The sequence below is a fragment of the Camellia sinensis genome, chromosome 7 (genome assembly GCF_055761805.1).
Source record: "Camellia sinensis isolate YWXY chromosome 7, ASM5576180v1, whole genome shotgun sequence".
NCBI lineage: Eukaryota > Viridiplantae > Streptophyta > Magnoliopsida > Ericales > Theaceae > Camellia > Camellia sinensis.
Genome location: NC_138967.1, coordinates 100174050 through 100246138, shown reverse-complemented (window position 1 = coordinate 100246138; position 72089 = coordinate 100174050). Strand labels below are relative to the sequence as shown.

At 34.9% G+C, this 72089-nt stretch overlaps 1 long non-coding RNA gene across 1 annotated transcript; it reads right to left on the bottom strand.

Moving 5' to 3' along the window:
* Window positions 1–31154: 31154 nt before the first annotated feature.
* On the bottom strand, window positions 31155–35598 carry LOC145794716 (uncharacterized). Its single transcript, XR_014334640.1, has 3 exons — window positions 35562–35598; window positions 34565–34678; window positions 31155–31388 (listed from the first exon to the last, which is right to left on the bottom strand). It is a non-coding gene; the product is annotated as an uncharacterized LOC145794716 (long non-coding RNA).
* Window positions 35599–72089: the final 36491 nt, after the last annotated feature.

The window sequence follows — 72089 nt, the reverse complement described above, 5'->3', positions numbered from 1 at the left end:
GGGGGAGGTTATAGCGACCCCGGTCTTTTCCCATTTGATTATTGTATCCGGACTTAGGTTCCGTAGATTCCGTCATTGTATAATTGTTGTTGTCATTCATTATTTTCTTATTTTGAGTCTTGGGTTGTGTTGGGAAGATTTGGAGCAGGTTGGTTGAGCTTAGGAACCAAGTCTAGTTGCCCAGATTTTGGCTTGTCCGCTCGAGCAGGGGTTTGGACGCTCGAGCGGGGAATACACCCATCCAGTATGTCCCGTGTAGTGTTGGCCGCTCGAGCGGGGGATTGGACGCTCGAGCGGGAAGTCGTGAGTGACGCTCGAGCAGGGAGTTGGGCGCTCGAGCGGGGACCTGTCTGCAAAAACTTCTGGGAGAGTGCATTCGCCGCTCGAGCGGGAGTTTGGCCGCTCGACCGGGAGTCTGTGAGTGGCGCTCGAGCGGGGGTTTCCACGCTCGAGCGGGGCGACTGGTATAAAAATCCGAGATCCGACTTTCAGGATCATTTTTCATCTCCTTTTTTATTTTAAAACCCTAGAACCGTCTTCTCCCTCTCCTTACACACCTTCTCTCTTAGGTTTGATCTACTTAGAGTGTATTTCTACCCTAAGCCCTTTGTTAAAAAGATAGAGTGGGTCGAGGGCTTCCGTTTAATCTGAACAATCTTGGGTTTGGAGCACTTTGGTTTTCGTCATCTTCTCCATTCGAGTTCTTCGCTTCAAGGTAGGGATTTCCTACTCCATCCTATAAGTTTTGTCCTAAGTTTTGGTATTTTGATATGTTGGGAGTACTTTGGTAATTTTGGGAAAAACCCTAGTTGTATTAATAAATTAATTTGTATAATTAATTTAAGGAAATTGGGGAAATTGGTTAAATGCATGAAATTGAGGAATTCATTGATTAAATGGTGTAGTTGGATAATTAAAATCACTCGCCTATTGAATTGTTGATATATTTATTTTCAGTCTAGAAATAACTGTTTTGGGCTATCGGTGGAGGATAGTCGTGTTTGTTGTAGACATTGCATGTGGATTAGGAATAACTGAAACTAATCACATTGGTTAAGTCATTAATTTTGACTATTGCATTAATACAGAAAATACGTGTATTGATTGAGCATTGCGTTTGCATATATAATGTTTTGTGTGGGAGGAGATAGGGGATGTACTCCACGGTTTAGGGGAAGATAGGGGATGGACCTCTAAACCGGATTTTGTTTGGGAGGAGATAGGGGATGGACTCCATTAGCATCACTTTTATGTGTGCTTATTTATATTGAAGTGTTTTATTTGATACAGCACTAAAATGTGTATCAAATTGGAAGTATGAAGTGTTTGATTTGAGCCTGAGTCTCATCTGTTTGTTGACATTGGAAGAATGTGAATATAATATATATAGTTCACTGTTGTAAGTTTGGCCAGGTTCTGAGCCATATTGATAAAGTTGGAAAGTAAAACGTGTCTTAGACAATATTGTCATGAGACTGTACAATGATGTAATTGATTATCTTGGTTAACCATCTATTGAATGCTATAGCTTTATTCAATGCTTATATTTGGTTTAGTACTTTTCTACTGGGCTGTGGCTCACCCTTTATGGGAACATCATTTTCAGGTTCAGGTGATAAGCTACCTCCACGGACTTAGCCTGGAAGGATTTGATGTCTGGGATTTTGAAGACTTGTCTTTAGTTATATGTTTTATTTTGTTATTTTTGAGATTTCATGTAAACATTCAAGCCTAGGGCTTAACTTGTAAAAGAGTTAGTACTCATCCTTCTTGTGTCCAAGTGTTAGCTTGGAAAGATGTAAGCCCTTAGGGCATTTATTTTGATGTTGCAGGATGTTACATGTGATGTCTTTCAATAAGAATACTCTGATGAATAACTCAAATGATTCGTTTTCTTTTATAAATGCATGTTAATGTTATGGTTATTATGGGTTTATTTTGAGGGCGTTACAACTTGGTATCAGAGCGTACCGGGTTTGAATACTTTGGGTACGTGGGAAGTGATTAGTATCACATTGGGTTCGTCTCGTTTGATAGAGACTTAGTGTAATGTTATATGTTTATGTGATAACCTGTTTATGTGATTATGTGGGTATGGAATGTAGTTTCTTGGATGTTGATTGGACCCTTGAGTTTCTAGTAGTCTTGTTGGAAAGGCACTTGATCACTGCTGCTTCCAACCAGAACTATAGTAACGCTTCGGGACTATTATTATCCATGAATGAAATTCGTAGGTGCTTATGTGATTATGTGCTTACGTGGAATGAATTATTTTTTTGTCCAATGCATTAGGACGCGAGTGTTTAGTTTCGGCACATTTATTAATGTGCTAACGTCTTTGTTTGTTTCCTTTATTAGGATGTCAGGACGAGGACGAGGACGCGGTAGGCGTGGTAGGCCGGGTAGGCAGGAGGTACCGGTGCCAGAGGAGATTCCGGCAGTTCATGAGGGAATTGGCCAGGCCAATGTGGCCGAGCCAGTAGGCCAGCAGGCTATGGGCGCTTTAGCCCGAGAGATAGCAGGGGCATTCAGGGAGTCAGTAGGCATTCTTAGGGCTGAGAATCAAGCCTAGGTTGTTGTTGCGGATGCAGGACCTTCCTTTCTGAAGAGGGAGTTCTTCCGGTCTAATCCGGATGAATTTGTGGGTGATCCTAAAGAGCCGCTTAAGGCAGATGAATGGCTCGAACAGACAACGAAGACGTTTGAGATGCTTGGCATCGAAGACGAGGGGTTGAAGGTGACCTTGGCATCATTCCAGTTGAAAGGGGATGCGGGTCAGTGGTGGAAGTTCACTAAGGGGCGTATAGGAGGTACATGGGAGGCTTTTGTGAATGCTTTCCAGGAGAAGTTCTTATCTCCAGCAGTTAGGGAGAAGCTGAGAGACCAGTTCTGCCAGCTTAAGCAGTCAAGTTCTTCAGTGGCCGAGTTTGAGGCTGCATTTACTAGTTTGTCCAGGTTTGCACCTGAATTGGTGGCGTCTGAGGAACGTCGTTGTATTGAGTTTGAGAGGAAGTTGAGGCGTGGCCTCAAGCTGAGAGTTGGGGGAACTATGATTCGGGATTATGGGCGTTTGGTTGATGCTGCAGCCCACATGGAAATCATGATGCAGGAGGAGGAGGAAGGACAGAAGGGCTCCAAGAGGAGTCAGGATGGTCAGAGTGATGGTAGGAGACAGAAGGGTTTTAATCCCCAACAGTCTCAGAGTAGCTTTTCTAGATCGACTTTTCCTGTGCCGAGTGCTAGTTCGGGGAAAGGCAGTCAAGGAGACATTACCTGCTTCAAGTGTGGCCAGCTGGGCCACAAGTCTCCAGTTTGTCCTCAGAGGGGAGGAGTGCAGAGAGCAGCATCATCTTCGGCTCGATCTCAGAGCCAGAGTCAGGGTAGAGGCCAGCCAATCTCGTGTTATCAGTGTGGTCAGCCAGGGCATATGAAGAGGTATTGCCCGCAGTTGGGTGGCACACCTGGTGCATCTGGTTTGAGGCAAATTCAGGGTCAACAGCCAGCTCAGTCGGGTCAGGCCTCGAGGGCCAATCAGGGGGCTTCATCGTCTCAGTCGGTGCAGCAATCTTATTCTCCTAGGGGTGTGCAGGTTGATCAGAGGTCATCTGGGCGCGTGTATGCTGTTACCGCGCAGGATCTTGTACCGGCTCCATCTGTTGTGAGAGGTACTTTCTTGTTCTGCAACTCGGTTGCTAATGTTTTGATTGATACGGGTGCATCTCATTCCTTTGTGTCTGCTGCATTTGCATCTGTTTTGGAGTTGGAGTTAGCACAGTTAGCATCTCCTATTTGTGTAGTGTCGCCTCTTGGGGGTGAATTGATTTTGAAACACGGTGTTAGGGGTTGTGATATAGAGGTTGATTACCATAGAATCCCATTTTCCTTTGTAGTTATGGCTATGAGAGGTTTCGATGTTATTTTGGGTATGGACTGGTTATCGTCATACCGGGCAGTTATTGATTGCTACCGCCAGAGAGTCACTTGTTGTACCGTGAATGGTGAGTGTTTTCATTTTCTGGGGGACCGTGTTGGTAGTGTTTTGCCACCGGGGTATGTTCTGCGAGGACGGAGTGAGCTTAGTGGTCTACTTGCTAACCTTTCGATTAGTGAGGACGGTGAGACTCAGATTGTGTTGCCAAGGGTGGTGTGTGAGTACTCAGACGTTTTTCCCGAGGATCTTGTTGGTTTGCCACCGCATCGAGAGATTGAATTCTCTATTGACTTAGTGCTCGGCACGGCGCCGATTTCTATGGCACCTTATCGTTTTGCCCCAGCTGAGTTAGTTGAGTTGAAGGTCCAACTCCAGGAGTTGTTAGATAAAGGCTTTATACGTCCTAGTGTTTCGCCTTGGGGAGCACCGGCCCTCTTTGTTAAAAATAAAGGTGGTGCTTTGAGACTTTGTATAGATTACCGGAAATTGAATCGGGCTACGGTTAAGAATAAGTACCCTATGCCCCGTATAGATGATATGTTCGATCAGTTGAAAGGTTCCCGTTGTTTCTCGAAGATAGACTTGAGATCAGGTTATCATCAGTTGAAAGTCAGGGAGGAGGATATTCCAAAGACGGCATTCCGTACGAGGTATGGCCACTATGAGTTTTTGGTGATGCCATTTGGGCTCACCAATGCACCGGCAGTATTTATGGATTTGATGAACCGGATATTCCGAGAATTTCTAGATCGTTTTGTAGTCGTCTTCGTGGACGACATCCTTATCTATTCACCTTCAGAGGAAGAGCACGAGGAACACTTGAGGGTGGTGCTTGATTTACTTAGAGCCCATCAGCTTTATGCTAAGTTTGGGAAGTGTGAGTTCTGGCTAGAGGAGGTGAAGTTCTTAGGCCATGTAGTTTCTAGGGAAGGGGTGTCTGTTGATACATCCAAGATAGAGGCAGTGCAAGATTGGGTACAGCCTAAGAGTGTGTTTGAGATCCGCAGTTTTCTGGGATTAGCTGGGTATTATCGCCGGTTTGTAAGAGATTTCTCCAGATTAGCTTCGCCTTTGACTAGATTGACTCGGAAGGGAGTCAAATTTGTTTGGAGTGAGACTTGTGAAAAGTCGTTCCAGGAGTTGAAAGTTAGACTGACCACTGCTCCGGTCTTGATTATTCCGGAGAGAGGGTTGGGTTATGCAGTCTATTGTGACGCCTCACGAGAGGGTCTTGGTTGTGTGTTGATGCAAGAGGGGAAAGTGATTGCCTATGGCTCACGTCAGTTAAAAGTTCACGAGAAGAATTACCCTACGCATGATTTAGAGTTAGCAGCTGTGATATTTGCCTTGAAGATTTGGAGACATTATCTTTACGTTGAGAGGTTCGAGGTATTCTCGGATCATAAGAGTCTGAAATATCTGTTCACACAGAAAGACTTGAACTTGAGGCAGAGGAGGTGGATGGAATTTATTGAGGATTATGACTTTGAATTGCATTATCATCCGGGAAAGGCCAACGTGGTGGCCGACGCCCTTAGCAGGAAACCTGTTGGTGACATAGCTAGTATAGCCATCCGAGAGTGGGAGATGTTAGATGCACTTGGAGAGTTTGATTTGCTTCTGGGCGAATCCGTTGAGGCTGCGGCCTTGTTTTCTGTTGTTGCGCAACCTACACTTGTGATTCGAGTGTTAGAGGCTCAGAGGGGCGACCTTGAGGTAGAATCCCTCCGTGAGAAGATTTCTGGTGGGAAGGTTGAGAAAGGTTTGACGGTGTATCCCGACCTGAGTGTGAGATACCGAGACCGTCTGTTTGTGCCGGAGTCTCATCGAGAGGAGGTACTCCGAGAGTTTCATCATTCACGCCTTGCGGTGCATCCGGGAGGTACTAAGATGTATCGGGATTTGGGTCGCCAGTTTTGGTGGCGGGGTATGAAGAAAGATGTGGCAGCTTTCGTGTCTAAGTGCCTTACTTGTCAGCAAGTGAAGGCCAAACATCAGAGGCCAGCGGGTTTGTTGCAACCCTTGCCTATTGCCAAGTGGAAGTGGGAGCATGTCACTATGGACTTCGTTGTAGGTCTTCCGAGGACTCAGCAGGGCAGTGATGCTATTTGGGTGGTTGTAGACCGGTTGACTAAGTCGGCGCACTTCATTCCTATGCGCGTTAGAGATTCAGTAGATCATCTTGCCGACTTGTATATTCGGGACATAGTGAGGTTGCACGGGGTTCCAGTGACAATCGTCTCCGATAGGGACCCTCGTTTTACTGCCAGATTATGGCAGAGCTTGCAGAGCGCCTTAGGTACTAAGTTGACCTTTAGCACAGCTTATCATCCGCAGACTGATGGGCAGTCCGAGCGTACTATTCAGATCCTTGAAGATATGCTTCGGGGTTGTGTTCTTGACTTTAGCGAGTCATGGGAGAGGCACTTGCCATTAGTGGAGTTTGCCTACAACAACAGCTTCCAGTCTAGTATCGGTATGGCACCGTTTGAGGCCTTATACGGCCGACCGTGTAGGTCTCCTGTTTGTTGGGCCGAGGTGGGTGATGCACCTCTGTTGGGTCCGGAGTTAGTAAGGGAAACGACGGAGAAGGTTGAGCTTATCCGTAAGAGGCTTGTTACAGCCCAGAGTCGTCAGAAATCTTATGCCGACCGTAGGAGGAGACCTTTGGTGTTTGAGGTGAGTGATCATGTCTTTTTGAAGATATCACCAAGACGGGGATTGATGAGGTTTGGGAAGAGCGGGAAGTTGTCCCCTTGATTCATTGGTCCTTTTGAGATCCTTGAGAGGATTGGCGAGACTGCTTGTCGTATAGCTTTGCCGCCGCAGTTGTCCGGAGTACATGACGTGTTTCATGTGAGTATGCTTCGGAAGTATGAGCCGGATCCATCACATGTGTTGGATTGGACCGATTTAGTGGTTGATGAGGATGTTTCGTATGAGGAGAGACCGGTTCGGGTCTTGGATAGGCGGGATCAAGTTTTGCGAGGCAAAACCATCCCTTTGGTCAAAGTTTTGTGGAAACATCACGGAGTGGAGGAAGCCACTTGGGAACGTGAGTTGGAAGTCCACGAAAAATACCCGGACATGTTTGTCGATTTGTAATCTAGTATTTAGATTTTGTAATATTGTTAAACTTAAGAGCTTTACATATGTCTTAAGTTGTAAAACGTGAGTATGTTTTGATAAATGGGTGTGTCTTGAAATGTGCTTCATTGTAGAAGTTTAGTGTAACATTGCATCTGTTGAGTACATCGTTGAATGTGTTGTTTATATCATGCGATTGAATATGATATGGGAATTGTTAACATTAAAAGGAATAATCCATAATAATGATACAGGTTGAAATATATGTTGTTTTATATATATTGTGAGATACCCCTTGATAAAGAGATGAAGTGACCAGTATTGGGTCAAGATGTTTATTGTTGTTATACAATATCTTTGAGAATTGAGAAAAACTTGTTTTTATTTACAAACTTATGCTTAATTTCGGGGATGAAATTCTTTTAAGGGGGGGAGGTTATAGCGACCCCGGTCTTTTCCCATTTGATTATTGTATCCGGACTTAGGTTCCGTAGATTCCGTCATTGTATAATTGTTGTTGTCATTCATTATTTTCTTATTTTGAGTCTTGGGTTGTGTTGGGAAGATTTGGAGCAGGTTGGTTGAGCTTAGGAACCAAGTCTAGTTGCCCAGATTTTGGCTTGTCCGCTCGAGCAGGGGTTTGGACGCTCGAGCGGGGAATACACCCATCCAGTATGTCCCGTGTAGTGTTGGCCGCTCGAGCGGGGGATTGGACGCTCGAGCGGGAAGTCGTGAGTGACGCTCGAGCAGGGAGTTGGGCGCTCGAGCGGGGACCTGTCTGCAAAAACTTCTGGGAGAGTGCATTCGCCGCTCGAGCGGGAGTTTGGCCGCTCGACCGGGAGTCTGTGAGTGGCGCTCGAGCGGGGGTTTCCACGCTCGAGCGGGGCGACTGGTATAAAAATCCGAGATCCGACTTTCAGGATCATTTTTCATCTCCTTTTTTATTTTAAAACCCTAGAACCGTCTTCTCCCTCTCCTTACACACCTTCTCTCTTAGGTTTGATCTACTTAGAGTGTATTTCTACCCTAAGCCCTTTGTTAAAAAGATAGAGTGGGTCGAGGGCTTCCGTTTAATCTGAACAATCTTGGGTTTGGAGCACTTTGGTTTTCGTCATCTTCTCCATTCGAGTTCTTCGCTTCAAGGTAGGGATTTCCTACTCCATCCTATAAGTTTTGTCCTAAGTTTTGGTATTTTGATATGTTGGGAGTACTTTGGTAATTTTGGGAAAAACCCTAGTTGTATTAATAAATTAATTTGTATAATTAATTTAAGGAAATTGGGGAAATTGGTTAAATGCATGAAATTGAGGAATTCATTGATTAAATGGTGTAGTTGGATAATTAAAATCACTCGCCTATTGAATTGTTGATATATTTATTTTCAGTCTAGAAATAACTGTTTTGGGCTATCGGTGGAGGATAGTCGTGTTTGTTGTAGACATTGCATGTGGATTAGGAATAACTGAAACTAATCACATTGGTTAAGTCATTAATTTTGACTATTGCATTAATACAGAAAATACGTGTATTGATTGAGCATTGCGTTTGCATATATAATGTTTTGTGTGGGAGGAGATAGGGGATGTACTCCACGGTTTAGGGGAAGATAGGGGATGGACCTCTAAACCGGATTTTGTTTGGGAGGAGATAGGGGATGGACTCCATTAGCATCACTTTTATGTGTGCTTATTTATATTGAAGTGTTTTATTTGATACAGCACTAAAATGTGTATCAAATTGGAAGTATGAAGTGTTTGATTTGAGCCTGAGTCTCATCTGTTTGTTGACATTGGAAGAATGTGAATATAATATATATAGTTCACTGTTGTAAGTTTGGCCAGGTTCTGAGCCATATTGATAAAGTTGGAAAGTAAAACGTGTCTTAGACAATATTGTCATGAGACTGTACAATGATGTAATTGATTATCTTGGTTAACCATCTATTGAATGCTATAGCTTTATTCAATGCTTATATTTGGTTTAGTACTTTTCTACTGGGCTGTGGCTCACCCTTTATGGGAACATCATTTTCAGGTTCAGGTGATAAGCTACCTCCACGGACTTAGCCTGGAAGGATTTGATGTCTGGGATTTTGAAGACTTGTCTTTAGTTATATGTTTTATTTTGTTATTTTTGAGATTTCATGTAAACATTCAAGCCTAGGGCTTAACTTGTAAAAGAGTTAGTACTCATCCTTCTTGTGTCCAAGTGTTAGCTTGGAAAGATGTAAGCCCTTAGGGCATTTATTTTGATGTTGCAGGATGTTACATGTGATGTCTTTCAATAAGAATACTCTGATGAATAACTCAAATGATTCGTTTTCTTTTATAAATGCATGTTAATGTTATGGTTATTATGGGTTTATTTTGAGGGCGTTACACTCCAACCCTCTAAATGTATTCTCAAACTTATTTAGACCCTCTAGGAAGTAAAATGAAGACTCGAAACCCGTTGAAAAAAGTTGTGAACTATTAAAAGAAAAGTGTATGAATGAAATGAATTATTTATCGAATGTGTATGTGAAATGTTTGTGTAGGTTGGGCGCCGGAGGCAACGCCGCAAGACCAAACGCACTGTAAACTTTGAGCTATGAATTGTGATTTAATTCGATATTGGGTTTTGAATGAAATGAATGGGTTTATGAAAGCTATATGATATATGCAATGTAGACCTAAGGTCATTTTGTGATACTATGAGATATTTAGGCCCGAGGACGTTCTGTACTAAGTGTGGGCCTGATGCCGTTCTATTAGTGATATGATATCATATGATTGGACCTGAGGTCGTTCTGAACAGTTGTTAATATGTGGGCCCGAGGTCGTTCTATATTAAATATGGGCCTGAGGCCATTCTGCATTATGTTGGGCCTAAAGCCATTCTGTTTATATGATGGGCCCAAGGCCATTCTGTTTATATGATGGGCCTAAGGCCGTTCTGTTTATATGATGGACCTAAGGTCGTTTTTTTATATGATGGGCCTGAGGTCGTTCCGTATTATGTTGGTCCTGAGGCCATTGCGTAATGTGATTATGAATATTGTGTGAGACTTATACTGATTCATTTATATCTCTTTGCTATATTATTACTCATTGAGATTCACTCACTCTGTATTATGTATGCATATGTAGGTGATTAGCAGCACGGAGCCGAACCTTAGAGTCTACTTCAGGAGTTATTTTTGTGAACCTATTGGTCAAGTCTCTAAGATGGAGCTTTTGTATTTTACTCGCTTTTTGTTATGACTTTTGTTTTGATTTTGTTGCAATAGTCTTGGGATATGTAAACTACATGTATGGAGATTATTGTATGTAAGTTTTACATGGGCGTGTGACTGTATGGATGTGCTTTGAGATAAGCAAAGTATGTATATTTTTTATCATATTGGTTTAGCTCAATGGACTTACATTATTGTGATATATTTTCTGCTTATGGCCCCATTAATATAAATATTCTGTATGTTCATATGATGCCTTTGGTAATCTACAAATGACTGGCCGGTTATGGTCTAAACCTCTTGGGGCAGTTTTGGTCATGACACCCACCCACCCACATTTTGTTTTATACAATTGGATATTACATCAAGCAAATTGAACTATTTATTGATGATACACAACAGTGCCAATTCTAACTCTATCGTTGATGCATAGGTGGCAAGTGGCGGCAACCACATTGGCATTGCTTCTTAGTTGATGTGGCACCTTGTCGGGTCATATTTGTTGTTGCATCCTTAGTTCTCACATTTTAGATACCTAATAATCTAAAATCAGCAATTGAATTTGGAACTGGCAACCCTGAAATTGTAGGACAATCTGAACATATTTCTTAATGAGTGCACAATGATGTCTAATTGCTTCATGATAAAAACCCTCAATAGTGTTCATGTCGAGAGATATATCGGCTTGCTTGCTCGCAGCTTGTGTTTTGGTAAGAATGGAAAAGGACCATTTCTTGGTTGTTTCAGAGCTTATGTAGAAATTTGTAGTCCCACTACTTTTCATAGTTATTGTTTACGCATTTCATTTTTAGTTCACAACCACAAACAACACTTTTGGAGACTTAATTTTTAGTTGCCAAAAGTCATTTTTTAGTCGCCGATTATTTTTGTCAACTAAAAGTTTTGGTCACCAGATTAGTCGTTGAATGATTGTCGAGAAAGGTAATTGGCGACTAAAAAAAGTTTAGTTGCCTAAAGTTCCCAATTAGCGACTAATTTTTTAGTTGCCAAATTTTTTTAAATAAAATTAATTAGCGCATTTTTAGCGACTAAAGATTTTTATTGCCAAAAAACTTAAATTATTTAGAACGACTAGATATTTAGTCGCTAATTTTTTCTTTTTTTTTTGCTCATCTTAATTTTTTTAGCTACTAAATATTTTAGTCGCCTAAAATCCTTTTTTTTTTTTTTGGCTACTAAATATTTAGTAGCCAAATTTTTCTTTTTCATTTTATTTTATGTTTTAGCTACCAAAGTTTTAATTGCCTAAAGTCTAATTTATTTATTTATTTATTTTTGCCAGTAAATATGTAATAGCCAAAAAGTTTTTTTGGTTTTATTTTTTATTTTTAGCTACTAAAGTCTTTTTTTGTTTTTTTTTTTGTTTTTTGTTTTTGGGGCTACTAAATATTTAGATGCCAAAAAACTATTTCTATTTATTTATTTTTAGTTACTAACTATTTAGTCGCTAAAATTATTTACTTCATTTTTAGCTACCAATAGTGTAGTCGCCAAAAACACCATTTTGTGTTTTTTTTTTTAAATTAATTTGTCCACAGCCTGTATGTATTCCATGTAACTTGTATCATGTATATAAACAAAACAATATATATATTATTGACCATTCCACAATCTACATCCATTTTACATCCAATCATCCAAAAAGGAATAACTTTTAATGTCAAATTCAATACAAATATATTCCAACCTGAATTAATAATTCCATACAAAACAAAGAATCATACGAAACTCGTCTCCTTCGTACACAAAAAATATATTCACTACCATGCCAATTGGCTATTTGTTGTCGTACAAATTACCATGGTAATCTGCAACATGACAAAAGGCAATCTATATATCATGCCAATAACTATCCTTTTAATGCCAAAAGTAATCAGTACCACGCCAAAAGTTATCTACACAATTATACTAATCCACACAAAAGCAGAGGACGACAAAATAGCAGGATTATACAAAAGTGTAATATGTCCTCCGCACACAAAAATGGAATATCCACAAATCCACGCCAAAAACTATCTACAAAAAAAATTGCACCCATTAGTACCAGAAATGCATGCAAAACTTGATAGTTTGAGGTAAAAACATCAGAGGTTATGGTAAGTGAATTAAGTTGTTCATTTTCTTCATTACTTTTTCCATATACTCTTATACATGGTGGAAGTGTTGACTGAAAAGATGACATTTTGTATGCCTTTTTTTTTAAATAGTATAGTGGCATTTATTGCTATACAAAATATCAATACACTCAGTCCAATAGTCTCAAGCATCATAAAGTTCCAAATGCATGTGAATAACAGTAATCACTAATAACATTCAAGATTAAGAGTAGTGATAAAATATGTTTGAAGACTCAAAAAGTAGTTATCTATAATTAATAGTACATGGGGCAAACAAGAAAGAAACCAAAGTTTTATTTACACCCAAACAGCCCTAAGCATTAACCAATGTTTTCTCATTCGCTTATGTCTCTTCTGTTGTAACTGCTAAGCATTTCCGTCATTAGCAAGTACCTCTATAACGATTTCCCAGGAAAACTGTTGGAAACCAAAGTAAAATATTCATTATATATGGCCATCATCTATTATAAACAAATCTTCTAAAGTTTGAAGCTGCTCGTGACATCCATAGAGTGCTTCAAGGGCTGTTTTGTATTTTCAGCCCCTGAACACCCTTTCTCGACTAAGTTTAAGGCATTTTTGGCTCTAACTCCTGACCTACAAGTGCTAATTACGTGTCATCTATCCCCACAGGTCCTACTTGTCACGAGTAAGCTACCCATGACATCCATATAGTGGTTTGGGGGCTGTTTTTACCCCCCTCCCCCCCCCCCCCCCGAATGCCCTTTTTTGACTAAGTTTAAGGCACTTTCGACTCTAACTCCCAACCCACATGTGCTAATTACATGTCATCTGTCCCTACACATCATATTTGTCACGAGCAAGTTGTCTGAGACATCCATATAGTGGTTGCCCTTTTTCAACGAAGTTTAAGGCATTTTTGACTTTAACTCCCAACCTACATGTGCTAATTATATGCCATCTATCCCCACACTATTTTTCATGAGGAAGCTACTCGTGACATCCATAGAGTGGTTCGGGGTCTTATTACATTTTTGGCCCTCAAACGCCTCTTTTTCGACTAAGTTTAAGGCATTTTCAACTCTAACTCCCAACTTACATGTGCTAATTACATGTTTTCTGTTCTCACAGATCCTATTTGTCATAGGGAACCTGCCCGTTACATCCATATAGTAGTTCAGGGGCTGTTTGGCGTTTTTGCCCCCTGAATGCCCTTTTTCTACTAAGTTTAAAGCATTTTTTTATTCTAACTCCAAACCTATGTGTGCTAATTACATGTCTTCTGTCCCCACACGTCCTATGTTTCACTAGGAAGCTATCCGTGACATCCATAGGGTGAAAAAACTAACTATTTAGTTTTCAACAAACTTACTTGGTTTTTCAGCTTTAAAAGTTTAAAATAAGCTGAAAAACTAAATACAATGAAGTTCAAATTCAAAAATAAGTGCGATGCCATCTCCTTTTTTTTTTTTTTGGGAGGGCGCCGGGGGGGGGGGGGGGGGGGTTCTTTGCAAATGAAAAAAAAAACATCATTGGTTGTTAAAAACGAAAGTAGAATAAGGACTATACAAGCGAAATTCTTTTCTTTTTTTTTTTACAAATAGTAAATGTGAAAATAAACATAAGAGGTTTAGGCTATGGGTTCAATGTTCATGATTTTATAAAAAAATTAAAAATAAAGTAAAAATTGGCTAATAATTTCAAGAAGCAGAATGTAAACTAAGTTTCTTTATATGTATACTCTTTGCTCCAAATGCAAATATCAATATCTTGTAGATTAAGAAACAAAAATTATTCCAAAAGAACATGAAAAATGCAAAGGGAAGTGAACAAACTGCTAGTTACAAGTCTTCAAGAATCCACACAAACAGGAAATATAGTAGTAAGAAAGGAAAAAGCAACAGAAAGAACAAAGAAATGCACACATTAGTTGGATATAGAACTTCTAAACCATATGTAAACTATGACAGTTCCGTCAAGTGTAATGAAGCACATAGACAACATCAATAAGAGGGCCATATTAATTTTAATGAAGGAATTATCATTAAAATTTAGGCAGAAAAGGATCATGGGTGATAGCTTAGAACCATTAGAAATAAACTTCATAATCAGCCTTCATCCAGACATACCTTATGCCACCTCTGGCTGGCACTCGTGGACGTGAGAGAGCGAGGGCTCCAGCTACGGGAGAGAGAGGCAAAGGGGCTAGGGCGACTGGGACCCGTGGTAGAAGAGACGTTCAGTCGAGACAAAGGATGAGGTGGCCAGAGCTGCCTACCACACTCATCTATTGGCGGCATACCGAGGAGGCTTGCCAAATCCCCATTAACCCCGCACCAGCCGGGCATGAGCTTGTCAGGGTTCGAGGCCCAACTCCAGTCCATTTATACAAATGACAAACACCTAGGTTAAAACTCATATTAAAGAGTAGAATATCCCTACCTCAAGTGAAGAAGCTCAAACAGGAAGAAGGAGAAACTTGAAGATGTCGAAAACTCAAACTTTCTTGGATCAAAATGAAGCCCACGAGTTACTCTACCTTTTTCTCAAAGGGAGTAGGGTAGAAAGGCCCTAGATCATGGAGTATTTGTAAAGAGAGAGAGTTTTAGAGAGAGGAGGTACCAGATTAGGATTTTTAGGGAAGAAGAAGGTCAAAAGTGATGTAAAATATCACTACTGCGAATTGATATATGCGAGGCTTGCTCGAGCGAAGGAGTTGTCGCTCGAGCGACCAGACACAATAAGTGACCTCGCTAGAGCGCAAAAAGTGTCACTTGAGCACAGAATGCAAAGCTTTAGGTCTGGCACAAACGCACATGCACGCTCGAGAGCAAGAAGCCTCGCTCGAGCGAAGGAACAAATAACACAAGGCTCGCTTAGGCGCAAGAAACCTCACTCAAGCGAAGAACTTCACATTACCCAGAAAAGCTGCATCTGGAAGAAAACCTGAAGGCTCTTAATTCTCACTCAAGCGCAAGAAACCTCGCTCGAGCGAACAAGCAAATTACCCAAGGCTCGCTCGAGCACAAAAAGCCTCACTCGAGCAAAGAAGCCAAAACCTGGGCAGCAATACTCTAGACGAACTAGCAACCAACCTGTTCCAAACTCACCCAACAGGTCCCAAAATTCAAATTCAAAGAATTAAAAGAAAGAAACGAGACATAGACAACAACATACAATCACGGAACCCGAGTCCAAAACACAATAAAGGTTAGGGTAAAACTGAGATCGCTATAACCTCCCCCCTTAAAGAATTTCGTCCCCAAAATTTTGGTGCAAGTTTCAAAAATCATGATTATCCAATTTTCAAAAATGATTACAATTCAATTCTCATATTGCCCAAATAGTGTAGGTGGGGGAAAGGACCACAACAAGCGAAACTGATCACGGTACAATGTCAATTAATACACTTTTTAATAGTATTACAAATTCATAAATTGGTGATTTTGCATAAACTAGTTCCATATATCCCTCTACACTATTTAAGTTACTTTTTGTTATTATGGGATGCTTCTTTTTCTTCTCTTTTTTTCAAACCTCATAATTTTTTGAGATCACCACAACTACCAATGTGAGGCCCCTAACCTTTGTAAAACTTATTAAGTCTCCAATCCTTATTTGTTTTCAATTCTAGTTATAGAATCGAACATGCTCAAAAAACCTGATTGAACCCAGAACTCAAGAACCATTTCTAAAACCCTAATAATAATTAAATTAATTTTCAAAGTATATTTTCTATACAAGAAACTCTAGGTTTCCGGTTCTCAGTACAATTCGTTGTTTAATTCAAAACAGAGAAACTTTAACTGAATTACATTTCCAGACCTTAAATAAATTAACTACTGCACTTAATTAAATGTTCAAATTCATAAATTAAGATTTTGGCCCCCATATTCTTCTTGAATCACATGTTGACCCCAACTAGTACCATTACATATATATATATATATATATACATTTGTACCCTAAAATCTATTTTTATACACTATATTTTACAATTTCCAACATTTTTACACAAAAAAAAAATAAAAAATAAAATAAGTCCCTCAAATCACCATCATTTGGCCAGCCATACCTACATAGATACAATGAGTGTTTTTGAGACAAACTTGCATAATTTAAGAGAGCTTATATATATATATATATATATATGTATATACATTGTACTTGTAACTAGGTTGGTTTGATTAAGATAAAACCCTAACAAGATCAAACTTAAGTACTCAATTAAGGTCTCTAGTCCTCCACTATTCCATTGAATTCAAACTAAATCCAAAATATCCCATCCAATTCCAACCAATTGGCATTTTGGACCTTTTGCACCAATTTTATTATAAAAATAACCCCTCCCTTAGGATTTTACATAAAAGAACACACACACAAACACTTCATTCGGCTGGAAGAAAAGAGAGGAAAGGGAGTGAGCTTGGTGGAGGATAGGGGAGAGAGAGAAAGTTGCTAGCAATTCCATCAAGCCTCAAGTAAGCCACAACACAACTCTCTCTTTCATTTTTCCTTTCAAATACAAGCTCTAAGAAGTTCTAAACATTAATTTAAGATGTGCTTTATATGGTATTCTTGTGTTAAAAAAAAATAAAAAGAGTTGAGTCTTGTTCCACCCTTCTTGTGTTTTCCCCTAATCACCTTTTTCTGTGCCATTTTCTCAAAATTTCCAAAGACACATTCAATTCAAATTTCTGAGTTTAATATTATTATTTAGCATATTTTCATAACAAAAGATGTGAAAATTTTTCCTTGGTTGGCCTCTTTTCTCACCAACCTTCTTATTTTAAGTATTTGGCATAAACCCTGTTTTATAGCCAAATTTCAAAAATTCTTAAAAAATGTATATACATCTTCTGGACCTTGGTTTTACGTCAAAAACTTCCTTAAGGAGTTGTCTTTCAAGGAAAATTGGTTTCATTGAAAAAGATTGAGCGGTTTGTAAGAAAATTCGATTTTCGTAGCGGTTGGTGAATTTGGACAATGCTGGAGTGTTTCTTAAATAAATAAAAATATAGAAAAGCTATTCCATTTCTGAAACATGCACTGAAAACTAGATTAAATTCTCTATGAACCATAGGAAGTCTGAGTTCGGGAAAAATCTAAAATAGCCCTTTTGATTTTAATTTTTAAATGGTACTGAATCTAGAAATTTAGTTTTGCATTAGTGTTCTATGCTCTTGTCTTCATGAATATGCTTATTAGTATATGATCACGTCTTGGTATGATATGGCGTGTGTTATGGTTACGTTCCTTATCTTCATCATTTGATGATGCTCATGCTTATGTGGATGTTACTATCTTGTTAAGTTGTTTTAACTTTATTTTAAGACATCTAACTCAGCAGAAACCTTAATTGGGGTGGTATTAGGTTTTCAATCACTTGAATAATGAAAAGGTGATAATGTGTTACGTATGGATTGATGGGATGTGCTCCCTAATTGATGGTTAAGTCTTGCGCAAACGGTTATCGCATAAACCCTAGAATGGAACAGACGTATTCGGACTCTTGCAATGATTTGATTTGGTGAGAAAAGGTTAGGTCTAGATGGGATATTCAGGAGGATAAAAAATTTCTAGAAGGATAAGGTTGGATTCAGGATGATAAAACCATTTTTCTTTTCATCGTCCCTTTTGATGCCCTGCGGTTGGCGTTACACGGTACATAACCGTTGGTAGGAATCCAAGGTAAGTTCTGGAACAAAGCTTGGCGTTATAATACATATTCCTTATTTTCTCATCGACTCATATAGACCTTGTGTTAATATCTTGTTAAGATCTGTCAAAGGGTACTTTTGCTATCTAAGGTGGTTGGACTTTAAAGAGAGGCTATATTGATATGACCTTCCAGGGATCTTACTTGGTTGTTAACCAAAGGACTCATTAGTGACGTTTCCTATTTTGTAATCTTAAGATAAACCTTGTATTTATTGTTAATATAATCTCTGATGTCCCCGATTTTTGGGATGTCACAACCAATTATGCATTTAATCAATTATCTTCCGTCAAAATCAATGAAACCAAACAAGACCAAGTTATAGGTGCACAATCAAAATGTGAAAAGTATCATCAGGTATCAAGCCAAACAAGCCTCCTGTGTATCTTTGTTAAGTCTATAAATCAAACTTAAATTCATTTTAAAACTTATTAAAATTTTAAAACAAATTAAATAACTTACCACTCAGCTCAAACTTTATTCAACTTGTTTATAATCCTAATTATGTGAAGCCTACACCTGATAAGGTCCAATAGACGTAAATGAGGCTAGAAGATGGACTTGAAACCAATGGTATAATTTATTTATTTATTTATTTATTTATTTATTTTGAAAAAAGGAGTGTACTATATACACTATATATTCTGACAAAATCACAACATTTGGTAATACTAGTTGAACCCCCACAATCATAGCACAATGGGGTTGCATCGTAGTTGCAATGCTTATTATCGTGTCAATGTGTCTATATGCTTGCTTGTTTAAGTTTAAAAAAAAATGAAGTGCAGGAAATGGAAGAAGGGCCAATAACACAATAATTTAGCTAAATGATTCATGCATTATGTTAAAGAAACTCTACTTTTTCCTTCTAGTATTTTTAGAGTTATATGTAGCTCAAGCATCTCTTCCTAGTGTCATATGTGATAATTTGACAAAAATAGAATAAGCAAAGGAAAGAAATGCTTTGATTCACATATAAGGTGCCATAAGAATGAAAGTTGAATAGAATATGGGTCAAGGTAGTAAGGTAAGAACCACAATAATAAGCAAAGAAGAAAACCTAATCGTAATTCATATAAAATAACTGCTGATGAGGAATCTTCAGTGCCTTACTTGTCCTTGAGTGGTATATGAGGACCATGAACAATGCATTTCACTTTTGCACCATATTCCAAAGTAGAGATTGTCCTGTGTATCTCTTTGGGGTCTAGGCTAGGGCACAATATCATCAAAATTTGTGATTTGTCATCCTCAAATGAATCCTAAATACAAAGTGAACAAAAGACTCCCAGATATCAAAATCAATAAGGGGGGGGGGGGAAGGGAACAAGAAAATCATATCAACAATAATGCAATTTACCTACAAAAGCATGGTTAACTTGTCTCTGAATGGCACATGAGAATCACCATTTGCAATGGACTTAACCACCCTCTTCAATGCTACATTTCTTTGTTTGATCATCGTCGTTTGCAATAAAGGGAATCAAAAAATTGATAGTTTTATTGTTATGAAACAATGAAAAGCTAAAATTGGCAGGAAAAAAAAGTGTTCATAATTTCACAAAAGAATCCTAATTAATTATGTACAAAATATACCTGCATTTTTGCTTCCAAACCAATTTGACCAGCTTACTCAATATTTTCAAAACTGGCCATGTTAGCAAGCATAAGCTGAAATCCTACTATTGGAACGTCAAGAATTTTTTTCACAAGTGTAGAGAGAAGTGTAAGTTCAAGTTGAAATAGGACTACACAAAAAAAGTAATGGTGTATCTATCATAGAGCGAATTTTTTTTTTTTTAATAGAATGAAACCATGTAGTGGCTTCAAGAGCTTCACTCATTGCAGAGTGTGCTTTTAACAATCCTTTGCTTTTATACTTTTTGGATCTCTTTTTGATATCTTTTCAGTGTCAGTTCTGTAGACACCCCATTTTTTACCTCACTTAAGACTTGGGTGCCACACTGTCGACACTCAATGATGAAAAGTTAGGATGTACAATCGTTCAAATTCTTTAGTAAAAAGCTTCAGTTTTGAGCTTCTAATCCCAACCTTACACCCCATTTTGACCAAAACTATTTTAGATCTTAAACCCTCTTTTTCAAGAATATTTTTCCAAATGTTTTTATGATGTGCCGAGGCTCGCATTTCAATTAAAATATTACAGTTTTTGGTAAACGGAGTAAGGACAAAGTGGAAATAAGTGGAAGGGAGGTGAACTCTTTGGAAAATCTTTAAAAAACATCTTATTTATAGGTTTGGAGTTGAAAGAAATAGGAGGGGTTAGAAGAAAACTAGTTGGGGGAAAAGTTAGTCATTAAATCGTTAAGAAAGAAATGAGAAGCATTCATTAAATTAGGCATATCTCTTTGTACATATAGAATTTAGATGTCAGGCCACCACCATTGGAAATTTGACTTCCGAGACTTCAATTTAGACTCAAGAATCACCTAAAATCGAGTCCGGATAAAGGAAATATGCCCGTTTAAAATCGGACTTGCGAGTAGTTTTTTGTGGCTGGCCGTACAAGTCATTGGCAGTATAAGTCATTGGCCAGCCAACAGGCAGACATTTTGATGCCAGATGTCCCCCCCCCCATGTGCATGCCTTGCACCAGCTATCTCTATACATATATTTCCACCAGAGGCACTTGTTTTTCTATATATAGATGACCATCCCTCTTGATTTTAGGTTAGAAAAAATTTCTAAGAGCCAAAAACTTGCAAAACACTCTCCCTCTCTACCTTGAAATATACATACACTCTCTATACACTTCCTAAACCAAAAATTTGAGTCTTCTTGCTAAGGTTCTTAAGCTAAAATTTCAGCTCTTGAGGGTGCTGACTTGTTGGTTTGTGAATCAAAGAGTAACCTCTCTTCAAGAGGTATAACTCTTGCCATCTCTACACTACTTCTTTCCTCTCTTTTCTTACTGATTTTATACTATTTTTGGACTGTGTTTGTGAGCTGAAACTTATGACTTAAAGCTACCAAAGGTGGAGGGGTTAACCACTCTTCTTTGAACCTTATTTCATAAGCTTTTGTCCTTGTGTTTCCCACTTGTTTCTCAACTTTTGGCTACTATTTGTCAGATTTTTAAGAGGATGAAATGTGTGGTTTTGAGTCCAAAAAATGGAGGGGTTAGCCATCCCTTCTTAGGCTTGCTTACTAACTTTAATTCTCTCTTGTTTTGGCTTACTTTTTTAGCTTGTTTCAAAATATTTTCGACACTATTTTGCTGTTTTTAGGACTTTTTTTATGTGTTTACTTCATTTATGCTTTCAATATTATACTTGCCTTGTTGTAAGTCCTCATAGGTTTGGTGGTTTAGGCCTTAGACACCAACCTATTTGAATTGATAGCTTTTATTTCATAGTTTTCATACATGTACTCACACTTGTAACAACCATCTCTACAACCTCCCTCCTTTCTTATTTTCTTTCTTTTTGTTAAGAGTTGTTTCAAATAATTGAGGTTGTTTAAGGCATGCAAAAGTGACCTTCCATGCTTAATGGTTTAATCTCTTCGGAGGTTCATTACCAGGGCATTACATCTCTCTCATGCCAAGAATAACCTCGTGTTTGACATTTCTCTTTATTAGTGGACATAATTATCACTTCTGGGACAAAATGATTAAAGAATGTAATGTTAAAAGAGGCAAATAAAAATGGTAAAAGTGATAACAAGATAATAAAATCAAGTCGGGTTCAATCGGACGTTTGAACCTATTGAGCCTTGGATCATTACATGCTCCTAGTGATGCTAATGGTTCAAGGAGCAATGTCCACTCCTTTCCTTGAGGTGACTCCATGATAGGAAAGGGGTGTTGTTGGTCTTTCATGTCATGTCATTGATCTTTTTGTTCAATTAGTTCATAGATCATCATACAATAACCTTGCGATCATTGATGATTTGTGGACCGATTCTACTCCTCCCTTGATCAGTTCCATGACATGGAGAGGCAGAAAGGACAAACACCTCCTAGAAACACTCTATCTGTGCACTATTTTCATTATGTTGCAACAGGGCAATACCAAAAAATATTGGCTGGTCGGCCACCCTACCATCCGATCGACCACTTTTCAAGGCCAACCGGCCACTTTATGCAGGTAGTGCCATTTTCATGGCAGAACAGAGCAGAAGCTGGGGCAAAAATAGATTATTTTTCTGACTGCAAAACACAATAGTTCTGGCAACAAAACAAAGAGTTTCTGGGAGGATGTTCTCAGTTGCGCACTTGTGGCTTCTCTCCTTTCGTTCCATTAATTTAATGCTTTAATAGTAGTATAGTGTGTTGTAATTAATTACTTAGCTTCATTTGAATTTGTAATAATTAGTTAAATTAGCTTATTTTATTCATTTATTGTAAGTTATCTAATTAGGATATTCATTCAGACCCTCTTGTATGAGGGTTAAATTGTAATATTGTGTATGTCTTCCAACCCCATTTCTTTCTCCCTTTTATTTACTCGCTTACGATGGTTGTATCCATATTTTGATTTCATATCATTACTATGTGTAAAATATCCATTTTTTGCATGCATTAGGTTCGGTTCATCATTCTACCCTTGTTTTTATTTAATACTTACTTGAATATGTGCGCTATCGCATGCCTTGAGTTGAGCCATATCTCATATTAAATAACCAAACCTAGTAGTTGCATTTTGTATGTGTTGTATTAGTCACTTGCATTAGAGCATGCATTTTTCTAACTATTTTCTTCTATTTTGGCTTGCCTCAGTTGAGTACTAGGTGAGCGTTTTTGCTTTAGCATTTTTTTTTTTTGGGTGAATTTTGCTTTAGCATGTTGGATGTATGTTTATGTTCCCATATCAAGCATATCACTATGAGGCTAAGTGTTTATTTGATATACCTCTTGAATGCCTGTGGATGGAGGTTTTTTCACTTAAGTTGGGATGATTTGATTAATGTATATATGAGATCACTTATTTCAAGTGGTACATATTTAAAACACTTTTCAAAAACAAACATAAAATCAAAACGTTCCAAAGTAGGTGGATTAGTCTATACTTGTTTGCCCTCACATAGTAAGGTTAGCATAATAATCGAGACAAGAGCATATAATGTAAATTAAAATTTTATCATGATTAGTAGAAGCCGATCTTTGATTTGGTGAGTAGGGTCCTTAATTCATGACCCTCCCCTCTCATACCTAAGTTCCCGAGCCGAGACACTTTGGTGATGAAGGACAAGTGGCCTTTGTCACGAGTTACAGGTTTCCTAAATTTCCCCAAAACATTTAGGCGGCAACTCTGTAATCTGGCAATGCAGTCCATTTTTGACATTTTTGATTATAAATCGATTTTCCAAAATTTCCGGATTTGGACTCATTTATGTTATTCTGTTTCGCATTGCACTCGTGAAACCAGATTCAGAACCACATGAGTTCGAACTATAGGGCTATCGTATCCAAGGAGACTAAACCCCTCCATAGATAAAAGTTTCATTATTTGCCTTCTTTCCCATCACTTCCAGTCTGCAAATACAAAATAAAGATTTAAAATTACTAACAAGAGTTCATTAGGCATAAACAATACCATTTATTAGAGAAATTAAATATGCAATATGAGATAGACATCTTATTAAGAATTTCAAATTTGAAGGCCTTTTCCAACCAGAAATCATTGCCTTTATAATGCTTCAATAAGCCAACACCTACTTGTAGAAAAGTGGCCTTAATTATACAGTAGCAGTACCGTGCAATTAGCGGAAAATTGAAGTGTTAGTTCAATTGTAGGTTATGCATGCTTAAACAAAACAGGACCTTAGTAAAGCCACTACAAATTTGGATTTGAAGGAAAATCATATTTTCTTAGGAAACTGAGTACCATATTTATTCTAAAGTGCAATGACCAATAGTAGATACAAAACAAACACTATCAGAGCAGTGGACTAATGTCCACTTCAAACAAACGCAGTCCAAATTCAAGCAAAGTATGTCCATAAAATTGGGCACTCTCACAAACACCCCCAACTTAGATTTTCAAATTTCATCATGTATATCAATAGTACTATCCTTAAAGATATATACAAACATCTAAAACCCAACAAAAATGTAACACTTCATATTCCTTGGACTAGTAGGATTGCTGTTGACACTCTTATTATTGTACTTAGAGCCTCTTTGATTCATTTTAGAATATTGATTAAGGTGGTATCATAATGGTAAAGAGGGATTGAACCTAAAACATTGATTTGAATAATTGTCCTATGAGCAGTTTTCACTCCTTTACCTTTTTCTTTTCCTACGCTTTGAATCTGAATGTGAGGCTAGAGCCATTGGAAAGTTTGTTCCCATGGCTTCGATTTATACACAAGAACGACCCAAAATGGAGTTTGAATGAGGAAGTTATGCCCATTTGAAATTTGAGTACCTGTGTTGGAAACAAGTCTGCTCGAGCGAACTTTTGACTGCTCAAGCAGTCTGCGTGAATTACAGAGATTCTGGGAGCTTTCTGTCATAGCTCAAGCCAAGTTTTGACCGCTCGAAGTTCCTGATTCAAACAGACCGCTCGAGCGGTCTGTTTGAATCAGGAACTTTAAAGTCACTTTTTCGGCCAAACTTTTCATTCTTTCTTCCTCTCTTCTCTTTCTCTCCTCCATACCCAAAACCCTAGGCCTCCAAACCTTGATTTCATCTATTTTTCACCAAGAATCCACCATAGATCTTGCTTCGAATGTGAAGAACAAGAGAAGATCAACATTTTGACCGATTGGATTGCGATTTCTTCGAGGTTTCTATTTGGATTTTCATCTTCTTATCTCCATTCTTGAGATAGGAATATTTTTACCCATGTATATTTATATTTTGGTTTGAATATGTATTAATCCCATGATATGGAGGTGTGATTTGGAATGAGTGATATATATATATATATGTAAACATTAATGGTGATAGCAATTTTTTTCTAAGATTTGTGGGAGATTTGGTTATTTCTTTGTTAAAAATAATGTGCACACCAATAATTTTGGAAAACTAAGGAATGGAAAGAAATGTCCTAAATTTCTTGTCAAATCTAAATTGTTGTTCATAAATCTTGGTGGGTAATGGGAGAGGAATTAATGGGTAAATTGATTGTGTTGAGATCCTTTGTGTTAAGTTGAAATTTGATTTTTATTTTTTATTTTGTTTTTTTTTTTTCAATTGTTGCTTGTTGTGTGATATGGTTTACCCGTGCAGGGAAATTAAGGTGCCCACTTGCCTGGTCGTTTAAGGATAACAAATTCAAGAATGTTTGAGGTTGTCACGACCCAAACCCATCCCTAAAGGTTTAGTGTCGTAACCGGCCAGTAATCCGAGATTACGAAAGGCCTGCTTTATAGTAATACAGTAAATGGGGCTGGTAGAAGCCAATAAAGAATATAAATATCATCCAATAAGCTGTGAGGACTTAAATGAACAAAAGAAACTTTCTATGAAGTCCATGTCAATACATATGTACAAAACAAAACATAACATAACTTAGGGAATTAAATCCCATATCAAAAGTCATAAACAAAAAAAATTCATAACATAGTTCACATTTTCAGATGGGCAAATTGAAACACCCAGAAGCCTTAACACTAGACGACTTGGAACCTCGTAGTGAGGCACAGTAGTTGGCTTGACAAAACAGGGTTCAGGTCAACGCCGCTATGTTCGTTCCGGTGCTTGCTCACCTACGTACATATATTAAACAGTGAGCTAAAACCCAGTGAATAACAACTGTGCAAAGGGGTTATGAATGATGTCCCTACTGTAATTGAAATAGTCAATTTCATGAGTAAAGCATTTTCTCAATCAGTAACTCATAACATATTAGTCATTCTGAATCATAGCACTCATACGTGGTACATCCAATAGAAGAACATTAAAGTAAGTCTTAAAGATCGCATCAGTCATGTATGATAGCCATCAACACAGTAAACAGTAGTTCCAAAGATTGGAATTGACAGAGATCTCTGTAACAGTAATAGTAACAATAGCAATAATAGATGCTATGGATGCCACGATTACAGTTTATAAAATAAAACAACCATTTATTTAGTAAACAGTATCATTTCAGAGAACAATGCATTTTTATCGATCAGAAAATAATGATAATTGAACATAGCTTTACAGCATTGTTATTCACAGTGGGCTCCCTGAATTACGTGCTTAAGATGCAGCATCCGACCTAGTCAAACAAATTCAAGCACAACTCAATTACATTCATGTCATTCAATCATTTCTGTTTAGTTCAGTACTTATACTTATTTAGTTTCTTCGTTACCCATTTGTTCGATTATTTCTATTTGTTCTTTGTTCTCTTTTCCATGAAATGTCATGAAATGCATAAGAAAAACATTTGAAAACCATGCAAACGGAGGCCCGGAAGTCAAAAAAATAAAAAGAAAACAAAATTGCGCCTGCTCTATTGGCCGCACGTGCAGTGGAAATGCCGCTCATGCGGTGGCCTTGGCCGCACTAGCGAGCAGAATGCAAATTTAGAGAAGGGTTGGCTGCTCGTGAGATGGACCAAGCCGCTCGAGCGGTCTGAGTTGAAACAGTCTGAAATATGCTCTTCTTTTTGGACTTCCCTTTCTTCAAAATCTAACTTCATATCCATATATTTCAAAGCCCTTCATAAAAACATGTTGAATTCATAATTTCTAACTTCAAATAAAAATCATAAGTTCAACTCAAAGCTCAATATCCATGCAATGATCAAGTTCTTTGAGTTCATAGTTTAAATCACCAAAATATGTATTCATAACTTCCAACCCAAAATCTTTGAAGTTTACTCTTCAATTTCCATGAACCATGCAAGAACTCAAGTGTATAAATAAGATTTTCATGAAATTATGCCATGCATGTGAAGCTTTGAGCTCAATTCCTATAACTCCTTTCTTAGTTGTGCATATGAGCTCTTGTCATCAATTAACATCATTAAACTCCTAATCATGGATGATTTCTTCTTGAGTTAACTTAGATTCTATGATTTCATGGGTAATACAATTTAAGTTCATGAAATTGGAGAAGAATTCCTACCTTGGTTGCTTGAATTGTTGAAGATTGCTTGATTCTTTTCTTCCTTTTATTTTCTTCTTTGGTGAGCTCTCAAGAATTTTCTCTCATTCTCTCAATTTGTCTCCAACACTCTCCACTATTCTCTTATTATGTGATGAATAGCTTAGGAATATAAGTAATCTCTAATCTTCTCAATCCCTAATTAATTATGAGGTTAAACTAAAATTTAAAATAAATTCATCCAACTTAAATTAATCCCCATCATAGCCTAATTTAATCTAAACTAGCCTAAACTTAATTATGCCAATGTGGATTAGGCTCTAATTACCTATCCAATTATTTCCTTCTAATTTGTTTAAATTACTAATTCAGACATGTTCAATTCATATTTATACATATATGTTCACAATAACACAATTCAAATATCACCCGGCTCATAATTAACACATAATCACGTGATCAAAATAAAGCACATAATTAGCTTAATTAATTAAGGAGGTGGTTGTCACAGAGGTGTCCATTTGCTTGATCATGTGAGGACGATAAATGTGGAAGGTTTGCGGTGCCCATTGGCCATCCGTATGAGGACGGAGAAATGTGGAGTTAAGTGGAATGATTTGTATTGGATCATGAGGTTGGAAAATTAATGTCTATAAGTAAAGGAATATGATTATGCATGATTTAAATCAAATGTTTATATACGTGGTTAAATATATTCTCTACTGGACAATTGCTCATTCCTATCTAACAAATTTTCAGAACTTGGTGAACCGCAACCACCCAAATGAAGAAGAACCTGTCCAACTCTCTTATTTAAAAAGTCAATGATATTTTGAATGTATAATGTAATTGTTAAACTTTTAATTCATTTTGAAATCATGGGCCCTTTTTTTTTCCATTAAAGACCATGTATTTAATATTGGACACCGTGGGCATTTTGTTAAACTTTCCTTATCTTTTGTAACTATGAATGCTTGAATATATACTTGCAACCTTGAAATTATAGGTCAATTAGAAAGAGAAACTTTAGGATTTGTGGTGAATTTGAGTTGAATATTATACGTACATCTCTGTTGTGTTGGATAGTCTTTAGTTGCTGATTTTTAGAGCATTACAAAAAAAATCATTGTAATTTCAAGAAAAATAGTAGTTTTTACCTAGGAAGCACTTCCCTTAGACCACCAAATACTTAGTCATCCACCATTATTAGTTGACAACATATCATATATCTCTTCATTGCATATCTCTAAGACAATGACTTGAACAAATGTCCCAACTCCTACATTTTCTTCATCTCCTTCACCCAATATATCCTTTAGAGATCTATACACAATCCCCTACTGCTTTGCACAACCAAACATGGTGTGACTCTTGCCTTACCTAGTTGGCCCGTACATCATCATTGTGCATTTAGCCCCCAATTTCACACCATTAATTGAAATATATAATCTCCTTTTGGTTTTCTGAGGAAGATGGTGTACAAGAAGAACAAATTGGAATCTTATAACTCTGTCATAAAGTTTTCTTCTTTTCTTTTTTTCTTTTTGTTCCATTACTATTTGTTTCCTCTTCCTTGTAAACAGTCTTCTTTTTTTTTTCAATCCAAAATTAAAAAAATAAAAAGAAAAAAAACTTGGGTGGCCACTATTTTTTGCAACTGATATATAACATTCCCTCAAAGATTAGTCTTTCAAACTTATTTTGATGCATTCTATTGTTTAACATAAGTACGATTTGGGGCTCATTCAACTTTTACTATCAAAATTTTTGGAAAACCCAAAAGTATCACAAACAACATCATTGATATTTATTCAATCACTGCTTTTTTTTCTTTTTTAACCTATGAACCTAGACAATCAAAAATAAATAGAGAATGGACAACAGGAATGGGTTTTATTTTATCATCTAAAATTGCACCTAAAAATAGCTCATGAACAGGTAATTTAAAAAAATAAAAAATGAAAACTATTAAACTCAATCTGGGCACTACCAAAGCTCATAAATTGATGTGAAACACATGAGCATTGTCCAGTTTTGTTTGAACATTTTGCCAAACACATGGTAAGCAAAAGGGTCAGAAGACAACAACAAAAACAAGCATGGACAGATTTTGTTTGAAAAAATTTTCAGGCACATGGTGAGCAAGAGGGTGAAAAACAACAACAATTACAAGCATAAACCAAACAACAGCAATACATACACTACCATCAACAACAAAAATAACCCCAATAAATTACACTAATTAGAGTGAAATAGGGAAATCTTCATTCTGGCTAAAAAAAAAAAAAAGCCCCAATAAATTACTTGTTCCTTTAATCATTTTAGAGAAACCCATTTCAATCATTGGTTCATTGATTTCAAATAAATCAAAACCCTACACCATAAAAAAGAAAACCATAGAGGTAGAGTGGAATGGGGAAATAGAGAAAGAGAGACAGAAAAACAGAGCCGAGAGGGAGAGAGATAAAGAGAGTAAGAGAAAACCTCAATGTCGAAGCGATGTGATGCAATGCGAGACGAGGAGCTGCGAGGTGAGTGATAGCAGTGGTGGTGTGCGATTGTGGAAGATCAACGGTGAGCGATGGAGGGTAAAGTGATGGTGAGTCATTCGTGAGAGAGAGGGAGGACAAGAGTCAAGAGTCTTGTTTTTGTTTAGGTAGATTGATAAAAACAAATATGAAAAAAGTAAAAGAATAAATGAATTGCCTTCAAATTTGAAAAACTTCCCCACCAAAAGTTTGTTATCAATGCCAACCAAACAAAATTTGGTCGCCTATTGTAGCACTTTTGGCAACTAAAGGTATTTTGGTCACCCTAAAGAAATATTCACCGACCAAATTTTTCATCACCAAAAATAAAAGTAAAATTTATGCTTTTTATTTAGCGATTAAATTATTTTAGTAGACAACAATTACCTTACAACGATTAAAAGTTTTTTAGTTACCAAAAATGAATATTTGCCAACCAAAACTTTGCGCACCAAAGTTTAATAGCATACACTATGCTAGCTTTTTGGTGACTAAATTTATTTTAGTAGGCAAAAACTGGTATACCATGGCTAACAAAAATTTTAGTAGCCTAAAACATGATCTAATGCTGGCTAAAACAATTTTTAGTCGCCAAAAGTCGCATATTTAGTGACTAAATTTTTTTAGTCGCCAATAATTAAGATATAGCTACAAAAAAAATTTAGTAGTTGAAAACCATACACTACAAGAATTTTCACTTTTGGTGACTAAATTTTTAGTCGCCAAAAATCAATTTTTAGTCGCCGAAGGGCTTTAGCGGTTAAATTTTTTGGTCGCAGGATTAGTAGCCGAAGAGTAGTCGGGAAAGCTAATTGGCGACTAAACTTATTTTAGTCGCCAAATGTATTCATTTGCCGACTAAATATTTAGTCGCCAAAAGGTTGGAAAAAAACTTAAATAGCACATTTTCGGCTACTAAAGTTTTAGTCGCTTAAAGTGTTATGTTTTTAGCTATTAAAATTTTAGTCGGCAAATAGTTTGTGTTTTGGCTACTAATATTTTAGTCGGCAAAAGTGTTATGTTTTTGGCTACTAAAGGTTTAGTTGCCTAATGTATTATGTTTTTGGCTACTAAAATTTTAGTCGGCAAATAGTTTGTGTTTTGGCTACTAATATTTTAGTCGGCAAAAATTTTATGTTTTTGGCTACTAAATTTTTAGTAGGCAAAAGTTTTTTTTATTCTTCAGCTTTTGTTTTTAGCTACGAAATATTTTAGTCACCAAATGATTGACTTTTTTTTGCTATAAAACTTTTAGTTGCCAAATGTTTGATTTTTTTTTGCTACAAAACTTTTGGTCACCAAATGTTTGATTGTTCTTTTGGCTACAAAGTTTTTAGTCGCTAAATGTTTGATTTTTTTTTTTTTTTGGCTACAAAACTTTTTGTCGGCCAAACTATTTTTCTAATTTCTTTTTAGCTACTAATTATTTAGTCGCTAAAAACATGATCTTATGTTTTATCACAAAATTATAATTTCTTCACAACCTGTCTATATTTCATACAACCTGTAATACGTATGTAAACAAAATAATACGTATACTATCAATCATTCCACAATCTGCATCCGTATACAAAAAATTAATAACTTTAAATGTCAAAGTCCATACAAACCAACTATTGTCTAAACTAAAATAATAATTCCATACAAAATATAGAATCATACAAAAATCAAAGCCCTCCGTATACAAAATATACTTTCAGAAAAGCAGAGGAAGACATAGTTAGCAGGATTATACAAAAGTGTCAAGTGTCCTCCACAAACAAAAATGTAGACTATCCACAAGTCCATGCCAAAAGCCATCTACAAAAAATAAAAATAAAAAAACAATTGCATCCATTACAAAATATCAATTCAGAAAAACATAGGAAAAAGGCTCTAATGACATGCATTTAAGGTAGAACAATCTATAAAAACATTTTTTTGAAATACAATCATATGTATGTATTATGAAAGATTTATTTCAAACTTGATTTTAATTTACAAATAATACAATTTTAGGAGCATACCTCTTCATAAAATAAATTTTTATGAGTAGAATGTGAAGGTAGTAAATTTATTTTAACTCTTCTTCATTCTCATTTTCCTAATCAAAGTAAAATGATTGAGTAATCTACGGGGTTATCACCATAACCATATCATGCTTTCTTAATACGTTTACCACCCAAATGACCACCGTGTATGATGAAACAATGGCATCATTTACAATGAAAATGTTGAACATTTATTGGATGTCAAATTCTCCCTTTTTCGAATAAGTTTAAGTCGTTTCCGGCTCTAACTCCCAAACTACGTGTTGTAATGACATTCTGTCTGTTTTCAGAAGTCCTATATGTCACGGGGAAGCTGGCCATGACATCCCTATGGTGGGGCCTGTTTCGATTTTTCGTTCCCTTAACGACCTTTTTCGGTTAAGCTTAAGGCATTTTTGGCTCTAACTCCCAACCTACACATGCTAATTACATTCTGTTTGTTGTCACAGGTCCTATTTGTCACGGCGAAGGTGGCCGTGACATCCGTACGGTAGTTCGGGGGCTGATTCGCATTTTTGCCCCCTTAACGCCCTTTTTCGGTTAAGTTTAAGGCATTTTCGACTCTAACTCCCAACCTAAACGTGCTAATTACATTCCAACTGCTATCACAGGACCTATTTTCCACGGGGAAGGTGGCCATGACATCTGTATGGTAGTTTTGAAGCTGTTTCGCATTTTTGCCCCCTTAACGCCCTTTTCGGTTAAGTTTAAGGCATTTTTTGCTCTAACTCCCTACCTACACGTGCTAATTAAATTCCATCTGTTGTCACAGGTCCTATTTGTCATGGGGAAGATGGCCGTGATATCCGTACAGTGGTTCGGGGGCTGATTCGCATTTTCGCCCTCTTCACGCCCTCTTTCGGTTAAGTTTAAGGCGTTTTCGACTCTAACTCCCAACCTAAATGTGCTAATTACATTCTGTCTATTGTCACAGGTCCTATTTGCCACGGGGAAGTTGATTGTGACATCCCTACGGTGGTTCGGAAGCTGTTTCATATTTTCGCCTCCTCAACGCCCTTTTTCAGTTAAGCTTAAAGCGTTTGTGGCTCTAACTCCCAACCTACACGTGCTAATTACATTCTGTCTATTGTCACAGGTTCTATTTGTCATGGGGAAGGTGGCCGTGACATCTGTACGGTGGATCGGGGGCTAATTCGCATTTTCGCCCCCTTAACGGCCCTTTTCGATTAAGTTTAATGCGTTTTCAACTCTAACTCCCAAACTACGTGTGCTAATTATATCCCATCTATTTTTACATGTTCTATTTGTGACAGGGAAGGTGGCCGTGACATTCGTACGGTGGTTTGGGGGTTGTTTCGTATTTTCGCCCTCTTAACGCCCTTTTTTGATTAAGTTAAGGCGTTTTCGGCTCTAACTCCCAACCTACACGTGCTAATTACATTCCGTCTGTTGTCATAGGTCCTATTCATCACAGGGAAGGTGTTCGTGAGAGTCACATAGTGGTTCGGAGGCTATTTTCAATTTTCGCCCCCGAAATGCCCTTTTTTGACTAAGTTTCAAGCATATTCGGCTCTAACTTCCAACCTACAGGTCCGAATTACATTTCGTCAGTTGTCACAAGTCCTATTTGTCATGGGGAAGCTGTCCGTGAGAGCCACATGGTGGTTTGGGGGTTGTTTTGAATTTTAGCCTCCGGAATGCCTTTTTTCAACTAAGTTTAAGGTGTTTTCAGGTCTAACTCCCAGCCTACAAGTCCGAATTACATTCCGTCAGTTGTCACAGGTCCTATTTGTCAAAGGGAAGCTATCCGTGAGAGCCACACGGTGGTTCGGGGGTTGTTTTGAATTTTCACCCCCAGAATGCCCTTTTTCGACTAAAACTCCTGGTGGAGCCTTGCTCCTTGCTCTGACACCGCCCTCCCGCTTTCGCTCTCAACTTTAAACTCTTCTATAGGGTGCTCACTCCCCGTCCTCCATCCTGTCCCCACTCTCACTCCCAATCCCAATCCCGCCCCCACTTTGTGCAACTACAACTAAAACCCTTCTTTAAAATCTAATACTGATTTCCATCAATTGTGGGGGTTAAGGAATCAAAGACCGGTCAAGGTGGAACCACCTGAGGGAGTGAACCAAATAACCTTGATGATTGCTCCTTTAGCCTTCAAGCCACAAGTCCTCCAATGATCTTAAACGAGGGTTCATATCCTTACTTCCAGTCTACGCGATTATGGTGGTGATAAAATTGTAGAGTGTTTCTGTTCATTTGTGTATTCTGGGTATTCTAAACACCAAAAAGTTGATTCCAAATATTTAAAAACTGTTTACACAAAAATGAAAACAATATGAAAACAATGGGTATTTTTGAACTTTTCATTGTTTTTGTTACTGAAATACAAACAATGAAAGAAAAAATGATACCAAACATGTTGGATTTTAAAATTATTTCCTTGTGTACTTCTTGGGCCTACCCTAGGGATGAAAAATCCATGGTAATGCTGATGTATTTTATCCAACTTCCTCATATCTGTTGGTTTGATTATGTTTCTTAACATTTCTTTCATATTACATAGAACTTCAGCATTCCTATGCAAAGAAATGTACAGGCATTACTAAGAGAACACAGTGTTTAGAAAACTGAGTATGAGGGCAAGCACACATCCCATACCCACGTTTATTGAGGTTATCTAATCATAAACCTCTTGCAAGTTACCAATTCTTCACATCAATTACTTTTGGGCAGTACAGAACATATGCTTATAGCAATAGAATATCAGACCAACATTGGTGTGTAAGCATAAACAAACAACATAAGCACAATTCTAGAGTAGCAGGAAAATTAATAGCTAGAACCATTGAAGAAATTAATCTTTAGAAATTTTTAGCAAGCATTTATGATGAGCATTCCACATAATTAAACCTCAAGCAGCAGTTCCAGAACCAGAAAACAAAAAAGAAATGAAAACAAATAGTAGAAAAGAAAAGGTACCACGGCAGATTGAATACCACAATAACGTGGATCTCCAAGAAGGTCAACAAATGATATGTGGTCATCTGACAATCTTGCCCCTCCTGCTTGCTCCTCTATCATAGAATAAGCAATCTACAATTAAATGATAATACAATATTAACCCGCTAGATAATAAACCCATTGTGTTTGTCAGTCCCAAACTGCTTCAAGGAGTGAATATCAGTCACTTCAAGATACAAGACCTCAAACTTATATTAGTCTAATTATGAAAAGCATACTTGAATAAAGAATGAATAACGAAACAAAAGCACAGAAATGTCAAATGAAAGGAGAAACAGTTTCATAATAAAACCAGCCAAGTATAGGTTGGCCCTAAACGTCAAGGGGCTTCTGAGGCCATCAAATCATGAATCTATTCTCAACCGCCTGGGGGGAGGGGGGGTGGGGGGGACGTTATGACCTCTGGATCCAACAGGTGCTGGACTCCTACTGGTAGCAAAAAGGGTTTCTGACTGCACTCATCATATTCCAATTCAGAAAGAGTTTTGCACACAGCATATAACTCATTAGGCCAATAATAAGCATTATTGGACCAACAAGGTAATTGAATTGTAAAACCATGAAAGTGCCACATTATTTTTCTACAAATGTGAAGCTGGGCGTGTACCTTACAATTGAACCCAAAAGGAAAGCAGATTTTTTTTTTTTTTTTAACAAGTCAAATAAGTTCACTGTTAACTTTGGCAAGTCTAGTACTGAATAAAGCATAAAAAAATCAAAGATTACATGATGTCTTTTCCATAAGAAGCTGGAAGCCTAAATTGACTTTCCCCTTCACCCAATAGGAAAAAGGAAAAAAAAAAATCTCCTTTTCATAGCAGTGATATGTCTGAGTAATGCATAAAAATATGATCGACTGAAGCAAAATGCAAATAAAACGAAAAAGGGGGTGAGAAAATGGAAAGAAAAGAAAAACAACAGTCCCATCCAATAATCTTTGATAATGAGGATTGACCTGGGTATCCACAACATTGTTCAACTTGATGCCAAATATATGTTTATATATATATATAAAGAAAAGAAAAACACGCATGAGCAAAGAAAGTCATTCACAGAGGACTTGTTTAATACTGGACCTCAAAAAGGTCATGTATCTAACAATTCACATAATGTATAGCTAAGGAATCAAACAGCATTTATTCATTCAAGCCTACTAAAAATTTAGTTGCATTACAACATATGTACATAGAGGCAGGTATAAGCATTAGACGAAACCTGGCAGCCTGGTCTCATGACAAGAACTGGTCTCCCATGCTTGACTGCATAATTTGACCTATACATTTATGTTTAATAGCAATTAAAACCCATTATTTAGAGATATATCATAAACATTGATGAACAATAATATCCTTAGTTTTGATTCTCAAATTCAGGTCTTTTGTTCTCATTCTCCATTTCAACCCTCTATCTCATTCTCGTAATGTTGTTATGTCTTCACAATTTGAATTCAAAATTAACTCTATCACTTAAGATTTGTTAAAATTAAAACAATTTAATATTTTTTTTAAAAAAAATTAAATAACCTCCATTTGACTTAAATGACGACTCAACCACAACATTAGAAGAGCGAGACAGATAGAACAGAAAATTGGTTGAAATCTGCTTGGTCTATGATTTTGCTCCTATTTTCTTTACATTGGTTGAAATCTTCTTGGTCCATAATTTGTTTTAAACATGATTTTGGTGTTTTTGTATTGATGCATTCTATGTGTTTGTTGAAAGTCCACATAGAAAGATTTTGTTTGTTAAGACAATTGTTATGTGTATGGTACCTTTATTTCATTGTTGAGAAATGGTGAAGTTTATCACAGAAACCGAACTGTAATGAAGAAATTAATGTAAGCTGGATTCAATTTAGGGATGGAAACAAAATAGAAACAGTTTCTTCACAAAGACAAAGTAGAAGCAGAAGCTAAGAACAGAGAACTTACCTTGTCTACAATGAAAATCTCTAATCCATTAAACAAAAATTAAATTGTTTGAACATTAAACAAAAACCAATGATGGACTACCAGACTGAAGGTCATTCACTAAGCATTTCATTGAGGCATTTTATCATACACTTGCAATGCAAAATGTAAGTGTAGAGAGAATTACACATGCTTCCAATTATCACACATGCTTTCAATTTACCATTTCAACAAGATGATTTTTCTTTCAAAATCACAACAGAACTCAGCAAGTCTATTTTCATAACATTCTTCATGACAGGACTTTTGTTCTGTTTTTCAAAAATCCTTTCCATTTATTCTTACACTTACAAAATTCCTCTCCATATGCATCATGAAAGGAGTTGTTCTGTTTTTGTAAAAGGGATTAGAATACTGATGCATATCATGTATGCCTAACAACAAGTCTATTTCAGCAAGTAAACAATGATCAAAATTCCTCTCCACAATTGAGTTGATAACAATGATCAAAATTCAATGTTTTTATAACAACAAAATGCAATTCTACAAGCAAAATTGGTCTTGGTTTCATCTAAATTATTTCAAAATCAACACAATGAACATCATCTAAATTATTGAATATATATTCAATGCTTTTAGTCGCCTATTCTACAACTTTTGGCAACTAAAAAATGTTTAGTTGCCAAATTTGGTCGCCAAAAGTATAAATTGTTGTAGTGGTTGGAGATTTTGGTGAAAATTGTGTGCTGATAAGGTTGTTAGGTCTCCAAACTTCTGATATTTGATTTTTCTAAATTTTTTTTTTTCCCAGATTTGTTTTAGTTGCAATATATAGATGAATTGTTGCAATGAGAAATTTTTTTACCGCTATGAGATGTATCTGGTGTGGATAACTTTCATGGGTATATATATATATGAGAGTATAGGTTGATATTTTTATTATATGTTTAAATTAAGTTGTTAATTTTACGTTGTTTTTCATAATAGAAAAAATAGTTGCATGCTTGCTATTGATATTTTTGTTGGGACAAATGCATATATAATTTTTATAATAAATATTCATTTGCAATGTCATTGAAAACTATTTGCAACACTAACAAGACGGTCGCTAAAAATAATAATCAACTTTTTTATTTTTTTATTTTTTTGGGCGATAGCAAAATAACAAACGCCAAAAGTATGTTAGGCGGTTGCAAATAATTTGTGACCGTTACTTTACTGTCGCAAAAATGTATTTGTCATTCTCATATTTTGCATCCCCCATTTGTTGTCACATGACCGTCGCAAAAAGTTTTTTGTGACTGTATTTTTATTATTTACTATGGCTTATAATAGTCATAAAAAATATTTTTTTAGTAATGTTAGTGGGACAGCCCCTATGAAATTTTTTTAAGACTATGGGTGGTTATCTCAGGTTATAGGTTGTTGCCCATAGCAAGGAGTCACCAAAAATGTAGGTTGTCGGGTTGATAGTGGCAAGAGATTATGGGATACCAATCAAACCAATGTCATACTTCAAAATTGGCCTAGTGCCCTTATCTTTGACATTCCCTAGTTTCATTAACTGACAATGTTGTAGCTTATCAATTTCAATTTATTTACGCACGTAACCTACTTTCGTTGATTAATGAAATAGTTTCTTTTACCTTTCATTACATTTAAGTTCTACACTCACTCATAAATAAGAAATAGTGAAATCTTCTTTTTTGAGGCAAAGAAATAACCTCGGTAGTATTTTTTCCCTTTGATCACTAGCTTTTTTGTTTGTTCTTAGAAGTTAAATTGAGTGCATCGCTCACATTGGATTGTAATTCGATCCTGGCACATCTTATAGCGATCCCGGTTGCCCCTTTACTGTTCTGTTGTATTCCGGACTCGGTTCTGTAAAGTTGGTAGTTGTATCTATCTTGTTGTCGTCCTTTAATTCCGATTGATTGAGTTTTAGGATGTTTTGGGCAGGGTTGTTACAGGTTGGTTAGGCCTTGGTTTCAATTCCTTGTTGCCCAGTTTTTAGGCAGTCCGCTCGAGCGGGTCTTCTTGCGCTCGAGCGGGGATTGCACACTCCCAGTTTTTCGTGTCCCTGCAAAACTTCTGCAGGTGTGATTTCTACGCTCGAGCGGGTTTCTTTACCCTCGAGCGGTAGCGCTCGAGCGGGTTTATTGGCACTCGAGCGGGTAGTACATTTTTGGTGTAAGTTTTGGGAGGGGGAAATCTACGCTCGAGCGGACTGGTTTTCGTGCTCGAGCGGATGTGCTTTGTTCTTGTGTCTTGGCGCTCGAGTGGGCCTTCTTGCGCTCGAGCGTGTCCAGATTTTTGTTCTTGACGCTCGAGCGTTGTGTTCTCCGCTCGAGCGGGAATGTCGTATATCAGTTGGCAGCTGGGCATTTTAAAATCACTTTTTACATTCTCTCTCTCTCTCTTACTTTTCCAAAAAGCCATTTGAGAGCTCCTCTCTCTAAAACCATAACTTCTCTCTAAGTATTGATCTAGCTAGGGTGTTTTCCTCACCTTGGGTCTTCACAAAAAGGTTGTTGATCGTCGAGGGCTATCTTTTGATCCGAGAAACTCGTGGTTTGGAGCAACTTCGTTTTCGTCATCTTCTCCTTCGAGTGTCATCTTTTGAGGTAGGGATTCCTACTCACAACTATGGGTTTTGACCTAGATATTTGGGTATTTTGTTAAATGTGTTGATTTTGGAAAGTTAGGGTTTGAAAATGTTGAAAGGGGATTTTGTTATTTTGATTCAAAAATATGTATTTTGAGTTTCAAAATAATGATTTTGTTGTTGGTTGTTGATATGTAGGCCATTGGGTCAATATTGGGAAATGGGGTAGACAGCCCTAATTGGTTGTATAAATTAATTGGTATGATTAATTTGAGAAAATTGTGGTTATATGGAATTGAGTTGTAAATAATGAAATTGCCTCATTATATGGTTGAATAGTGGAGTCAGATTTGTTAATCGCTCATTTTTGAAAATATTAATATTTTATCTGTTAGAGCTTTTATTATCTGTTTAGAAATAATTGCTTGGACTACCGGTGGAGGGTAGTTTTGATTGTTGTAGACAATGCATGATGATTAGGCAAACTAAAACTAATCAATTGGATATGTCATAGAGTGTGGCAGTTGATAGAATACATTAATGTTATGCATTGATTGATTACGTATATGACCTTTGTGTATATATGTTGTGTGTGGGGGAGGAGATAGGGGATGTACTCCACGGTTTAGGGGAAGATAGGGGATGGAGCTCTAAACCGAATGTTGTTTGGGAGGAGATAGGGGATGGACTCCACTGATACAGCTCATATGCTTGTCAAATAATGTGTTGATATAGCTCATATGCTTATCTTTGGAAGTGTTGATACAGCTCATATGCTTGTCATTGGGAGTGTTGATATAGCTAATATGCATATCTGTTGAAATGTGGATACAGCTTGTATGCTTATCTGTTGAGATGTTGATACAACTAATATGTTTATCTACTGTAAAATGAGAAACGTTTAATATGAGTCATTGTCTCATATAAGTGGTTGGCCAGGTTCTGAGCCATTGATGTAAATTGTGAAAATTGACAAGAAATGAAAACTGAAATGAAACATGAACATAGTGGTCATGTCACACCCTCAAAATAAACTCATCATAACCATAACATTAACATGCATTTATAAAAGAAAATGAATCATTTGAGTTATTCATCAGAGTATTCTTATTGAAAGACATCACATGTAACATCCTGCAACATCAAAATAAGTGCCCTAAGGGCTTACATCTTTCCAAGCTAACACTTGGACACAAAAAGGATGAGTGCTAACTCATTTACAAGATAAGCCCTAGGCTTGAATGTTTACATGAAATCTCAAAAAAAAAATAACAAAATCAAACATATAACTAAAGACAAGTCTTCAAAATCCCAAACATCAAATCCTTCCAGGCTAAGTCCGGGGAGGTTGCTTATCACCTGAACCTGAAAATGATGTTCCCATAAAGGGTGAGCCACAGCCCAGTAGAAAAATGCTAAACCAAATATAAGCATTGAATAAAGCTATAGCATTCAATAGATGGTTAACTAAGATAATCAATTTTATCATTAAACAGTCTCATGACACTAATGTCTAAGACACATTTCACTTTCCATTATTATCAACATGGCTCAGAACCTGGCCAACTTACAACAGTGAATTGTATATCATATTCACATTACTTCCAATATCAACAAAACAAACGAGACTCATGCTCATATCAAAACACTTCATACTTCCCATTTGATACACATTTTAGTGCTGTATCAATAATCATGTAAAAACACATCAATATAATAAGCACACATAAAAATGGTGCTAATGGAGTCCATCCCCTATCTCCTCCCAAACAAAATCCGGCTTAGAGGTCCATCCCCTATCTTCCCCTAAACCGTGGAGTACATCCCCTATCTCCTCCCACACAAAACAATGTATGCATACACATAACATATACAACACACAATCAATACACATAATGTCTGTATTAATTCAGCAGTCAATATTGATGACTTAATCAATGATTAGTTTCAGTTATCCCTAATCCACATGCAGTGTCTACAACAAGCATGACTATCCTCCACCGATAGCCCACAACAGTTATTTCTAGATTTGGAAATAAACATACCATCAATTCAATAGGCGGATGATTTACATTATCCAACTACACCATTTAACCAATAACTTTCCCAATTTCATGAATTTAACCAAATTCCCCAATTCCCTTAAATTAATTATACAAATTAATTAATTAACACAACTAGGGTTTCTCCCAAAACTATCAAAGTATCCCCAACATATCAAAATACCAAAACTTAGAACAAAACTTATAGAATGGAGTAGGAAATCCCTACCTCGAAGAAAATAATCCGTATAGAGAAGATGGAGATGAAGACCAAAGACCCACGTGCTCCAAATCCCAAGTTTCTCAGATTAAAACAAAGCTCTCGCGAAGCTCTACCTTTCTTCCAAAGGAACTAGGGTAGAAGACCACCGGAAATAGATCAAATCTTGGAGAGAAGGTAAGAGTAGAGAGAGAAACTCTCAAGGGGCGGTTTTTAAAAGTTAAGAGATGAAAAGTAGGTCAAAAAGTGATCAGAAAAGTGAAATCACGGACTGATGTAGTCGACTCTACGCTCGAGCGTAGAAAGCCCCGCTCGAGCGTAAGACACAGAATCATGCTCGAGCGTGAAGAAAGCCGCTCGAGCGTCGATTGCACCCTTTCAGAAGTTTTGCAGGCGCTGCACCCGCTCGAGCGTCAAACTCCCCGCTCGAGCGGAGGAGCAAAAACAAGGGATCACGCTCGAGCGTAAAAACTACCGCTCGAGCGGAAGAACTGCAGAGCAAAGTACTGGGAGATGGAAAATCCCGCTCGAGCGTCAAAACTCCCGCTCGAGCGGAGAAGCAACAACGAAGGGCCCGCTCGAGCGTTAAAACCTCCGCTCGAGCGTGAAGGCCAAAATCTGGGCATCACCTATTGGCATCAAAATTCAACCAACCTGTACCAGACCCGTCCAACACAACCTATACTTCAAATACAAAGAGATTAAAGGATAACAACAACCAATAAATAATGACAGGATATACGGAGCCTAAGTCCGGATACAATAATCTAAAGAGAAAAGACCGGGGTCGCTATAGGTCATGAAATGGAAATGGATTATGAATTGGTTTATGAAAATTGAACATTTATCAATTGCTAATATCTTAGTCATTGCTCATATTGTGTTTAGCATATCTCTACTGGGCATTGGCTCACCCTTTATGGGACATTATTTTCAGGTACAGGTAGTATGCCACCTCCAAGGACATAGCTTGGATGATGATGAGAGTTGAAGACTCTTTCTTTTGTTTATTTTGATGTGTTACTTGTAAATTCAAGCGAAGGGCTTAATATGTATTGAGTTAGTACTCTTCTTTTGTAACCAAGTGTTAACTTGGAAAGCTGTAAGCCTATAGGGCATTTGCTTTTGTTGTTAACATGTAATGTAGTTGTAAGAATTACTCTGATGAATAGAAATGGTGGATTTCTTTTGTATCAATGCATGTCTAAAATGTCGGTTTAATGCTATTATTTTGAGGGCGTTACACATCTGCATTTTTATTTTACACGTTAGTCATCAAAAAGTTAAAAAGTTAATATAAGTTATCATCACACTCTCTACTTTTCTGTACATTTTTTTATAAAATATCAAAAAGTCAACTAAAATAGCCAATTTCCAAACAGGGCCTAATTGTTTTATTTCGCACGATAAACAAAATAACAAAGTTATCATTTAAAAATCCAAAATTTAGTTACCTTGGACATAAATTTTGAATTTTTATTTTAGTTTTTTAATTGTTGAAGATGTTGGGGGTGATGATGGTAGCGAAAGCAGCAGTAATTATGGTAGTAAAGGGCGGTGGTGGAGGTGTTCACAATGCTAGTGGTAGTAGTAGTGGCGTGATTAGGGCTGAGCAAGGAATCCGTGAAATCCGTAATCCGATCCAGTCCAGTCCAATCTGATAGGTTTGGATTGGTTTTTTGAATCCACGGTTCGGTTCCGGATTGAAGAATTAAAAATCCGTAATTCACGGATTGGTTCTGGATTGAATCCCACGGTTCTGGATTGGAATCGATCCGGACCGTATACAAATAGTCTATATTTTTATTATACATCCTCCCCCATAGTATCTTCTCCTATTCTATGTAAAATCTAAAGTCAAACCTAAAACCGTATAATATCTTCTTTTATTACTTTTGTTTGTTAGTTTTAAGTTTTAATTTGCAATGGTCTAAATACTTATGGTGAAACCAGTTTTCTTATGGTTGTTTAAATTCTAGAACAGCATGTCGTTATTATAGAAAAACATGTTGCTATTATGGAACTAATATAGCGCTATGTTTATATTTTTATGAAATTCAAGTGTTATATATATATATATATATATTTGTTATTTAATTATGTGAATCCGTGGTCCTAAACCGATCCAATCCGTATTTAAATGGATTGGTTCGGATTGGTTCCATGATTTAAACGGATTGGATTGGTTCCAATTTTTCAGGAACCGTAAATAACGGATTGGTCCTGGTTTTACTCCAATCCGGTCCAATCCAGACCATGCTCACCCCTAGGCGTGATGGTACTCATTAGATGAGTATAAATAGTTATCCTAATCTATTCCATTTAAATTTGTTCATAAATTTAGACCAATTTAAATAAATTTTAATTGATTGTAATTGAACCAATTTATAATGAGTGATGCTAGGGATCTCAAATAATCTATTAAAATTTCTACTAAACCCCTCACATGGGTGTGGGACCCACACACGTGTGGGTTTGTATAGGTCCCACACCCATATAAGAAGTTTGGTAAAAAATTGTTAGAAATGGTTGGGAAAATTCTGGGTAAAACCAAAATTTGTTCCTAAGTTTGGTCTATTTTTTAGGTGGGCCCCGTGCGTCGATTTTCACGGGTCAAAGTGGTAACGCATTGTATGCCGCGTTGTGATTCACGTGGTATATTTGGTTGCTCAAAATCATTATCGAGTGAATAAGAAATTGAAGCCAAAGTGTGCTCCATAGAAATGGAGTTTTGGTGGAAATTCCTTAAGGTTGGAAAATGGCTTGTCCCACATTGATTTGGTAGGAACTTTTGAATGGGTTTATAAGGCATGGGATTGGAACTTGGGGTGTGCCCCAAGGGGTACCCAAGTTTTGTAGAGAGGGAGGTTAATTTTGAACCCTTTGTTGTGTCCAAAATAATTCTGCATCTATTCTCTTCATATTGTTGCATTTAATTTTTGTGAGAAAGAGTATATACACTAAGTGTGTTCATTGAACAAATAAGTTGTAGTAATGCATTTATTTGTTGTTGATCATTTCATCTTGGGAGATAGACGTCCATATTCTGAAAACACCGTGGAGAGGACGAATCTGTCTTAAGGAGACAGTGTCAAACACTGGACTTGATCATATTATTATTCGAAGATATTAATCAAGTAAGTTATTTATTTATTTTCTGTTTTGTTATTGTTTATTTAAATCAAATTTTAATTTTGTTTTTGTAACAAAATAAAATCTGTTTTTATTTATTTAATTCTTTTTCTAATTTGATTTTTGTAATCAAACATTCATTCTCCTTTCCTATTTTTCTTTTATATTCTGTTTGTCGTTTAGTACCCAAATAGAATAACTAATTTAAATACAGTGAAGATTGTCCAACAATCTTAAGACATATTATTTTTGTATCTTTATTGTATTTAATTTTCTGTGTTTAACAAAGTGATATTCTGGTTGGAAAATACAAATAGTATTTATAAACTATTTGACAGATAGTAGTAATATACTGTCTATTTTCTTTGACAACTAGTAGTTATATACTGGTGTCATTAACAATTGCAGAATATTATTTGGTGTCATAGAAAATTATTGTGGCATTTTATTTTCTAGTTTTAGTAACAAGGAAAATTAAATTATTTTGTGTTATAATTTATTTTCTGGTTTTAGTAACTAGAAAATTAATTTTGTTAATTAATCATGTAACTTTGTGTCTCGGTCACAATCTGTATATTTTGTACGTGACTTACGATTTCGTTTGGAAGGCCACTTAATTTTGAACCCTTTGTGAAAAGGTGTTAGTTCTTTTGACTTTATCATAGTTCATCATGAGTATACATGGAAGTATTTGATTCTGGAGTTAAATATTAGTTTTACAAACTAATTTCATTTTTATTACGAAGAAACCTTTGTGGCAAGTTTATTTTCTTTATTGGTTTACTGATTCATTCTTTAATTTCTGTGTATGGATCCGCAGTCGTGAATAGTTTCTGCACATGAGTCGGAAAATATATATATATATATATTCACAAGAACATTTTAATGTATATATAATTAGCTTATTTATGCACAAATCAAACTGATTAAATAAATATATGTTTTGTCATTTTTGGAGTTTAAAGTTTAAAACGCGTTGGATTTTATTTATGGGTTGAGAATCTTTTTATCTCATGATGCAAGTTATGAGATCATGCATGATTAATTTATTTTTTTAATTCATTATTTTTAGTTGATGCGTTTGATATGCATGTATTGATATCAACTCAAGTTATTTCTTAAAAATAATTTCATGTGATTTGGAATGATAAATTGATATGTTGACTTTGTACATAAGCAGATTAATTTGAGTATTTCTAATCAATTTTGAATGGGTGTTTAAACACCAGAGAAATTTAAACATGAAGATGTATGTAGTTATATCGTTCCATTTAATTGGAAGCAAATTTAAGAAATCTTTTATGTTGATTATTAGTTTGTTTTGAATTTGTGACATGAGATGTCGTTAATTATTATTTTACTTGCGTAGTAGAATTTGTTAAACCATAAACCATTCTATTAATATGGGAGTGTATCTCTTGCATTAGATGAGATAACATAATTTTCTTTTGTCACAAATATTTGATTGTATCTCTTACAATCAAATGGGTTTTTTGAATTGTTTGATTCTTAGGCAAAAATTTTATGAGGATATGATTTTGTCAAAACATTAATTTTGATTTGTGTAGTCATAATTATTTTGGATTTTTCATTTGAAATTTATGAATCATGATTTGAAATTTATGAATCAAGCACATCATAGACAACAAGTGATGGATGTTATATTTTGATTTATATTAGAAGTGATAGGGGTGGTGAATATGATGCATCATTAAATGAATTTTGTGCACAACATGGCATTATTCACCAAACTATAGCACCCTATTCTCCTCAGCAAAATGGAATTGATGAAAGAAAGAATAGAACCCTAAAAGAAATGATGAATGTCATGTTACTAAGTTCAGGCTTACCACAGAACTTGTGGGGGGAAGCAATATTGTCTGCTAATTATGTTCTTAACAGAATACCCTACAAGAAAACCAACAGCACTCCTTATAAATTGTGGAAAGGTCGACCATCTTCCAACAAATACTTAAAAGTGTAAGGGTGTTTGACAAAAGTTGAAAAGACTAAGATTGGATCAAAAAAAGTAGATTGTGTGTTTATTGGTTATGCTCAGAATAGTAGTGCATATCGCTTTCTGATTTATTTATCAAAAATACCTGATATAAATGTGAACACTATTATAGAGTCAAGAAATGCTGTGTTTTTTGAACATGTCTTTCCTTACAAGAAAGGACAGGAATTAAGTTCACAGAAAAAAACTTATGATTGTACACAAAGTCAAGAGACTAATGACAATCAAACACAAGAGACTAGTAATGGTCTCGGCCAACAGGATTTAACTGATGATAAACCAAGAAGAAGTAAGAGAGCGAGAACATCAAAATCCTTTGGTCTAGATTTCCTAACATACCTGTTAGAAAATGAACCTTAATTTAAGGCAGCAATGACAGGTCCTGAAGCACCTTTGTGGAAAGAGGCTATTAATAATGAAATTGAGTCCATTATGCAAAACCATACTTGGGAATTAGTGGATCTTCCACCAGGTTCTAAACCTCTTGGATATAAATGGATATTCAAGAGAAAAATGAAGGCAAATGGTTCAATAGACAAGTATAAAGCAAGACTTGTAGTAAAAGGTTACAGACAAAAGGAAGGTCTGGACTATTTTGACACATATTCCCCTGTGACTAGAATAACATCCATTCGCATGCTTATTGATATAGCAGCGTTGTTTAATTTAGAGATACATCAAATGGGTGTTAAGACAGCTTTCTTAAACGGTGATCTAAATGAAGAGATCTATATAGAGCAACCCGAAGGGTTTGTAGTGTCGGGGCAAGAAAAGAAAGTTTGTCGGCTTGTAAAGTCTCTTTATGAATTAAAACAAGCACCTAAGAAATGACATGAAAAATTTGATCACGCAATGCTTACTAATGGGTTTAAGATAAATGAATGTGACAAATGCGTCTATGTTAAAAACACTGACCAAGGATATGTCATAGTTTGTCTTTATGTGGATGACATGCTTATCATTAGAAGCAGTCAAAACATGATCAAATCAACTAAGCAAATGCTTAACAGAAGATTTGATATGAAAGATATGGAGGTCGCAGATGTTATATTAGGAATGAAAATTACTAAAACATCTGACGGATATGCGTTATCTCAATCTCATTATATTGAGAAAATTCTTGATAAATTTATTAAATATGATTTGAATGTAGGTAGAACACCTGTAGACATCAGTCTTTATTTATCAAAAAATAAAGGTAATGCAGTGTCTCAGTTGAAATACTCTCAAATCATTGGAAGCCTAATGTACCTAATGAATTGTACTCGTCCTGATATAGCTTATGCTATCAGTAAATTGAGTAGGTACACTAGTAACCCCGAAGAAGACCATTGGAAGGCGATCATTCGGGTTCTTAGATATCTAAGATTCACCTGTGATCATGGTTTGAATTTTACTCGATATCCAGCAGTACTCGAAGGTTATTGTGATGCAAATTGGATATCGGATACTAAAGATTCAAAATCCATAAGTGGATATGTTTTTACTCTTGGAGGCGCTGTTGTTTCTTGGAAATCCACGAAACAAACATGCATCGCACGATCCACAATGGAATCTGAGTTCATTGCTTTAGACAAAGTAGGAGAAGAGGCAGAATGGCTTCGTCACTTCTTAGAAGACATTCCAGTGTGGCCAAAACCTGTGCCAGCTATTTGTATTCATTGTGATAGTTAATCAGTAATAGGCAAGGCACAAAATCACATGTATAACGGTAAGTCATGACATATTCGTCGTTGACATAATACCGTAAGGCAATTGTTGTGAAGTGGAATAATCTCAATAGATTATATAAAATCTAAAGAGAATAATGCGGATCCGTTAACAAAAGGTTTGACAAAAGAGCTAGTGCATAGTTCATCGAAGGGGATGGGATTAAAGCCTATTACATAAGAGTCATCATAATGATAACCCTACTTATATTACTGGAGATCCCAAGAACTAAGTTCAAAGGGACAACTAAGTTATGTGTGGCTCGCCAGAAATCACCAAGGGATTAAAATTCCTTACTCATTCCTATGGTGAGAGTGATATCTACAACATGTGTTCTATGCCGCATTGTGATATCTACAACATGGGAAATTCCTAAGTTTGGTCTATTTTTTAGGTGGGCCCGTGCGTCGATTTTCGCAGGTCAAAGTGGTAGGGCGTTCTATGCCGCATTGTGATTCACGTGGTATATTTGGTTGCTCAAAACCATTATCGAGTGAATGGGAAATTGAAGCCAAAATGTGCTCCATGGAAATGGAGTTTTGGTGAAAATTCATTAAGGTTGGAAAATGGCTTGTCTCACATTGATTTGGTGGGAAGTTTTGATTGGGTTTATAAGGCATGGGATTGGAACTTGCGGTGTGCCCCAAGGGGTACCCAAGTTTTGTAGAGAGGGAGGTTATGGGCAAAATGGGCTAGACCCATTGTACCAAAAAAAAAAAAAAATTCACCATGCGCGCCGTCGCCGCTGTCTGTTCAGTCGGGCGGGAGGGCTAGGCTGGGCCTGGGCTTGGGCGCGAGTGCGTGGTGTGTGGTTGGGCTTGTTCTGCCCAATACTAATCTTTTTGGGCCAAAAACATTTGAATTTAAATTTTATTTTTTGAAATAAAATCTGTCCGAATTTCTGTCCAGATTAATTTCAATTTTTGAATTCAAAATTTTGCACCTCTCCAGAATTTTGCATAGGTTTTAGACAGATCCGAATTTGTCCAGATTCAAAGCCAAAACCAGTTTTATCTATGCAACAGAATCGGGTGTATGTTCAAAATTCAAAACCAAACAGTGCCTTAAACAGATTTGAATATGTTTAATTCAAATTGAACAGGTACTATACCTGTTTAATTCAAAATGGAAAGCCACCAGTCCATCTATAAATAGACTAGCCCTCATTTGTTATTTAGATTCACTAAATTCGTCCAAAACAATTATGCATCTATTCTCTTCATATTGCTGCATTTAATTTTTGTGAGAAAAAGTGTATACACTAAGTGTGTTTGTTGAATAAATAAATTGTAGTGCTGTATTTATTTGTTGTTGATCATTTCATCCTGGGAGATAGACGTTCATATTCTGAAAGCATCGTGGAGAGGACGAGTCTGTCTTAAGGAGACAGTGTCGAACACTGGACTTCATCATATTATTATTCAAAGATATTAATCAAGTAAGTTATTTATTTATTTTCTGTTTTGTTATTGTTTATTTAAATCAGATTTTAATTTTGTTTTTGTAACAAAATAAAATTTGTTTTTATTTATTTATTTAATTCTTTTTCTAGTTTGATTTTTGTAATCAAACATTCATTCTCCTTTCCTATTTTTCTTTTATATTCTGTTTGTCGTTTAGTACCCAAATAGAATTAATTAATTTAAATACAATGAAGATTGTCCAACAAAAATTTGATAAATTATTTAAGATCCGTAGCATTTTCCATTTATAATTTCAGAGTTGAATTGGTCGCATTTATGGTGTTCATATAACATTTTCATAGCATTACTCTCAATTTAGTGAAAATTTAGTTTGATGAGACCACGTGTTTTACATATACCAGGAAAATTATAAATAAGTGGAACGATTTTAAAATAATTATATAAATGGAACAATTTAAAAATAATTAAGCTACAAGTAGCATACTTTTTTTTATGCAATTTTAACACACAAAAAAATTACACTAACACAAAAAACTTGCATCACTATTATATATAAAATTAATTTTCTACTGTGTCCAACTAAATAATAATAATAATAATAATAATAATAATAATAATAAAACACTAATCACAAAGGTTTGACCTATGGAGTTAGACCCTAAGGAGTTGAGATTTTAGAGGTCACTCTTAGGTGATGTTGGCACCATAAATCTGTAATTTTATTATTTATTATTTATATAATTGCAAGACATGTGGCACCTTCCTACTCATTTGGAGGTTATGAGAAGTTATAAAATGCGGAAAGATGATGTAGAACAAAGTGGAGAACATAGAGTATGAAGTGGAGGTTGAAGGAAGTTATAAAAAATCATGAAGTATGAATGGAGGAGGTGGAAGAGTGGATAGTTTTAGGTAGTTTTTTCCTATAAATGTTTGCCTATAAATAGTCATTCATAGCTACATTGTAAAAGGTCCAAAATTCAAATAAAAGACAATTGATTTTTATTTTTCTTATCATTTATATTTCCTGCACTTTATTTTATACACTTCATGTTCGAAACATATGAGTAGAGGTAAGTTCTCTGCACTTTATTTTATGCACTTCCTTTTCAAAGAATAGGAGTGGAGAAAAATTATTGGTTAGTTTGATTGTTCACTTAATCATCTTTCTCTGTCTCCCTCCTTCTTCTTTCAATTTTTCTTTTCTCTAAACTTGGCAATTTTGAAATCCTCTTCGTTAAGGCAAAAGAACTGTCAACGTAATCGCTTGATAATTAGCTGGAATTTAATCTGTAAACATTTTTCAATACTTGTTGGCATGCTCGCATTTATGATATTTCCCTCGTAGGAAAAATAAACCAACAATTTTTGACACGCCCAGTGAGACGTCAAGTGCAAGAAATGAAAATGAATTGGATTTGTCCATTTCAAAAAGCCTAGACGAAATTTTTTGTCGTAAACAAAAACTTTTAGATTTTCAAGAAGAGATCTATTTTCTTGATGAAACCAACTTCCATCTATTACAATATTATTTGGTGGAAGAAAAAAAATACGATTTAATTGGAGAAATTCATAAACTTGATATGGAAGTTTGCCAATGGAATGATGAGTTGTCAACTCTCATTACTAAGTCTTTAACCGAGGCTTTAATGGCTAGAATTGGTAAAAAAAATTTAAAATTGTTTCAGTGTTGAAAATGGCAAAAGGAAAGAGTTGATTTCATCAATGGCTCGGGGAGTTAAAATGTCCATTTTTAAAGAGCCAACTTATGAAAATAACATGGCTAAAAAGAATGTGGTTGAGCCAAATATGGTTAAAAATGATGTTCCATCTAAGGCTCGAGGGGTTGAAAAACCTATTCTTAAAAAGTCAAGTCATGGAAATAACATGTCTATGGGGGATTTTCATAAGTCATTAATGGCTAAAAAAAAAAAAGCAGCCCCATTTGTCAATGAATGATGAAAGTTATTTGGCCAAAAAATATGTTCTCAAGCCAAACATGGCTAAAAATAATGAATAATTTAATGTTCAAGAATTTGAATTTTTTGAAATTATTCAAAATGTCAAGTTGTTTGAATTTTTAAGGTCATTGTACTATGGTTCTTGGTGTTCAAAATCCTTTTTGGATTTGTGGTTCACATCAAAACTTAATTTTGATGAAATAGCTAACAAAACAATCATCTTTAAGCATTGTCTTGATGAGTTTTATGCACTAAAGAACAACTTAGCCATTTGAAATGTTGAACTTGGCTAGAAAAAGTCTATGCATTTAAATCAGTGGTTGATAATGGCTTATCTTTTCAAATCGATGGTGAATTATTATTTTTTTTTTAAAGGCCCAAAAGGCACAAAATAATGGCAGCATGTGTACTTCAGTTGTAGTCAAACAATGGCACTTGCATTCAACCGACAAAATTGTGAACATTTGGTGCTATTATATCATTTGAAGCACTTTGTTGATATTATTCAAAGCACTTTGTTTCTTAGATTAGTCATGTGCTTGGTTCGGCCCTTTAAAAATTCAAATAAACATCATTCTTAATAGCTGCAGGGGGTAATGTTGGCACCATAAATCTGCAATTTTATTATTTATTATTTATATAATTGTAGGACATGTGGCACCCTTCTACTCATTTGGAGGTTATGAAAAGTTATGAAATGTGGAAAGATGATGGAGAACAAAGTGGAGAACATAGAGCATGAAGTGGAGATTAAAAGAAGTTATGGAAGATCATGGAGGATGAAATGGAGGAAGTGGAAGATTGGATAGTTTTAGGTAGTTTTTTCCTACAAATGTTTGCCTATAAATAGCCATTCATGGCTACATTGTAAAAGGTCCAAAATTCAAATCAACGACAATTGATTTTTATTTTTCTTGTCATTTATATTTCCTGCACTTTATTTTATGTACTTCATTTTCGAAGCATAGGAGTAGAGGTAAGTTCTCTGCACTTTATTTATGCACTTTCTTTTCGAAGCATGGGAGTAGAGATAAATTAATGGTTAGTTTGATTGTTCATTCAACCATCTTTCTCCGTCTCCCTCATTCTTCTTTTAATTTTTTTTTTCTTTACACTTGGAAATTTTGAAGTCCTCTTCATTGAGGCAAAAGAATCGTCAACGCAATTACCTAATAATTTGTTTGAATTTGATCTGCAAAGATTTTTCAATCCTTTTTGGCGCGCTTGCATTTATGATATTTTCCTTCGTAGGAAAAATAAGTCAATAGGTGATGTTACACAGTAGAACTAGTTAATTATGTAGCAGTAAGTTGCAGACTTGTACACAGTTGGGAATTTGAATCCACACTCTTGATACTGGGTACTATTTATTCAGGCCTAAAAAATTCATCCTATCTACTATATTTAATTTCGTCATAAAAACTGGTCCCGAAAATAATCAAACTTAAGACCTTGAGATTTAAGCATTAAGCCTCACCAATCGGCCACACTCTTGGAGTTACTAAAATGTGATTTCTCCTATCAATCAAATCTAATTGGGTGAATTACAAAGGGTGATTCTACTTACACCACTACTTTATCTCTTTAGATGATTTTTTTTCCCCCAATTTTATCTGTGTGTGAAATTACCTATAAGGATAAAATACTAAAATTAAATATATTTTATTATCTCTTTATACCCCTTGGTCTTCAAACCCTACTCCTCTTTTTTCTTTCTTTTCTCTTACACATCTCTTTTCAAAAAGTGAAAATCATAGTATTTTGATCATTAAAGAAAGCAATGGATGAAGAAATGGTAGTGAAAAACCATCAAAAAAATGTGAAATTGTGAGATTTTTTTATTTATTTGGTAGTTTTTGTTTCGTTTTTCTAGATTGGTGTTCGACTTTCATTCGGTGGTTTGAAATCGAACAAAATAAAATAGCCCGGCATCACTTTGCCGAACAAAAAATATAAGTCTGGTATACATTTCTGGTAACCCCAAACCGAATTTTTTTAATTTGTTCGGCTTCTCATTACCATGTATTTTCAGTTTCATTTATTTTTATTTTTTTTATTTTTTTGCCCAGAAGGATTGTACTTATACCCATGTAGCTTCCTTTTCGTGCTCCTTTCGGTTACGATAGCCCTACAATTCAAACTCTTGTGGTTCTGAATCTGATTTCACAAGTGCAATATGAAATAGATAAACACAAATGAGTTCAAATTAGGCAATTCTTTTGAAAAATCGATTTTGAATAAAAAAAATTGTCAAAAATTGACTACTTTGCCAGATTACAAAGTCGCCACCTAAATATTTTTGAGCAATTTAGGAAACTCGAGACTCGTGCCAAATGCCACTTATCCGTCATCACCAAAGTATCTCGGCTTGGGAACTTAGATATGAGAGGGGAAGGTCATGAATTGAGCACTCCACTCACCCAATCAAAGATCGGCCTCTACTAATCATGATTTGATTTTTATTTACATTATATGCTCTTGTTCCGATTTATTAAGCTAATTTACTATGCGACGCACACAAGTATAGACTAATTTGCAAAAGTTAGAACGCTTTGATTTCATATTTGTTTGAAAATTGTTTTGAATATGTACCACTTGAAAATGTGATCTCATATGTACATTCATCAAGTTATCCTAACTTAAACAATTAGCCTTCATCCACAGGTATTCAAACAGCTATATCAATTAAGTACTTAGCCTCATGGTAGTATGCTTGATATGGCAACAATCACACACATGCAATATGCTAAAGCAGTACGTGCTCACCTAATATTTCGAGGCAAGCCAAAACAGATAAAATAATTAGAAAAATGCATGATTCTAATCGATTCAAGATGGCTAATACAACACATACAAGAATGCAACTAGCAAGTCTGGTTCCCTAATATGTCATGTAAATCACTTTGATAGCATGCGGTGAAGCACATATTCAAGGAAGTAATAAATGACAATGACGTTAGAATGATGAACCGAACCTTATGCATGTAAGATAAATGGATACAAACATGGAAAATGCTAAGGAAACATGATGTTCTATACTATCCATCGTAAGCAGGTAAATAAAAAGGAGAAAGAAATGGGGTTGGAAGACATGCACATTATTACAAGTTTGCCCTTATACAGGAGGGTTCGAATGAATGTCCTAGCTACTTAACCTAATTAACTAGCTATTCTAACTAATTAATACAAATTAGAATTCCACTAACTAATTAGTTACAAGTCCACTACTTTAGGTACAACATACTATTATTAAACATAATTTTAATGGGCCCTAAGAGACAAGGGATGGCTTATGCATGCGCCCGAATTTCCACCCGAAAATGCTCTCTGTTCTGCTACCAGAATGCTTCTGTTGTACAATCAGAAAATTACACTATTTTTCACCTCAGTCTCTACTCTGTTCTGCAAATAAAAAGGACACTGCCTGGCTGAAAAAGGTGGCCTCCAGCCAAAAGAAATGGACGGCCGTACAGTAAAGGTGGCCGGCTGACCACTAATGTTTGGTATTGCCCTGCTGCAACAAACATGAAACAGAGTACAAACCGAGTATTTTCAGGAGATGTTTGTCCACCATACCTCTCATTATCATCAAACAGATCAAATGAGGAGTAGGCTTGATTAGCAAACCATCAATTGACACAAAATGATTGCATGATGATCTATGAATCAAGGGAAAAGATTTCAATAAATGATAATGAAAGACCAACAAAACCTCATCCCTATCATAGAATTGATCAAGGAAATGGGTTGACATTGACTCTTGAACCGTTTGCATCACTAACAAGTATGAAACAACTCAAGACTCAATGGGGCCAATTAACGTCCGATTGAACCCGAAACTATTTTATTATCTTATTACCTCTTAGTCCAATTTTATTGCCTCTTTTAATTACCTTTCCATTCATTAATCATTTTAGTCCAATAATGAAGATTAAGTCCACTAATGGAGAGAAGTGTCCAACAAATGGTTGTTTTGGGCATGACACAGATGTCATGCATTTGGTAATGAACCTCCGAAGAGATTAAATCATTAAGCACAAGGATCTCTATCTCAAGCTTAAACAATGACCATTTGAAACAACTCTCAAAGCAAAGAAAAAGCCAAGAAGAGAGGGAGGTTGCAGAGGTGATTAGAGGTGAACACAAGTATGGAAAACACTAAATAAATGCTATCAACTCAAATAGGTTGGCGTCTAATGCCTAAAACACCAAACCTATGAGAACTATTACACTAGAAGCATGCCATACAAAGCATAAAATGAAACTAACAAATAAAAATAGTCCTAAAACAGTCAAAAATAGCACTGAAATTCACATGGAAAAGCTTGAAAAAACTAGCTACCATATTAAGGAAATTAAGCTCATAAACAAGCACAAGGAGGGGAGACTAACCCCTTAATTTTTAGGATTTCAAAATAGCATTTTTAGCCTCTGAAAACCTCTAAAATTCAGTGGTAAAAAGTTCAAAAAAAGTTGATGAAAAAATGGAAAACATAAGGGCAAAAGCTTGGACGACAAGGTTCAAAGAAGGGTGGTCCACCCCTCTACCTTGGATATCTTTTAACGTCAAGTTTCAGCACATAAAAATAGTTGAAAAATGATCCAAAAACAGCAAGTAAAGATGGTAAATAAGTAAGGGAAAGAAGCTAGGAATTACACCTCCTGAAGAGGAATGACCCCTTGAGTTACAAACCACCAATTTCACACCCTCAAGCGTTAATATTCAAGATCACTAATCACAGCCAAGAACCCTCAAGAAGCTTGGTTTAAGGAGCGTAGGTAAGGTATGTATAGATGTGTATAGGTTGCAAGAAAAAGAGAGAGATGTTTTGTGACGCCCCAAATTTTGATAATATAATACAACGATGCACCGGGGTTTAACTAGAGGATACACATCATTTTTAAGCACAAAATGCAAATAATTACACTAAAATAAAATATTAATAATAGTTACAGATAAAATTCTTCAAGTCTTTAAATACATATCGGTTCCTTGATACAAAAAGATTATCCAAAATACAGGAAATATACAATCTAATTTCTAAGGCAGCCACGGTTCCATAAAGCTTTTAGGGATTCTGTTCTTGGTGTAAAACTCACCTTCACCTGGCATAAAACGCCATGAGCTTGGAATGCCCAGTAAACACACACACCCCGACCCTTTTTCCATTCCAAATACACAAGAACATAACAGCATGATCATAACATACAATGAAAGCAATAATTAAGCAGAGCTTATAATTAAATTTCAGTTCTCATAAATAATAGTCAATTTTAGTTAGTTCTAGGCAACTCCCCGTGGAATGCCGTTCCTACCCAACCACTAACTCTGGCCACGGGCAATTCTGACTCCCCCTTGGTTAATACAATACCAATGCGTCGCTTACCGCATAATCACCAGTGCGTCGCTTACTACACAATTACCAATGATGCCCACGCACCTAGGTTACATACCCAAGTGGTGACATCACGGTCTGCCCCAAGGAAACGGGCTTCCAGGGATACTCTCCCTGTGTGAGACCCTCACTGCCACCCTTATGCCTCCCATTTCCGTTAAGCAGCCAGAATATCTCCTGTGCCATGTTAGGGTTCGGAAACACACTTGCGTAAGACTTCACAAAAATGGAATACATTCCACTATATCATACTCTTGAATCCATCGTTCATTATCTCATAAAATTTAATACAATTATTGCAACCCATTACCATCCCATTTGATTTCCCCTCTATTAAGTGCATTATGTTCTCAGTTATAGCAAAGCATGGTCAGTATAATTACGAATCCAAACTAAACAACAAGTAATTTATTCATGGTAAAGAAAATTTACAATTTATCATAGATTACATATCGAGACTAAAACATTCAAGAAACATAGAATATAAGAGTTGCAAACCAAATAAGAGCATATTAACATAAATTTTCAGATTTGAACCAGTTTGAAAATAATTATGAAAAAAATACTTTTATTGGCCCTAAATACCTGGCCTCATGTGAGTTTGTAGATAAATAAGTCTAGTTTCAAACTCAATTTATGAAAGTAGGATAGGTATTTTATATTTTAAGATAATTCAGAATTACCAAGATCTGTCCAGATTCGTTGATCGTTACGCAAATCAGTTTTTCTCTCAAACCCCTCACTCTCTTGAGTTCAAACAAATTTTAGTTAAAATATAACACCAATATTAAGATTTTGACATAAAATTGGGCTCAAGATTATTTTTCTGGAATTTTCTAAAAATAGATAAAGTTGACTATTTTTCTGGTTCTGTGAGTAACAAACTTAGAAAATTTGTTTAGGTTATAAAAACGCATCCTTAGGACCTACAAAAATTACCACATACCCTAGACATACCAAATGTTGTACCATAAAAACAGATTTTGAGTTTATGGAGTTTTGATAGGAAAATAAATTCAAGAGAGGGAAAAGATTTGCTGCTGGAAATTTAAGAAAGAAAGAGAAACACACCATTTATTGATTAATACACCTTTATACAAGAGTGTAGGCCTAGACTACAACAAATATATACAAATAGCATGTATTAGGAGGGGAAAAACAAGTGGTACGAGAACTTGAGAGAAGAGATGTTGTATGTTTACATTTGTTGTACAACACTAACACAATTATTCCTTTTCTTCTCCTCTTCTCTCTCACTCTCTCCCTCTCTCTTTTTTTCCCCAAGATCACTCTCTCTCACTCCTCTAGTGAATAGCTGAAAATGTATATAATGAGGGGGGAGAAGTGTGCATATATATATATAGAGAGAGAGAGAGAGAAAAGATTGGGAAGGTTTCTTAGGGACCAAGTTTTATAAGTGTAAATTGTCAAAGTTGCCATTATGGCCCTTTTCATCCATCACATGGTCAACAACTTGGGCTCCAAGACATATATATATATATATATATATATATATATGTAAGATATTTTTATTTATAAACATAATATAATAGCCACAAGGACATTAATAAAATATTACAATTAAGGGTTGGAATGAAATAAAATAAAAGTATATAGGGACCAAGTCTAAATTTATGAAACCTTGATATATGTTATTAATATACTAACATTAGAAAATAGTTAAAATAATAAATTCGGGTCCCGTTAAATTAAAGCGCAAACAAATGCGAGAAACCGAGCAAAAACGGCATTACCGGGAATTAAAATTTTAGAGTGATTAATATATAATGATAGGGTCTAATAACTAATAATATGGTTTTAAAGGTGATTATTAATCTACGGGATCGATTAGGGTTTACTCGAATTAATCCGCAATGCTTCCCGATTCTAGGGTTTAAAATGCAATTAAGCAAAAATTCAAGGGCATTATTGAAATAAACTCAAGGTTAGGGATTTAATGGTAATTACAAAAATTAGGGTCTCTACATGTTTTGCAAGAATTTTGCTTCACTAAAATTCTTCTAACCTACTTTTATGAGAGGGGGTCAAGCAATGGCGGAGGGAAAGCAGGCCGAGGGGGGTCATGTGCCCCCCTTCGGTTTTGATTTTTTTTTTTGTGTTGTTGTCATATACAAAATGTATATATATATATATATATATTGCTTAAAATGTTTTTTGGCTAAGGGTTTATTGTATTGTTCACAACAAATAGTTATTTGATATTTTGAGAGTACTATGTGGTATTATTTATGTAATAGTTTAAACTAATAATATAGCAAAAAATCTTATACATTGAATATAATGAACTCATTATTTTTAGGCAGTTGACAGATTACTTATTGTGATTTATGATTTCCCATGCTTTGAGCATCACGTAAGCAATGCTATATGACATTTTAAGTCCGTTTAATAATTTTCCTTCAAAACACATCATTTATAAGCAATGTCATCTCTTTAATAAATTTTTGTCAAATAAAAATTAAATAGATTTTATAATAATTTTTGCTATAAAGGATGTGTTTTTATTTTCTAAAATTAGGAATTTTGATCCATACTTTTTTGTGCTAAAATTGCAAACTTACATCACCATCCCGCACCGAACTATTCTACACTATTATAGAATTTTAATTTGTTCTTATCAATAATGAATATGTAATTTTTTATGCTTAAATTTAGCTCATAAAATTATTATCATCTTAATGTTGATTATAATTTTTTTAAATAAAAAATTATAATTAATAATGCCCCCTCTAACTTAATTTTCTGCCTCCGCCACCAGGGTCAAGAATATATAGAAAAATATGTTAGGCTCTTGGAAATATCAACACAGAAATAGCTGGTGCAATGCATGCACCTGTGGAGATAGCTGACACAACTGGCAAAAATATTCGATTTTTTTACACAAGTGGCCGGCTGGCTGGCCACTAAGGGGACAGCCGTACACTCATTTGTGGCCGGCCGGCCACCAAGTGGCCTGCAAGCCTCTGGGTGGTCAGGCTTAGTTTTGGTCCAAAACAACTGGTGCAAGGTTTGTAAGTTTTTAAGGCTTAAAACTAAGGCTTTCCGTTGAGGAAATCAAGCATTTGACAAGCGTAAAAAAATTCGTCATTGGGTGATCAATCGGTGGTTCCCAAGTCTTAAAGGCGGTCAAAAATGGGGTGTCTACAACTCATTGCAACAATGCAAGTACTACAATATTAGTGGACTCTAGTCATAAATTCATTACAAACGAGGTTTGTTAATTTTTTTTTTATGAATACGATTTTTTCTTATTTTTAATTTGTATTGAGTTTTATTAATAATTTGACGTATAAATGTATTTATTATCTTTAGATTTTTCGTAGTCGTGAAGCGTTAATTAAATGGGCTTCTGACGTTTGGAAGAAGACTATAAAAACATCAGATACAGAAGGCAATGGAAGAAAACCAAGACTTACACTTGCTTGTAAAAGAAGTGGTTACTATAGAGATATCAGGAAGATCAATGGAGAATAATTAAGATTGCCAAGTTTTAAAAAGTGTGGATGTCTATTTTTATTAAGGGGGAAAAATTATCTACAAATTATCAAGACAAATTGTGATAACATATTTGATTGATGGATGCAAACAATGACAGATTTTATGAATACCTTATGGATATTCGTACACTTGATGTTTTTATAAATAATTTTATGGATACTTTTTATTTATGATTTTATGAATGTGTGTTTGATTTATGAATTTGTTTGTGGGTGTTTTAAGGAAAAAGTAAATCTTTCAATGTGCAGTGACGGGGGCCTGGACAACTCTATTGTAGTTTGGCAATATGACACTGGAGTAATCTCATTTGTATAACAATGTATCACTGAACATGCACGTCACAAGTGGTCCAAATTAATTTCTTGTATCATCTAATTGGACGACAACATAATGCTGGAAAAAAAATATTGTCCGGTAACATGGCACTAGAGTAATTCAAATTAATTGGCGTTGTATTTCCGAACAAGCCACCACAAATTTAAAAATCATTATTCAGAAGAAACTGTCTCTGTAAATATATAGCAACAAAATGCTGGAGAGATCTATTTTTTCTGGCAGCATAACACCGGAATAATGTAAATTGTTTAGCACCGTGTTACCAAAATTAGTGGTGTAAAGAAATGAAATAGTTAATTTAGGATTAGTTTTGATAATATATTGGGGGTGTAATGAGAATTATATTTTTTTTAGTAGCGTAATAAGATGGAGGGTGTAAAGAGGTTAAATAGTGGTGTAAGTAGAATCACCCATTGCAAATACACTTTTTGAGATTTATTTAAAATACAAATTATCTCATATGGTTTGAAAAATTACAGATATCCTATTGTTAGAATTTTTTATTTAACATAATTAATTAAAACAAATAAAATTCATAATTAATTTTCTATACAAAATAAAATTACTTAAATTATTAATTAAAACATATTTCTAATATCATTAAAAAATGATAATTGATTTGATAATTTATTAATAAAAAATACGAATTGTTATGAAATTAAAAATCTCAATAATGAAAAGTAATTTTTAAAACTATAAAAAACTATTCGTATTTTAATCAAATTTTAAAAAATATATTTATAATTTACCCAACTCAATTTTACTTTTAACCCATTAAAAAAAAAAAAAATACTACACAAATAGCAAATGACCAACGCGTCTCTTTCAGACTTGTTTTTTCTTCGTTCAAAGTCTTAAAGGTTCCTAATCCTCTGAAAATGCACAGCCAATGCCATCCCTTCCCCGTGCAAAACAATCCAACCTTTCACTTTCTTTCCTTTCAAATTGACTGGAAAGGACGCTTTGACTTACAGGCTGTGCTTCTTTAAAGTTTAGTTTAAATTTGAGGGAACATAAATTATTCGCAATGTTTATCATAGATTTTATTTTAATAATATAAATTATTCGCAATGTTTATCATAGATTTTATTTTAATAACATAAATTATTCATTTTATATAATTATCTTTTTATATAATTCATAAAAAAATTAAAATTAATTTAATAATAATAATATTTTTATTTCATCACGTTTAGATAAAAAAAAATGGATTATCTTTTTTTAAAACTATATTTGATCACCCTTATTTGCAATGTTAAAATTGTCATTATTGTACACGAAACTTTTTTAGGGTCAAAATTTGAAGAGCAAAGTGTAATCTCTTTATGATGTGTTCGGTTGAGAAATTTGAAAAAAAAAATTAAAAAAAGAAAGGGAAAATATGTATAAAATTAAGTGAAATATTGATATATTTTATTCATATTTTATCTACATTTTCTTTTTCTCTTTCTAAATTCATTCCCAAATCTCACGATCAAAAATATCTTTAGGATTCAACATCTCTCTTATGTTGAGATTTCAATATGAGAAAACATGAGGGATCCATAGGGTTTAATACAGGTCTCGTTTTAGTAATCTGATCTATTTATTTTGTAGGACCTTCAATATATATAATTCACGAACAAATTTAGGCCAATTTGATGATTGTAAATTTTTCATTTTGTAACATTTGTCTCTAAAAACATGAATGGTTTATTTCAAAAATGAAACTCATAATTACTTTCCTATAAATAATAAAATTTCCTAAATTATTAATCGAAACATATTTCTAATATCATTAAAAACTGTTAATGAAATGTGATTTATTCTAAAATCACTTAAACTGTTAATAAAAAATGTGATTTGTTCTGAAATCAGAAACCTCAGGGGGTGAAATATAAGTTTCAGGATGACAGGAACAATTTATATTTTAATCAAATCTTAAGAAATATATTTATAATTTAATCAACCTAATTTTATTTTTAATACATAAAAAGAAAGAAAAAAGAAAAATAAAATACACAAATAGCAAATGGCCTACCCGTCTCTTTCAAACTTGCTTTTTGTTGGTTCAAAGTCTTAAGGTTCCTAATCCTCTGAAAATGCTCCAGCCAATGCCATCCCTTCCCAGTGAGAAAACAATTCCAACCTTTCACTTTCTTTTGCTTTCACATTGACCGGAAAGTATACTTTGACTTACAGGCTGTGCTTCTTTCAAATTTAAAATTAAATTTATGAGAACATAAATTATTTGTAATGTCCATCATAAATTTCATTTTAATAATATAAATAGCTCAGTTTATATGATCGTCTTTTTATATGATTGATAAAATAAATAAAAAAATTAATTTAATAATAATAATATTTCTATTTTATCACATTTAATTTTTAAAAAATGAATTACCTTTTTTATAAAACTATATTTGGTCACACCTATTTGCAATGTTAAAATTGTCATTATTGTACAGAAAACTTTTTTAGTGTCAAAATTTTTAGAGTTAACTGCAATCTCTTTACGCTGTGTTAGAGCATCCCCACTCCACCTTGTACATCCTTCTTTTACCTATTTTAGGGAGTTGGAGCTCTCTTATACGATTCCATCAACTCTCTTATAAGTTATCATAAATTAATATTTGTTACAGTGACTCCCTATTTATAGAGAGTCATTGTAACTCCCTTATATATATATTTTTTCTTTTGTTTTTGTCCTTTGCTTTGCTTAGGGACTGCTGTACACATTTATAATTTTTATTTTTCTAAATTTATAATTAAAAATTATATTTTAATAGAATAGAGCAAAAAATAGAGAGTTTGTTCATAGAATATAAAAAGAACAGGAAGTTTGCTGGGAAAAATGTAGATGAAAAAGTAATTCCTAAAATAGGGAATGAGTTTTTTAATAATATTTTACAGTAAACTATAAGTAAGTTGGTAAGGATGCTCTTAGGCCAAGTTTGGGAAGTCTCAAAAAAGCCAAAAAGCTAAAAAGTTACTCAAAAAGTTAAAAAGCTATCACTATTCACCAAAAGTCAACAATTACGGCTGCACAACTCCCAATACTAATTTGTCCTTACACATTAATTTATACAATTTTTTAATACACATTTTTTCATAAAAAGTCAAAAAGTTAGCCCAAACATTCATATTTTCAACCTCAACTTTTTAGTCTAAAAAGATAAAAATTGCACTTATTTATGACACCCCAAACAACCCCTTAGTTGAGAAATTTGGGAAGGGATTTGGAAAAAGAAAAGAAAAATATGTGTAAAATTATGTGAAATATAGATATATTTCATTCACATTTTACCTACATTTTTCTTTTTTCTTTCTAAATCTCTTCTCAAATCTCACAACCAAACACAACGTTAGGCTTCAGCTTCTCTCTCATGCTGATATTTCAACATGAGAGAACTTGAGGGACCCGTAGGGTTTACTACGAGTCTCGTTTTAATAATCCGAACTATTTATTTTGTAGGACCTTCCATATATAAATCCATGAACAAATTTTGGTCAATTTGATGATCGTAATCTTTTTATTTGTAACATTTGTCTCTAAAAATATGAATGGTCTATTTCAAAAATATATTTGTCATTTATTTTTTCGGAGACAAATGCGATAAAATGAAAATGTTACGATTATTTAATTAAACTAATTTTTTTTTCATGAATAATATACATTGAGTGCCTTACAAAATAAACAGTTTGAATCATGAAAAACGAGACTATACTGGGCCCTATAGGCCCCCTCAAGTTCTCTCATGTTGAAATCTCAACATCAGAGAAGCCTAATCCATATATATTATTACTTTTAAACAATGGACATTTTCTTTTAAAAAACATAATTGTTCATCAACTTTTAAAAATTGATATGATAAATAATTTAACTTACTAATATAAAATTTATAGAGACTATGTAACCATCCACCATCCAATTTTGAAAAGAGTGGGATCTCCCGGATGAGGCGTTTGAGCAGGCCTGACAATTAGAACCCTCGGTCTGGTTTCATGAATGTAATGTGAAGCAAAATGAGAGTTTAAATTTGGCAAATTCAAAGAAAATCCACTAATCACAAGAAATGTCAAAAATAAACTCTATCACCAGACTTAGAGTCACCATATAATCTTTTGGAAAAACTAGGAAACCTATGACTCGTGCCCAATGTCACTGTCCATCGTAACTAAAGTGTCCATTGTAACTAAGGAGGGAAGGTGATGAATTGAGCACCTCTACTCACCCGATCAAAGATCGGCCTCTATTTATTCTAGATATAAGATTCATTACTAATATATGCTCATATTTTGACTATTAATGCCAAAATTACTATGCAAAACAAACAAGTATAGACTAAATCACCTACTTTGGAATGCTTTGATTACATGCATTTTAAAAAAAAGTTTGGAAAAGTGCAACTCAAAGAAAAGATGAGTCCATATGCATGGAAATCAATATCATCCAAACTTAAGTGAATTCTTAGTGGATTTTTTGTGACTTTGGCTCGTAGTTTTTTTTTTTTTTTTTAAATATCACAATTGGAGGTACTCCAATTGTGATTTTTTCACGTTAAATCGTTGTGTCAATTTATCTTTGATTGTTTGATTGAAATTATTATTTATTATTTTAAAATTGAAACATAATCACAAATCAAAAAGACTTTTAGACTTTTCACATACAATTAGTTTTAAAAAAACTAAACTCATACCAATGTGGACATTCACACTGCAACATGAAAACATGAAACAAAATTCAAAATATTGAAAATCGACTATTCTGATTATTCAGTGTCAACAAAAATGATTGTTCAACCAATAAGCATAGTAACAAACAATATACAACAAATCATCAAACAATATATAAAAATATCATCAAATAGTTTATATATATTGACGAACATTTTTAGAAAAATCTGTTTATAATTAATGTCAGCATAATACCTGTAGATAAACTACACAATATCGGTGACTACACAAACCGATAAATAGATTATGGTTTATGTGTAATAGTTGCAAAACGAATGATTGTTGTTTATTCATTTTGTAAGATTCTTAGTGTATGTCATCTATGAAAAAAATTAAATTGATCTGATAATCGTAAAATTTTCATTTTATCGTATTTATCTTAAGGGAAAAAAAAAAAAAAAAAGATGAACATGATAAAATAAAAATGTTACAATTAAAATTAATCCTTTTTTTTTATTATTTTTATAGATGATATATACTGATGACGTTAAAATGTTTGGATCATCGAAATAAGAGTTGTGGTGGGCCTCACGGCTCCTTAATTTTTTTATTTTTTTTTTCAAATTTAGATTTAACATGAGAGAAGAGCAGCCCAACCCTTTCAAAAATTCTTTAATACTCTCTAGACTTATTGAGAATTTGCATATAGACTAAAAAATTTAGGAATACATAAACTAAATATAGAATATATATATATATATATATAAAGAATAGATTAGGTTCTCTTAAGTTTAAATATGAACTTGAGAAAACTTGAGGGTTGAAACTTGTCACATGTGTCGTTTTGATGATTCGAATCATTCATTTTTTAAAGTCATCTGTGTATATTATCAATGAAAAAAATTAGGGCAATCCAATAACATAGCATTTGCATTTTATCATGTTTATATTATGAAAAATAAAAAATAACATTTTTTAAAAATAGACTATTTATTTTTATTTTTTAAAGATAAAATAATAAAATAAAAATATTACAATTATCTAATTGACTTAATTTTTTTTTTTTGATAGATGACATATACAGAGGGTCTTGCAAAATGAACAATTCGTATCATTTAAACGAGACTTGCGGTAAATCTCATGTCTCGAGTTGAGATTTGAACTTAAGATAAACCAAAAATAATAATAATAATAATAATAATAATAACAACAATAATAATAATAATAATAATAAATTTTAAAAAATATTCTCATAAACAAATCTTAAAGGAGGAATGCTAGGATTCCAAATAAATTATGGGTTATGCTCTACTTAGGCTCACAAATTAAATTTACTTTTATAATTGAATGATATGACATTGTATTAAAATATTTAAGGCAATTTTTTCTTTCATATATTTTTTTAATTATCAGCTAATCATTTCAGTTACACATTATCGGCTCTAGAAAAAAAGACTTGTATGTATATTTTTCACAAATTATTAAAAATACAGATATTTGATAAACACGTTTGATATTTCATTTAAGTGTCTTAATTTGGAGAATTCTATGGTACGCACCATCCAAAATATGTGTATCATATGTAATTTAATTATGACTTTTATTTATGACTTATTGTAGTGTTAGTTATAACCTGATTATAACTTGGTTATGACTCTTGATATTAATAATGACTCATTGTGACAGTAGTTATGATATTATTTTAGTTATCATTCAAAAGGTGTTTAGTTATACTTCATGTGGTATTTGGTTATAACTCAATTTTTCTTTAAGTTATGATTGGATGAGAATTTGGCTATGGCATTTATGATAAACTATATCACTATCATGACTTGCATATAGGTATGGTGTTAGTTATGACTTGATTATAACTTAGTTATGACTCTCGTAATATTAATTATGACATATTGTGACGTTAGTTATGATATTGTTTTAGTTATGTTTCAAAAGGTATTTAGTTATACTTCATATAATGTTTGGTTATAACTCTCTTTTTTTTTTTTTTTTTTTTCTTTCTTTTGGTCTTAAATGAGGATTTAGTTATGACATTTATGATAAGCTATATCACTAGCATAACCTACATATGGCTGTGCACATTACAACATTTTCTTAGTTCAGTGACACTTGGAAGTGCCACAAAACCACTCCTCCAGTGGCATTATTTAGTTTTGTGGTATTTTGAACAAGTGTTAGTTATACCCATGCCATAGTAGATACTAGTGACACCTTAACGATACTTGCAAGTGCCATTACACCATTAAGACTAAAGACTTTCAATAACACATTAATGTCATGGTAGACACTATTCGTGATACTATCAAACACCATTAAAAAAGACTTAGTGGCACCTCAGTGACACTTACAAGTGCTATTACACTATCAAGGCTAAAACACTTTCAATGTCACTTTGATGTTATGGTAAACACTATTCGTGACACTATCAAGCGCCAGTAAAGAATATTTACAATTTAAAAAATGCCACTATATGCTTTTTTAATGGCGCTTGTCATGCCACAATTGATATTTTCAACAACTCTTATAAATGCCACTAAACCCAACTTTTAGTGGCGGCTCAAAGTGCCAGTACATCACAATTCATTTGTGCCATAAATGGATATAAGTGCCGTTAGAGCTTATTCTAGTGACACTTTGCAAAACTATTACCACTCCTATGAAATGCTACTTATATGTTATTTTTAGCGACACTTTTGAAAGTCATAACTAAACATGCATAAATGCCTGTAAAAATTATGCCTTATTTATATAAGGGGGAAAAAAAAACTTAACTATTAAATGCTACATCCTAGATTCACAATTTGACATCTATTCATCCTTAGGCTATAAATGAATAGAGTCATTTATGAACAGACTTGAGTTCAGCTCGACAAGCGCTCGTTCAAACTCAGTTCATTAAATTTTTATTGCATTCGAGCTCGAGCTCTAGCTCATTAAAATCTTCATAAATAAGCCCAAACATACTAAAACTTGGCTCGGTGGTTGGCTCATTTAAAATTTGTAACATCCCATGAAAATTACCTTAACCAAACATGTTCACTTGGCTTTATCCAATATAGAAATGTGTGTGTGTGTGTGTTTTTGTGTGTGTGTGTGTGTGCGAGAGAGAGAGAGAGAGAGAGAGAGAGAGAGAGTAAATCCATAATAACAACAAAATAAATTCCATGATTACCTCTTTTCCATTGAACTATTCCAGTGATTACATCATTGTTTATTTACATCTATCAACAAAATAAAAATAGTTCAAAAGACAAGAGATGATGTAAAGAAAAAGCCAAAAAGGCAAACATCTTCTCAAAGGGTGTCATTGAATACACAAAAATAGAACTCTAATTTCCCATACAAAATAGCCCAAAACTTAAACATAAAACCTCAAGAGAAAAAGGGAGAGAGTTTCAACCCCGTTCAAAATCTTTTCCAGGGCAATCATTGAGGTGGTGCATCAACTTCATTTCTTGAAAGGTGGTTAGTTTTGGGGTGAGCTAGTGCCCAGTAAGAAATATATTTAAGTTATATAATTGATTGAAATACACATGATCATGATATGCAAGTGTTGAAAGGAAAGAGAACAAAATCTAAGTCCATTTCCTTCTTAAGTCCAAATGCCAAAACATGCAAGGCTAATAACAATTCTCAATCAAAATATAGGGTGTAAATGCATTATGACATCCTGAGCAAGAGACGCAAACCCACACATACTTATATAGAGATACATAGAAAATGTAACACCCTGAAAATAAAAAGATAACCCATGACGTATTATCAAATAAGATAAAGCGTTCCCAAAATGAATATCCTTTCCCTTCATATATGATTTGAAATATACAAAAGATAACACATGCATTTATACATTGGCAAGCTCTAACGCTGAATCTATAGCATGCGTTACAACAGGAGATATGATATGAAAGTAAAACAGATAATTAATGCCCTAAAGGCTTATAACTTTCCAAGACGATGCTTGGTTTCAACAAAAGTGGATTTAGATCTAATATAGTTAAAGGCCTTTGGCTTGTTATACAATAATTAACAAAAATGAAGCCCTCGCTCCTAGTCCTCCCAAGCTATTCCCTTGGCGGAGGCATGCCATCAGCTCCTGAAAATGTTTTCCCACATAGGGTGAGCCAAAGCCCAGTAGAGATAATCCAACAAAGTATATGAATCTTAACAAAGATATAAGGTGAATGCATATGCAATGCACGTGCCAAAAACGTTTTGTATTTCTTTCAAAACCATGCAATGCCAAGTTACAACACAACTTGTAAATCATTTCCTTTACAATAGAAAACAGGGCACTGAATCACACTCTGGGAATCTCAAAACCAATACAACCTTACACAGAAATTTCGTCCGCGGGAAACCGTAAGTCGGCACCCATGTAAACGTAGGCTATACAAGTACTACTATTTCCATTTTACGAATATTTCGATTGTGGGATCGGCACCCATGTATACACGCGTATTTTAGGACTTTCACCATGGACACTCAGGCCAAATTATTTCAACGAGTCAACATATACTTTCCAAATTCACCAATTTTCTCAAAATGATAAAAATTTCCAATGTATAAATATGAAATGATAGCTGATGCAAATGGATGAGACAATAGTTTCAATTCTCCTAATTCTCATGCAATTTCTACAACAATCATAGCTATCCTCCACCGATAGCCCAAGATAGATATTCTAAACAGATAAACAATTTTCAATAAAGGTAAACTTTTCAAATTTCAAGGTGTGAGTGATAATACATATCCAACTCCACCATCCTCATTAATATCAATCCAATCTCACAATTTCAATATCAATTCCATTATTTATATAAAGATCAACATTTGAAACATTTAGGGCAAAACCTTCTTTTTTTTCCAAAATCAATTCCAAGTAACAAAATCAACCATTTCATCACAACTCAACTTTATTTTGAATACCATAATCATTTCCAAGAATCCATTTGAAAACCCCTTTTTTGATCTTTAACCCAAAACCCTAGGTTTGTTTAAAAAATCTCCAAAATCACAATATTGTTTAAAACTAGCAAATAACTACGTTAAAACTCATAGAAGGTGCGAAGAATCCCTACCTCAAGCTTAGAAGATGATTGAAGGAGTGATGGAAACTCAAAGTCCCCGAAAATCAACTTTGCTTCGATTAGAACGCAGTCCTCGTCAAGCTCTACCTTTTTAATAAAGGAGCATAGGCGAAGAACTCAACAGATCTACGCCTATTGTAGAGAGAAGTAGAGTTTTACAGAGAGATGGTGCAGAGGGTTTTTAGAAAGTTTAGAGAGATATATGAAAAAGTGAATTAAAAGTGGTTTTTTATGAACTGATATATGCATAGATCGCTCGAGCACAAGAAGTGTCACTCGAGCGACCTGATACAATAAGTTTCTCCACTCGAGCGAAGAAAAAAAACTCCCAAAAGTTTTACGGACAAAAGACCTACGTTCGAGCGCAAGAAGTTTCGCTCGAGCGAAGAATACCAACTTCCAGCATCTCTACAGACTTTTAAAAGTGCTGGAAGTTCACCAAGACCGCTCAAGCACAAGAAGTGTCGCTCGAACGAAGGAACAAAATTCTAGGCAACAACAGTTGGAAAAACAAGCTATCAATCTGTTTCAAATGCAACCAACACATCATAATAGCCAAACTCAAAGAGAATTAAGGGAAAACAGGACAAGAACAACTACATAAGGAAAAGAAACCCGAATCGAAAGCACCAAATGGGTTGGGTCTAAACCAGAATTGCCATAGAAAATATTCTCACATTTGATGACTCTAAAAACGGTTGGGTGATGGGCACCCAAAACCTTTCCCACTCCACTTTCGCCGATTCCTGAAACGGTGGACTTGTGGACACCCAAAATCAAGTTTTTCAACATTCGCCGACTCTACAAAAGGTAGGCCCGTGCACACCCAAAAACCTTTACCACATTCCTCCAGCGATATGCACAAGACAGAGCAATTGGATACTTTGACTCCCTGCGTGGGTATCAAATACAACACACAACCCATTACTAAAACCCGACTAAACTACCCGAACTCGTGCTATTTACCCCCTTCCGATAATTTCCAAACATCCATAAAATTGTAGGATCATAAGCTAAATTTTAATGCACATGATGCATGAGTTTTCAAATAAATTTCTCCTAAGGTTGTTAATCCACAACAACATTAATAATATCAGCTACCAAAAAATCTCTCAAATCTTATAAGTTCCACAATCTCAATATTCATTTATTTTAATACTTATATCAAAGAAATTCAACGATCTCATGTCTCAACACCATTTCCATAGATAATCACCCAATTACAAAGTTTAAGAGTCAATTTGGCCCTAACCCATTATTAAATCAAATTTAAAAACTAGGGTTTTTGAAAAAATTGGGGCTTCGCCTCCTTTACGCATAAAGAGTCAATATTCACCATTTCTAACAATAATCAAGAAGGATACGCATAAACTTTTCTAAAACATGGAGGAAAAATCTTTTTTTCATTCAACCAACCCACTTTATATCACAAAATCATCTCATACATTAC